Below are 72,089 nucleotides of genomic sequence, written 5' to 3'. Positions count from 1 at the left end.
GGAAGACATCCAGGCCTCTCTTGAACCCCTCGACTGAGTTCGCCATCACCACCTCCTCAGGCAAGCAATTCCAGATTCTCACTGCCCTAACAGTAAAGAATCCTCTTCTATGTTGGTGGAAAAACCTTCTCTCCTCCAGATGCAAAGAATGCCCCCTTGTGCCCGTCACCTTCCTTGGTATAAACAGATCCTCAGCGAGATATTTGTATTGTCCCCTTATATACTTATACATGGTTATTAGATCGCCCCTCAGTCGTCTTTTTTCTAGACTAAATAATCCTAATTTCGCTAATCTATCTGGGTATTGTAGTTCTCCCATCCCCTTTATCAATTTTGTTGCCCTCCTTTGTACTCTCTCTAGTTCCATTATATCCTTCCTGAGCACCGGTGCCCAAAACTGGACACAGTACTCCATGTGCGGTCTAACTAGGGATTTGTACAGAGGCAGTATAATGCTCTCATCATGTGTATCCAGACCTCTTTTAATGCACCCCATGATCCTGTTTGCCTTGGCAGCTGCTGCCTGGCACTGGCTGCTCCAGGTAAGTTTATCATTAACTAGGATCCCCAAGTCCTTCTCCCTGTCAGATTTACCCAGTGGTTTCCCGTTCAGTGTGTAATGGTGATATTGATTCCCTCTTCCCATGTGTATAACCTTACATTTATCATTGTTAAACCTCATCTGCCACCTTTCAGCCCAAGTTTCCAACTTATCCAGATCCATCTGTAGCAGAATACTATCTTCTCTTGTATTAACTGCTTTACATAGTTTTGTATCATCTGCAAATATCGATATTTTACTGTGTAAACCTTCTACCAGATCATTAATGAATATGTTGAAGAGAACAGGTCCCAATACTGACCCCTGCGGTACCCCACTGGTCACAGCGACCCAGTTAGAGACTATACCATTTATAACCACCCTCTGCTTTCTATCACTAAGCCAGTTACTAACCCATTTACACACATTTTCCCCCAGACCAAGCATTCTCATTTTGTGTACCAACCTCTTGTGCGGCACGGTATCAAACGCTTTGGAAAAATCGAGATATACCACGTCCAATGACTCACCGTGGTCCAGCCTATAGCTTACCTCTTCATAAAAACTGATTAGATTGGTTTGACAGGAGCGATTTCTCATAAACCCATGCTGATATGGAGTTAAACAGTTATTCTCATTGAGATAATCCAGAATAACATCCCTCAGAAACCCTTCAAATATTTTACCAACAATAGAGGTTAGACTTACTGGCCTATAATTTCCAGGTTCACTTTTAGAGCCCTTTTTGAATATTGGCACCACATTTGCTATGCGCCAGTCCTGCGGAACAGACCCTGTCGCTATAGAGTCACTAAAAATAAGAAATAATGGTTTATCTATTACATTACTTAGTTCTCTTAGTACTCGTGGGTGTATGCCATCCGGACCCGGAGATTTATCTATTTTAATCTTATTTAGCCGGTTTCGCACCTCTTCTTGGGTTAGATTGGTGACACTTAATATAGGGTTTTCATTGTTTCTTGGGATTTCACCTAGCATTTCATTTTCCACCGTGAATACCGTGGAGAAGAAGGTGTTTAATATGTTAGCTTTTTCCTCGTCATCTACAACCATTCTTTCCTCACTATTTTTTAAGGGGCCTACATTTTCAGTTTTTATTCTTTTACTATTGATATAGTTGAAGAACAGTTTGGGATTAGTTTTACTCTCCTTAGCAATGTGCTTCTCTGTTTCCTTTTTGGCAGCTTTAATTAGTTTTTTAGATAAAGTATTTTTCTCCCTATAGTTTTTTAGAGCTTCAATGGTGCCATCCTGCTTTAGTAGTGCAAATGCTTTCTTTTTACTGTTAATTGCCTGTCTTACTTCTTTGTTTAGCCACATTGGGTTTTTCCTATTTCTAGTCCTTTTATTCCCACAAGGTATAAACCGCTTACACTGCCTATTTAGGATGTTCTTAAACATTTCCCATTTATTATCTGTATTCTCATTTCTGAGGATATTGTCCCAGTCTACCAGATTAAGGGCATCTCTAAGCTGTTCAAACTGTGCCTTCCTAAAGTTCAATGTTTTTGTGACTCCCTGACAAGTCCCCCTAGTGAAAGACAGGTGAAACTGCACAATATTGTGGTCGCTATTTCCTAAATGCCCAACCACCTGCAGATTTGTTATTCTGTCAGGTCTATTAGATAGTATTAGGTCTAAAAGTGCTGCTCCTCTGGTTGGATTCTGCACCAATTGTGAAAGATAATTTTTCTTGGTTATTAGCAGAAACCTGTTGCCTTTATGGGTTTCACAGGTTTCTGTTTCCCAGTTAATATCCGGGTAGTTAAAGTAACCAGGACCTCATTATGGGTTGCAGCTTCATCTATCTGCTTTAGAAGTAGACTTTCCATGCTTTCTGTTATATTTGGGGGTTTGTAACAGACCCCAATGAGAATTTTGTTACCATTTTTCCCTCCATGAATTTCAACCCATATGGACTCGACATCCTCATTCCCTTCGCTAATATCCTCCCTTAAAGTGGACTTTAGACAAGACTTTACATAGAGACAAACCCCTCCTCCTCTCCGATTTTTACGATCCTTTCTAAACAGACTGTAACCCTGTAAGTTAACTGCCCAGTCATAGCTTTCATCTAACCATGTCTCGGTTATTCCCACTATGTCAAAGTTACCTGTAGATATTTCTGCTTCTAGTTCTTCCATCTTGTTTGTCAGGCTTCTGGCGTTTGCGAGCATGCAGTTTAGAGGATTTTGTTTTGTTCCAATCTCCTCACTGTGGATTGTTTTAGAAATGTTCTTACCTCCCTTCTGAGTATGTTTTCCTGGGTCGTCTTTGTTCGAGTCTAATGTTTTTCTTCCCGTCCCCTTAGACGGCTTAGACCTAGCACAAATCCCACAGGACTGCACAAAAGTACGTACATCCCGTGACAGAGATGGCCACCAGAAGGATCTAGCCACTAACTCTCTGGTACCAAAGATTCCAGGATGACCAGCCAACACCGAACAATAAAGTTCAGAGATAAGTTTATTAGTCCACCTATCAGGGACGAACAGTTTCTCTGCTGGACAACGATCAGGTTTATTCGCCTGAAATTTTTGCAGCACCCGCCGCAAATCAGGGGAGATGGCAGACACAATGACTCCTTCCTTGAGGATACCCGCTGGCTCAGATAAACCCGGAGAGTCGGGCACAAAACTCCTAGACAGAGCATCCGCCTTCACATTTTTAGAGCCCGGAAGGTACGAAATCACAAAGTCGAAGCGGGCAAAAAATAACGACCAACGGGCCTGTCTAGGATTCAAGCGCTTGGCAGACTCGAGATAAGTCAAGTTCTTATGATCAGTCAATACCACCACGCGATGCTTAGCTCCTTCAAGCCAATGACGCCACTCCTCGAATGCCCACTTCATAATTACGCTCAGCGGGCGAAAACTTCCTGGAAAAGAAAGCACATGGTTTCATCACTGAGCAATCAGAACCTCTCTGTGACAAAACCGCCCCTGCTCCAATCTCAGAAGCATCAACCTCGACCTGGAACGGAAGAGAAACATCTGGCTGACACAACACAGGGGCAGAACAAAAACGACGCTTCAACTCCTGAAAAGCTTCCACAGCAGCAGAAGACCAATTAACCAAATCAGCACCCTTCTTGGTCAAATCGGTCAATGGTTTGGCAATGCTAGAAAAATTACAGATGAAGCGACGATAAAAATTAGCAAAGCCCAGGAACTTTTGCAGACTTTTCAGAGATGTCGGCTGAATCCAATACTGGATGGCTTGGACCTTAACTGGATCCATCTCGATAGTAGAAGGGGTAAAGATGAACCCTAAAAATGAAACTTTCTGCACACCGAAGAGACACTTTGATCCCTTCACAAACAAAGAGTTAGCACGCAGGACCTGAAAAACCATTCTGACCTGCTTCACATGAGACTCCCAATCATCTGAGAAGATCAAAATGTCATCCAAGTAAACAATCAGGAATTTATCCAGATACTCACGGAAGATGTCATGCATAAAAGACTGAAACACAGATGGAGCATTGGCAAGTCCGAACGGCATCACTAGATACTCAAAATGACCCTCGGGCGTATTGAATGCAGTTTTCCATTCATCTCCTTGCCTGATTCTCACCAGATTATACGCACCACGAAGATCTATCTTAGTGAACCAACTAGCCCCCTTAATCCGAGCAAACAAGTCAGATAACAATGGCAAGGGATACTGAAATTTAACAGTGATCTTATTAAGAAGGCGGTAATCAATACACGGTCTCAGCGAACCATCCTTCTTGGCTACAAAGAAGAACCCTGCTCCCAGTGGTGATGACGATGGGCGAATATGTCCCTTCTCCAGGGATTCCTTCACATAACTGTGCATAGCGGCGTGTTCGGGCACGGATAAATTAAATAATCGACCTTTAGGGAATTTACTACCAGGAATCAAATTGATAGCACAATCACAATCCCTATGCGGAGGTAGAGCATCGGACTTGGGCTCTTCAAATACATCCTGATAATCAGACAAGAACTCTGGGACCTCAGAAGGGGTGGATGACGAAATCGACAAAAATGGAACATCACCATGTACCCCCTGACAACCCCAGCTGGATACCGACATGGAATTCCAATCCAATACTGGATTATGGGTTTGTAGCCATGGCAACCCCAACACGACCACATCATGCAGATTATGCAACACCAGAAAGCGAATAACTTCCTGATGTGCAGGAGCCATGCACATGGTCAGCTGGGCCCAGTATTGAGGTTTATTCTTGGCCAAAGGTGTAGCATCAATTCCTCTCAATGGAATAGGACACCGCAAAGGCTCCAAGAAAAACCCACAACATTTGGCATAATCCAAATCCATCAGATTCAGGGCAGCGCCCGAATCCACAAACGCCATGACAGAAAACGACGACAAAGAGCATATCAAGGTAATGGACAGAAGGAATTTGGACTGTACAGTACCAATGACGGCAGACCTAGCGGACCGCTTAGTGCGCTTAGGACAATCAGAAATAGCATGAGTGGAATCACCACAGTAGAAACACAGACCATTCAGACGTCTGTATTCCTGCCGTTCAACTCTAGTCATAGTCCTATCGCACTGCATAGGCTCAGGTTTAACCTCAGGCAGTACCGCCAAATGGTGCACAGATTTACGCTCGCGCAAGCGTCGACCGATCTGAATGGCCAAAGACAAAGACTCATTCAAACCAGCAGGCATAGGAAATCCCACCATGACATCCTTAAGAGCCTCAGAGAGACCCTTTCTGAACAAAGCTGCCAGCGCAGATTCATTCCACTGAGTGAGTACTGACCATTTCCTAAATTTCTGACAATATACTTCTATATCATCCTGACCCTGGCACAAAGCCAGCAAATTTTTCTCAGCCTGACCCACTGAATTAGGCTCATCGTACAGCAATCCGAGCGCCAGGAAAAACGCATCGACACTACTCAATGCAGGGTCTCCTGGCGCAAGAGAAAATGCCCAGTCTTGAGGGTCGCCGCGCAAAAAAGAAATAATAATCAAAACCTGTTGAATAGGATTACCAGAAGAATGAGGTTTCAAGGCCAGAAATAGCTTACAATTATTTTTGAAACTTAGAAACTTAGTTCTATCTCCAAAAAACAAATCAGGAATAGGAATTCTTGGTTCTAACATAGATTTCTGATCAATAGTATCTTGAATTTTTTGTACATTTATAACGAGATTATCCATTGAAGAGCACAGACCCTGAATATCCATGTCCACACCTGTGTCCAGAATCACCCAAATGTCTAGGGGAAAAAAAAAAGTGAGCACAGAGCAGAAAAAAAAAAAAAAATGATGTCAGAACTTTTTCTTTCCCTCTATTGAGAATCATTAGTTTGGCTCCTTGTACTGTTATGTTTGCTAATGACAGGTGTTATGAAGGCAATCCAGAAACACAGTGTGCTTAGCGATCAGAGCGCACACAGTGATCTGACAAATACCCAAAAATACAAGAACGAGCTCTGAGACGTGGAAACTCTGTAGACTGCACACCTGATCCTATCCTAAACACAACTAAAAGCGGCTGTGGATTGCGCCTAACAACTACCTAGGCAACTCGGCACAGCCTAAGAAACTAGCTAGCCTGAAGATAGAAAAATAGGCCTGACTTGCCCCAGAGAAATTCCCCAAAGGAAAAGGCAGCCCCCCACATATAATGACTGTGAGTAAGATGAAAAGACAAAACGTAGGGATGAAATAGATTCAGCAAAGTGGGGCCCGATATTCTAGGACAGAGCGAGGACAGTAAAGCGAACTTTGCAGTCTACAAAAAACCCTAAAGCAAAACCACGCAAAGGGGCAAAAAAAACCCCACCGTGCCGAACTAACGGCACGGCGGTACACCCTTTGCGTCTCAGAGCTTCCAGCAAAACAAAAGACAAGCTGGACAGAAAAAAAGCAACAAAAAGCAAAAGGCACTTAGCTATACAGAGCAGCAGGTCACAGGAACAATCAGGAGAAGCTCAGATCCAACACTGAAACATTGACAAGGAGCAAGGATAGCAGCATCAGGCGGAGTTAAGTAATGAAGCAGTTAACGAGCTCACCAGAACACCTGAGGGAGGAAGCTCAGAAGCTGCAGTACCACTTGTGACCACAGGAGTGAATTCAGCCACAGAATTCACAACAGATAACGGTTCCGGACAGTAATCAGATTTAACTGGTGAAAATCTAAACAGGGACGCAGACCCCCATCTTTCTTTTTAACAAAGAAGAACCATGCAGCTACGGGCGAAGAGGAGTGTCTTATATGTCCTTCAGCAAGACTCTCAGAAATGTAATGCTTCATAACCTGCCTTTCAAGGCTAGACCGGTTGTATAATCTGGTTTTGGGTAATATCTTTCCAGGAAGCAATTTACGAGGTAATCATGCACACGGTGGTGAGGCAGTTCCTGGCACCCCTTTTCTGAGAACACATCCACAAAAGCAGGCAGAAAACCACTGTTTGGGTGCATGGCAGAGCTCGGAAGGGAAGGAGCACCATTTGACTTTTCAATGCAAAATTGACTGGAATTGAGATGGGACGCCATGTTGCATTTGGAAAGCCCCTGATGTGCCTAAACATTGAAACACCTCACAAGTGACACCATTTTGGAAAGTAGACCCCCTATGGAACTTATCTAGATGTGGGGTGACCACTTTGACCAACTAAGTGCTTCACAGAAGTTTATAATGCAGAGCCGTGGAATTAAAAAATCATATTTTTTCACAAAAATGATCTTTTTGCCCCCAATTTTTTATTTTCCTAAGGGTAAGAGAAGAAATTGGACCACAAAAGTTGTTGTGCAAATTGTCCTGAGTACGCTGATACCCAGGGTCGGACTGGCCCACCGGGAGATTGGAGAATCCTCCGATGGGCCTGCCCCCAGAGGGCCCTCCCCCTCACCAGACTCCTGCTCTGTCCTGTATTTTAGTGTGTGGGTTATTCCATAACTGGTGTTGGCCGCCTGCACTGCTCAGTAACAAGTGATGTGAGGTGAGAGCTTTCTCATCACCTGCTGAGGCTTCTACTGATGTCTTGGCGCAGTTCTCTTAGCTGCGCAGTGCTCATGATATCAATAGAAGCGGCAGCAGCAGGTGATAGAAAGCTCTCACATCACTTGGTGCTGAGCAGTGCAGGCAGCCAGCACAGGGTATTGAATAACCCGCACAGCACCATGCACAGCACAGAGCCACAGGCTGTGAGACACTGCACACAGCATCTAGAACAGAGTTGATTTTTTGAAGGATTGATGTCACCGGAAGGGCAGGGCCTCCATCAGACCAGTGACTTGTTAGCAGGAAGCAGCGCTGTGCTGACTGAGGCTGCTGGAGCCCTGTGAGTAGAGTACCAAAGGGGCTGCACTATGGAACTGTGTGAGGAGAGGAATGAGGGTCTGCACAATGGACCCTTGCACAGATAGGAATGAAGACCCAGGATTCAGTGTGAGTGGTCAGAGGATGTATTTATTTGATGTAACCTGTAAGGGGCTGTGTGGAGAAGGAGGGATGATGAGGGGGCTGTGTGGAGAAGGAGAGATGATGAAGGGGCTGTGTGGAGAAGGAGGGATGATGAGCGTGCTGTGTGGAGAAGGAGGGATGATGAGGGGGCTGTGTGCAGAAGAAGGGATGATGAGGGGGCTGTGTGGAGAAGAAGGGATGATAAGGGGGCTGAGTGGAGAAGGAGGGATGACGAGGGGCTGTGTGATGAAGGAGGGGTGATGAGGAGGCTGTGTGGAGAAGGAGGGATGATGATGGGGCTGTGTGGAAAAGGAGAGATGATGAGGGGCTGTGTGGAGAAGGAGAGATGATGAGGGTCTGTGTGGAGGTGGGAAGAAGAGGGGGCTGTGTGGAGAAGGAGGGATGATGAGGGGCTGTGGAGAAGGAGGGATGATGAGGGGGTTGTGTGGAGAAGGAGGGATGATGAGGGGCTGTGGAGAAGGAGGAATGATGAAGGGGCTGTGTGGAGGAGGGATGAGGGGCTGTGGAGAAGGAGGGATGATGAGGGGGCTGTGTAGAGAAGGAGGGATGATGAGGGGGCTGTTTGGAGACGGAGGGATGATGAGGGCCTGTGTGGAGAAGGAGGGGTGATGAGCTTTGTTGAAAAAGAGGGTAATCGGGCTGTGTGGAGAAGAGGGGGGAGTGAGAAAAAGCCCATTGGTGAGTTCGTAACCTCGATGAGGTTAGCCAACGCCAGTGACTGGGGGTAAACTTTATGCCTCCGATCACAGCTGCAGGCTCGCATCATTTGACAGCGTGTGAACATCAGCTGTCTGACTGGCGGTAATGATTTTACCGCCGATCAGCAGCAGTGTTTGCCGCTCTGTCTTGCATCTGACAGAGCGGTAAACACTGGATGTATGGGCCCCTATTCAAATGAATGGGGTCCAGGTACTGTTCTGGTACCCAAACCTGGACTCATTTTAAACTGTTCGGCCGGACCAGTACATCTAGGGGTCTGTTCAACTCTAATCCTGTGTCTAGTGTGTGACTGGTGTTTGTATGGCGTGTGAGTGTGTCATGTGGCTAGCGTGTGACTGGTGTGTGTGTCACGTGTATGTGTCCTGTGTCTAGCGTGTGACTGGTGTGTATGTGTCGTGTCTATTGTGTGTATGTGGCACATGTCTAAATAATAAAATCTTTCTGTGCTTATAGAATATCATTGTTCTTGGCAGCACTTGTCTTATTTACACAAAATTATCTGCTGCCGATAAGGGTGCTTAACTAGATGGAAACTAAGGGAAGACTCCAGCTAGTACCCCCTAAGCATGGTGGGCCCTTAGAATGATTTTCTCTGGTGGGTCCAAACTACTCAAGTCCGACGATGCTGATACCCCATATGTGGGGGTAAACGACTGTTTGGGCGCATGGCAAATCTCAGAAGGGAAGGAGCGCCATTTGACTTTTCAATGCAAAATTGACTGGAATTGAGATGTTGCGTTTAGAGAGCCACTGATGTGCCTAAACATTGAAACCCCCCACAAGTCACAGCATTTTGGAAAGTAGACCCCCTAAGGAACCTATCTAGATGTGTTGTGAGAGCTTTGAACCCCAAGTGTTTCACTACAGTTTATAACGCAGAGCCGAGAAAATAAAAATTCTTTCTTTTTCAGCAAAAATTATTTTTTAGCCCCCAGTTTTGTAGTTTCCCAAGGGTAACAGGAGAAATTGGACCCCAAAAGTTGCCCAATTTGTCTTGAATACGCTGATACCCTATGTGTGGGGGGGAACCACCGTTTGGGCGAATGGCAGAGCTCGGAAGGGAAAGAGCGCCATTTGGTATGCAGACTTAGATGGATTGGTCTGCAGGCATCACGTTGCATTTGCAGAGCCCCTGAAGTACCTAAACAGTAGAAACCCCCCACAAGTGACCCCATATTGGAAACTAGACCCCCAAGGAACTTATCTAGATGTGTTGTGAGAACTTTGAACCCCCAAGTGTTTCACTACAGTTTATAACGCAGAGCCGTGAAAATAAAAAATCATTGTTTCCCACAAAAATGGTTTATTAGCCTCCCCAAATTTTTATTTTCCCAAGGGTAACAAGAGAAATTGGACCCCAAAAGTTGTTGTCCAATTTATCCTGAGTACGATGATACCCCATATGTTGGGCGCACGGGAGAGCTCGGAAGGGAAGGAGCACCGTTTTATTTTTTCAACACAGAATTGGCTGTAATTGAGATCAGACGCCATGTCGCATTTGGAATGCCTAAACAGTGGAAACCCCCAATTGTAACTGAAACCCTAACCCAAAGACACCCCTAACCCTAATCAAAACCACACCCCTAACCTCAACCACACCCCTAACCCCAACACACCCCTAACCCCAACACACCCCTACCCCTAATCCCAACCATAACCTCAACACACCCCTAACCCCAACACACCCTAACCCTAATCCCAACCGTAAATTTAATCCAAACCCTAACTTTTGCCTTGCGCAGGCGTGTACTACAGAGGACATAGAATCAACTTCATAGTTAAGTAAATAAGGCAGCACACTGCAGCGCTAAAACATGCAAACTTGAAAACACGAAGTTTGAACTGCATTACTGCACTAGAAATATGAAAAATGAGAGCTTTTAGCGCATAAAAATGGCCAATTTTATGTGTACCTGGTAGCCCCTTTACGGCATCTCTCTTATACCAGGTCCTACGCTTGCCTTACCTCGCTGAGAATAAACGTCTCCATCTGAATGGGTACATGTGAAACCTCTTCTTAGACTAAAATTCTCTCTCTCTGTGGAGGGGTATTGGACCTGCTGAAATTAAATCACCTGAAGCTAGGAGGCGGAGTGCATGATCAGAAGGCTAGAGAATACATTTCAAAAACCTGACCTGCACATCCAAACATAGACTCAGTGTGAACAGGTGCTGAACCTAGAGTCGCCAACTCGTATATAGTTAAGTAAATAAGGCAGCACACTGCAGCGCTAAAACATGCAAACTTGAAAACACGAAGTTTGAACTGCATTACTGCACTAGAAATATGAAAAATGAGAGCTTTTAGCGCATAAAAATGGCCAATTTTATGTGTACCTGGTAGCCCCTTTACGGCATCTCTCTTATACCAGGTCCTACGCTTGCCTTACCTCGCTGAGAATAAACGTCTCCATCTGAATGGGTACATGTGAAACCTCTTCTTAGACTAAAATTCTCTCTCTCTGTGGAGGGGTATTGGACCTGCTGTAATTAAAACACCTGAAGCTAGGAGGCGGAGTGCATGATCAGAAGGCTAGAGAATACATTTCAAAAACCTGACCTGCACATCCAAACATAGACTCAGTGTGAACAGGTGCTGAACCTAGAGTCGCCAACTCGTATATAGTTAAGTAAATAAGGCAGCACACTGCAGCGCTAAAACATGCAAACTTGAAAACACGAAGTTTGAACTGCATTACTGCACTAGAAATATGAAAAATGAGAGCTTTTAGCGCATAAAAATGGCCAATTTTATGTGTACCTGGTAGCCCCTTTACGGCATCTCTCTTATACTAGGTCCTACGCTTGCCTTACCTCGCTGAGAATAAACGTCTCCATCTGAATGGGTACATGTGAAACCTCTTCTTAGACTAAAATCTTAGACTCTAGGTTCAGCACCTGTTCACACTGAGTCTATGTTTGGATGTGCAGGTCAGGTTTTTGAAATGTATTCTCTAGCCTTCTGATCATGCACTCCGCCTCCTAGCTTCAGGTGTTTTAATTACAGCAGGTCCAATACCCCTCCACAGAGAGAGAGAATTTTAGTCTAAGAAGAGGTTTCACATGTACCCATTCAGATGGAGACGTTTATTCTCAGCGAGGTAAGGCAAGCGTAGGACCTGGTATAAGAGAGATGCCGTAAAGGGGCTACCAGGTACACATAAAATTGGCCATTTTTATGCGCTAAAAGCTCTCATTTTTCATATTTCTAGTGCAGTAATGCAGTTCAAACTTCGTGTTTTCAAGTTTGCATGTTTTAGCGCTGCAGTGTGCTGCCTTATTTACTTAACTATATACGAGTTGGCGACTCTAGGTTCAGCACCTGTTCACACTGAGTCTATGTTTGGATGTGCAGGTCAGGTTTTTGAAATGTATTCTCTAGCCTTCTGATCATGCACTCCGCCTCCTAGCTTCAGGTATTTTAATTACAGCAGGTCCAATACCCCTCCACAGAGAGAGAGAATTTTAGTCTAAGAAGAGGTTTCACATGTACCCATTCAGATGGAGACGTTTATTCTCAGGGAGGTAAGGCAAGCGTAGGACCTGGTATAAGAGAGATGCCGTAAAGGGGCTACCAGGTACACATAAAATTGGCCATTTTTATGCGCTAAAAGCTCTCATTTTTCATATTTCTAGTGCAGTAATGCAGTTCAAACTTCGTGTTTTCAAGTTTGCATGTTTTAGCGCTGCAGTGTGCTGCCTTATTTACTTAACTATATACGAGTTGGCGACTCTAGGTTCAGCACCTGTTCACACTGAGTCTATGTTTGGATGTGCAGGTCAGGTTTTTGAAATGTATTCTCTAGCCTTCTGATCATGCACTCCGCCTCCTAGCTTCAGGTGTTTTAATTACAGCAGGTCCAATACCCCTCCACAGAGAGAGGGAATTTTAGTCTAAGAAGAGGTTTCACATGTACCCATTCAGATGGAGACGTTTATTCTCAGCGAGGTAAGGCAAGCGTTGGACCTGGTATAAGAGAGATGCCGTAAAGGGGCTACCAGGTACACATAAAATTGGCCATTTTTATGCGCTAAAAGCTCTCATTTTTCATATTTCTAGTGCAGTAATGCAGTTCAAACTTCGTGTTTTCAAGTTTGCATGTTTTAGCGCTGCAGTGTGCTGCCTTATTTACTTAACTATATACGAGTTGGCGACTCTAGGTTCAGCACCTGTTCACACTGAGTCTATGTTTGGATGTGCAGGTCAGGTTTTTGAAATGTATTCTCTAGCCTTCTGATCATGCACTCCGCCTCCTAGCTTCAGGTGTTTTAATTACAGCAGGTCCAATACCCCTCCACAGAGAGAGGGAATTTTAGTCTAAGAAGAGGTTTCACATGTACCCATTCAGATGGAGACGTTTATTCTCAGCGAGGTAAGGCAAGCGTTGGACCTGGTATAAGAGAGATGCCGTAAAGGGGCTACCAGGTACACATAAAATTGGCCATTTTTATGCGCTAAAAGCTCTCATTTTTCATATTTCTAGTGCAGTAATGCAGTTCAAACTTCGTGTTTTCAAGTTTGCATGTTTTAGCGCTGCAGTGTGCTGCCTTATTTACTTAACTATATACGAGTTGGCGACTCTAGGTTCAGCACCTGTTCACACTGAGTCTATGTTTGGATGTGCAGGTCAGGTTTTTGAAATGTATTCTCTAGCCTTCTGATCATGCACTCCGCCTCCTAGCTTCAGGTGTTTTAATTACAGCAGGTCCAATACCCCTCCACAGAGAGAGAGAATTTTAGTCTAAGAAGAGGTTTCACATGTACCCATTCAGATGGAGACGTTTATTCTCAGGGAGGTAAGGCAAGCGTAGGACCTGGTATAAGAGAGATGCCGTAAAGGGGCTACCAGGTACACATAAAATTGGCCATTTTTATGCGCTAAAAGCTCTCATTTTTCATATTTCTAGTGCAGTAATGCAGTTCAAACTTCGTGTTTTCAAGTTTGCATGTTTTAGCGCTGCAGTGTGCTGCCTTATTTACTTAACTATATACGAGTTGGCGACTCTAGGTTCAGCACCTGTTCACACTGAGTCTATGTTTGGATGTGCAGGTCAGGTTTTTGAAATAGAATCAACTTCAATCCAATATTGTGGCCAGCATGCAGCCAGCGGGTAAGGAAAGGGTGAATCAAACACCCGAAAACTCCGCCGATATGACCGAAAACCGGTCCCACCAAATTCAGGTGACAAGTTCCCTTTAAGACAAATTAAATGAAGATAATAATAACAAAGAATTTGTGTTTGCAATTATTTTCAGGAAGAAACTGAGTATTATCTGACAGAATTGCAGGGGTGTAATACTTTTGGCCACAACTGTATCTTTTTTTGTTTTGGAGCTTTTGTACGATAAAAACTATGTTATAGAAAAAATAATTATTTTTGCATCGCTTTATTCTGAGGACTATAACTTTTTTATTTTTTCGCTGATGATGCTGTATGGTCGTTTTTTGTGGGACAAAATGACGTTTTCAGCGGTACTATTGTAATTTATATCCGTCTTTTGATCGCGTGTTATTTCACTTTTTGTTCGGCGGTATAATAATAAAGCGTTGTTTTTTGCCTCGATTTTTTTTTACGGTGTTCATGTTACGGACGAGGCGATACTAAATATGTGTACTTTTATTATTTTTTTTAATTTAGATAAATGTACTGTATTTATAGGAACAATATTTTATTTTTATTCTTTATTTAGTAATTACTATTATTATTATTTTTACACATCTAAATATTTTTTTTTTTACATTATCAATTGTCCCGGGCGGGGGGGGGGGGGGCATCACTATATAGTGACAGATTGCTGATCTGACACTTTGCAGATCACTGTGTCAGATCAGCGATCTGTCGTGCACTGCTCCAGGCACATAGTGCCGGATGTCAGCTGCGATAGTCAGCTGACACCCAGCCGCGATTGGCTGCGCTCCCCCCGTGAGCGTGGCCGATTGCATCTTGCGTATTATCCCGTCACTGGGAATTAAGTCCCAGGTCACCTCGATGGGATAGTACGTCATTTGGGATTAAGGGGTTATAGGGAATCTGTCACCCCAAAAATGGCCTATAAACTAAGGCCACCGGTATCAGGGGCTTATCTACAGCATTCTGTAATGCTGTAGATACGCCCCTGTTGTATCTTGAAAGAGAAAAAAAACAGGTTACATTATACTCACCCAGGGGCAGTCCCGCTGCGGTCTGGTCCGATGGGTCCGGGTCCGGCGCCTCCCATCTTCATACGATGTCTTCCTCTTCTTGTCTTCTTGCTGCGGCTCCTGCCCAGGCGTACTTGTCTGACCTGATGAGGGCAGAGCAAAGTACTGCAGTGCGCAGGCACCTGGAAAGGTCAGAGAGGCCCGGTGCCTGTGCACTGCAGTACTTTGCTCTGCCCTCAACAGGGCAGACAAAGCACACCTGCGCAGGAGCCACGGCAACAATACAATAATTAAAGCGAAATAAGAAAACCCTGCTCGTGAGAGCTTACAATCTACAATGAGGTGGGGGAGATACAAAGTACAGGTGTGTATTTACAATGATGTATTTACAATGATGGTCCAGCCATCTTCAGGGGTTGGGGAATAGATAGGGATAGTGAATGGGCTACACACACACACAAACATAAAATGACTTTGATTAGTGAACGTGATAGGCCGCTCTGAACAAATGTGTTTTGAGCGAGCGCCTAAAACTATGCAAATTGTGGATGGTACATTGGAGGCTTATCTACAGCATTACAGAATGCTGTAGATAAGCCCCTGATGCCGGTGACCTTAGTTTATAGGCCATTTGTGTTCCCAAACATGCAACATGTTCTGACTCCAGGCCTGAAGGGGGAACTCTGAACCCAGTTTCAGGGGAGCTTCCCTAGATAATATATATTCTGGTCTGTGGGAGGAGTTAGATAGTCTGTCAGAGGGACAGAGCAGAGTGGAAGCAGACAGTGAGGGTGTGAGAAAGGAAAGAGGGGGCGTGCAGCCACGTGAGGTGCTGCAGCTCCTGGAAGGAAAGGAAGGAAAGCAGAACAGTTTGTAGAGAGAGTGAAGGAGGAAGAGAAGCACAGGCAAAGTAAAGAGCTGGAGGGAAGCTGCGACTGAGCTTCCTCCACGCTGAAGCGCAGAATACCGGTAGCCGAAAAACCGAGGTTGTGGGGGTAACTTCATGCCCCAAGGCAGAAACCGGCGGACAGCTAGATTTCAAGTCACCTGCCCACCATTAACACCTGAAGGCACAGTAACAGATAGAGCCAGGAGTCATACTGAGAGATCCTCATCCGCTCCTCACGATGACTCCTTATAAGTCCTGTCTTCTGGGAAAGCTGCCTCATGGGAATCACCAATTTGGCAGGCATACCTAAGTCCAGTCCCACAGAAGGACAATAGCTCCCCCAACACAGATCATCCAGGTCTACGGTCTCTCAGGTGCTCCAGGAAGACTCCACTCACAGGAGCTTCCAACACAGACTGTCCAGGACCACAATCACACTGTTCTCTTCAGGACGTCCATCTGTGGCGCCCCAGGGTCCTGGTCATCGCAGTGGTATTGCTTTCCTCTAGGGGAGAGTGATGCTACGTTTAGAGGCAAAGAAGGATAACTGCATCCAGGTATCACAAACATGCAACACATTTCACACTCCAGGCCACCAGGGGGAGCCTCTGCTCCTATTTATTAGGTCACTCCCCACATAGGTAAAACTGGTTGCCTGTAGGGAAAGTAAGTTAGTTGCTAGCTGAGCTCAGCTCAGTTAGTTGGTCCCTGACAGGGGTGGGATCCTGTCAGTGAAAGAAGGAGAAAGGACACGGAGCTGTGCATGCCCTCAGAGCTGCAGCTCCTAGGAAGAGATATCGAAGGCAGAACTGTATTGCAGCGAGAGTGAAGGAAGTCATAACAAAGGAGAGGATACCAGAAGGGGACCAGCCCTACACAGGCTGCTTCCTTCTGAGGCACAGAATCCTGGTAGCCGGAACACCGAGGGAGTAACGACCTTTATGCTTTGCTCCAGAGACCGGCAGGACAACTATTTGCAAGTTACCTGTCAGCCCTACACTCAGGAGGCACGGTGGCAACCTTTGGAGGCCGTGGCGTGCTAGAGTCCCTATAAACAGCCTCAAGCCACCAGTCATACGGGTTTGTCCTATCCTATATGGGGGACAGAGAGAGAGAGACATTACATCTGTGAGGACCTTATGTGAAGCCTTAGGCAGTAAGGAACTACAACACTGCAGCGCAAGGGAAGGCTTCTGATTTCCCCCTGGACAAGGGGACTCTGAACTTGCCTCCAAACCGGACAGATCTGGTGTCCTGGACTGTGATGCTGAAGTCTTCAGTAAAAAGGTAAAGAGATTGCAACCTTGTGTCCTCGTTCTTCTCACCATCCTCCATCTACATACTGGGAAGCCCTGGGGACATACTTCACCTGTGGGAAGGTATACCATCTAGCTGCCATAACATCACCCCAGCGGACCCCTTAAAGCAGCGTCGGTCCACCTGACCAAATACCACAGGTGGCATCAGGAACATTTCCCCTTTAAAGACCTTTCCCTTTTACATGGATGTTCCAGGGCCACGGGCCGGGTCAGCCACCGTGACATCCCCCTGTGAACCGCAAGACCCAGTACTGAGTACCCCACGGCTCCATGGGGGCGCTCCACATCCCACCTGGGACCGTCCAACACAGAGGCATGTGGCCTGTCCAGGTGCTCTTCAAGACGTTAGTCCAACACATCAGGCCACCAGGTCCAAAGCCCCACTACGTGCTCTTCAGGGAGATGACACTCCCAACACGAAGACTCCAGGACCTTACTCAGAGACCATACAGGTCCACACTCAGAGACCATACAGGGACATGTGACCCACACCCTGGTCACATTATCAAGCTGTAGCCACTCCCCTAGATGGGAGTGTGTGGCAAGTTTGACCCACCCATCTCTCATAACTTGCCCTGCCAGCCTCCCTTAATAATTATACAAACACAACACACTTACTTGTGGGACTATAGGTCCCAGAACATCCTTACCTCAGGCTGACAGTGCAGAGTATCTTCCTCTGCGACACACATACCGGTCATTAACAATAATGCTGGATTTTGACTCATCTCCACAGTTATGCCTGCGATTGCCATGCGTTCCTATGGCCTCAATATGCCTCCATGCATTTTCCGGGAAGACCATGCAGCGCCCCCTACCTGTAACAGGGGTCACTGCATCACAGAAGCCATACCATCCCTGCTTCAGTACCATCACCCTAGTAGACCCCTTTAAGCAGCGTCGGTCATCCCTGACCGAATACCACAGGTGGCTTCATGAACAAACTTTATTCAACAACCCCTTTAAAGTCCTTCCCTTGGATGCCTAGGGCCACGGACCAGGTCGCTGCCACCGTGATGACCCCTTTAATGACGATGAGACCTGATGCCGAATACCCCTAGGCCGCTGGCGGGCGCTCCACATTACTTGCATAAAATGTCCCTGAAAGACAGGAGCAGGGACAATTGCATATATGAGGATGGGCTTCGCAAGAGTACTACAGAGAAAACAAAGGTCCCATGCAAACCGAGCACCCAGCATATTGGCTCCCGCCCCACTATCCAAGAGGATAGATATTTTCTCATTTTTCATATCAATCACCACTTCTGCAGGTAAGTAAAACTGAGAAACACATGCGGAAGAGATATATGCACCAAGATTGTTATCCTCCACACAACCTGGGGTTAGGAGTTTTTCGATGGCTTTTTGTGCTTTGGTAAAGAAATACATACCTGAATTAAATGACCCTTTTGACCACAGAAAAAACAACCCGATTTTGCGGCAAACCACAAAAGATTCAAATCAAGGGGAGGTCTCTCGTAACTGCATTGGTTCTTCATCGGTTTTAGGGAGAACATCGGTTTTAGGGAGTGCTTCAGGAAACAGAGTCACAACAGGTCTATCCCTGAGGCATCTATCTCTGTGCATGGCCAAAGCCATGGTGGCCCCATACGACTCAGGAATTTCATAAAGAGCTAGTGCGTCTCTTAATCTTTCAGACAAAACTGACTCCTAAGAGCAGGATCATTCCACCAGGTGTCAGTGGCCCATCTACGGAACTCTGAGCAGAACTCCTCTGCTGGCCATTGTCCCTGCTGGAGCTTACATAGCTAAGACTCAGCAAGGGAAACACAGTTGGGATCGTCATACACGATGCCTAGAGCCTCAAAAACATCAACCGACCGGAGAGACAGTAAGTCTTACAGAAGCAAAAAAGGCCCGGGATTGAGGATCTCCTTGAAGGAGAGAAATAACAATCCCAACTCCTCACTCCCTGATGAACGAAAATGAAGCCTTAAAGTAAAGCTTGCAGACTTCATGGAAAACAACAAATTTATCCTGTCCCCCAGAAAACCTATCTGGGAGGGCCACCTTAGGTTCTGGTTCAGCCTGACTGCAAGTCAGACTAACAGTCTACTGCTGTGAGACCCTAGATTGCAGGTCTGACAGTTAAAGCAAAAGACCCTGCAATTTTTTGGCAAGTATTGAAACAGATCCATACCAAGATACAAAATGTGGGGCAGTGAAAATGTCACGCTGTGATGGTCTTTGGTAAGGAAGGGGGTCCTCAAACTGTTCCTGAAAGTGAAACCCTAATTCTTCCTGTCCTGGGGGTACTCTTGAAGGTAGAGAGGCCCGAGTCTCTGACCTTACTATGCTCTTGTTAAACTCTGATCTGTCCCCTCCCAAACATCTTGACGCATGGGACAGAAATGTAAGGTAAACAGAATAGAAAGAGTCGTTAACCTATTTAGCACTAGAGGAAACTAAATCCATTGACTATGGGACACAAATCACCACATCACTAAAGAAGACCTGCAATTCATTACCCAATGTGACCACCTAACTCCAGGTCTTCCAGGGATACATGACACCCTCGTGACACACACAAAGTAAATTATGCTACAGGGAGTTGACAGCTCCCTGTTGTATGATTGGATTCAACTGTATCTGCATCATTGATGCAGATACAGTTGAATCCAACCACACAACAGTGTTCCATAATTCTTTCTGTGAATCAGTGCAGTGGGCGCAATAAAGTGGAAAGTGTGACCCTGAGTGTGGGCCCATGCTCCCTTAATTCACATACCTCATGGTAGCCGTACAGTCTGACACTTCTAGTGGTACACCACTGGCTACAGATCTGTTGTGTGTGTGCCACAGTGTAGATGCTGCGTTTGAACGTAGCCTGTTATGATCTGGTGGTTTAGGAGCAACATGGGACGAGCTCTGAAGGAAGTGGTATCTGTACTGACCGCAGTCCCTAAGCTCAACACAACACTAGAAGTAGCCGTGGAATGCTCCTAACACTCCCTAGGCACCTCGTCACAGCCTGAGAACTAACTACCTCTAAAGATAGAAACAGGAAAACTATCTTGCCTCAGAGAAAATCCCCAAAGGATAGATAGCCCCCCACAAATAATGACTGTGAGTGGAGAGGGAAAAGACATACACAGAAAGAAACCAGGATGAGCACAGGAGGCCAGTCTAGCTTGATAGATAGGACAGGATGGAATACTGTGCGGTCAGTATAAAACACTACAAAAAATCCACGCAGAGTTTACAAAAATCTCCACACCTGACTAAAGGTGTGGAGGGTAAATCTGCTTCCCAGAGCTTCCAGCATCACAGAATTAATTCATGCTGACAAGCTGGACAAACATAGAAAGCACAGAACGGATAAGTCCACAACCTGTGAACAGAAAAGAGCAAGCAAGGACTTAGCTTTGCTGAACTGGTCAGGATAACAGGGAAATCCAAAGAGATGTGAATCCAACCAGGAACCATTGACAAGTGGCACCAGCTGAAGGAAAGAGCCAGGCTAAATAGCCGATCAGAATAGACAATCAGTGGAAGCAGCTGCAGACAGCTAAATCCAAGCAGCAGCCATACCACTTAAAACCACCGGAGGGAGCCCAAGAGCAGAACTCACAAAAGTGCCACTTACAACCAGCGGAGGGAGCCCAAGAGCGGAATTCACAACAGTAGCCTCAGGCATCATGAATTTTTTAAAATATTAGTCTTTATCACAGCATCTGGCTGAAGAGACAATGCAGCCAGATATTACTTTAAAGTCTATTGCAAACTATTGAAAATAACATCATTCATGTAGCTTCACATAAAATGTAATAAATACATTTAAATTATACAAAGTAAAAATTGCATATTTTCTTACCTATCTATGTTCAGTTAAAGGGTATTGTATATCCGAGACTTTACAAAATACAAAAATGTATCTAAGCACTAACAGGCAGGTAATTACAACTTACCTGCCTGTTGTGCATGGCGTCATTCTTCCCCGACACAGTGACCACTCCTGCCTAAGATTCAGAAGCCTCTGCTGACGTCAAGTTTACAGAGCGGAGGCATCTTTTCTGGTCCACTCTGTTGACGGGGCAGAATTTTTGTGGTCATTCAGATTGACAGCCGAATCCCCACTGCCTAACTGGGGGAGCCGGCTATCAGTCAGAATGACCTCGGAAATCCCACTCCATCGCGTCAGCAGAGGCACCTGAATCCCTGGCAGGAGCGCTCAGTGACCGCTCTGTGTCGGGGAAGAACGGCATCATCCACAACAGGCAGGTAAGCCTGTTAGTATTAGATACATTTTTTGTTTTTTTGTAAAGTCCCGGATACACCCTTTAATTCAACACTTAAAACACCCTCCAAAACATATGATGTTTCTTAAACAGACTCCAGATATTCCTTTTCAGATATTCTGTATTATTGAATATTATTTGTCACTGGGAATAGTTTCGGATGTTTCTGAGGCAAATGGATATGATATAATCGTGGAGATTTGACCACAGAACATTATGTTTGCAGAGCACCCGGATGTACAAAAAGTTTAAAAAGATAAATTAAGACCAAGCACTCATTGTTGAGCACCACTGCCCTTTTTTCTGTATCTACTGTCACTGCTCCATATAAACAATATGCATTCACATGATAACTCTGCAATATCCTGTGAGTATAGAATTATAGCACAGCACATAGATTTACTTGCCTTCCTTTGTAGTCAGAGTTTGGTCCCAAGCAATCTGTGTAATGCACTAGAGATGGCTGATCAGGAGCTATGATGAGAACAGAAGTGAGTGTCATACAATTTGAATTGCATTTAAAGTACTTTTGGGCTGGATAAATAAACAGGAATTCCAGATTAGTTTTGATGTAGCATTAAGAAAGGAAACCATATAAAAGTACTATCACTTGAAGACAGTGAACAAAAAGACCATTCTCTTCAACGCAGAACCTCAAATCTTTTTTGGGAGACACACTTAATTGATCTCATTTGTTTCTGGTTAGCTAAGCATTTGAAAAAAATATGGCATAGGAGGGAATCAATAAGATCAAGAATAACACACTATACAACTATATTCTAATATAAGGAACAAAAAAGGTGAAAGCAAAATCTAAAATACAGTCATGGCCGAAAGTGTTGGTACCCTTGTAAGCGTTCCAGAAAATGAAGTATTTGCAAAGAGTGAGTCAACTTCTCCCCTTTTTATCTGGTTTCGGGTGTGATTTTCATATTGCTCACATCTGTTACTTGCCACAGGTGAGTTTGAATGAGCATCACATGGGTGAAACAAAGTCGTTTACCCACAATTTTGATTGGCCCATTTTGGGGATTTTGTGTGAAATTATGTCCAATTTGCACTTTTTCTGTTTTTTTTGTGTTGGTTCAAAACACATAAAGGAACTTGTGTATAACAAAACGTGCAATTGCAATCAATTCCTAGGAGAAATACTTCATTTTCTGGAAAAATTTCAAGGGTGCCAACACTTTTGGCCATGACTGTAGTTTTTTCATAAATCAACAGTACATATGAAGATAAGAAATTTTGCAACATATCTTACTGGAGAAAAATACCCTTTCCCTGCTTTTTGCATCCAGATCTCATCATGCACTCTGAAAAACTTCTCAAGAAATGAGGTCTTCTCAAGAAATGAGTAGTTTTTCTAGATTTGCGAGTGTACTGCAAATCACTTTCTGGAAGAAGCCCCCAAATGTAGTCCCCCATCATGTTTTCGTTATACTGTCCTTGGTAATGACGTTCAAAGTCCAATATATCTTGATGAAAGCGCTCGCCTTGCTCCTCTGAGTAAGCTCCCATGTTCTCCTTGAACTTGTCAAGATGAGCGTCAAGGATATGGACTTTGAGAGACATTATTCATTCCATTATGGTGTCATTCTTTATGAGAGTCTGAACCAACTGCACATAGTTTTCAGCCTTGTGATTAACCAGGAAGCCATGAACCACTGAAACGAAACTGTTCAAAGCCGCTTTCTCCGTCCTGTTCAGCAGCTTGGCGAGCTCGTCACATTCTATGATCTTCTTGATCTGCGGTCTAACGAAGATACCAGCCTTGACCTTTGGCTCGGACAACTTTGGAAAGAGATCTTGAAGGTACTTGAAAGCTGCTGACTCCTTGTCAAGAGCTGTGACAAATTGCTTGATGAGGAATATCATGATGTGCAGTGGTGGCATCAGCACCTTCAGAGGTTCTATCAGCGACTCCTACTTGACATTTCTCTTCCCCACAGAGAACTCGGTCCGCTGTGGCCAGTCCTTTCTGTGATAGTGCACCTTAGTGTCACGGCTGTACCAGAGGCAAAGTAAACAAGGAAATTTTGTGAAACCGCCTTGAAGGCCCATCAGGAATTACAGCATTTTGACACTGGTGTAGTCCTCCTTGAGATACACAGAGTGAGCCATAGGGAGAGACGGGTAGTTGTTATGTTGTGAAGCAGTATGGCTTGAGGCTCCGGGATGAACTGTTTAAGAATAGGTGCCATTCACTAGGGTTAAGGTACCGTCACACTAAGCGACGCTGCAGCGATACCGACAACGATGTCGATCGCTGCAGCGTCGCTGTTTGGTCGCTGGAGAGCTGTCACACAGACAGCTCTCCAGCGACCAACGATCCTGAAGTCCCCGGGTAACCAGGGAAAACATCGGGTTACTAAGCGCAGGGCCACGCTTAGTAACCCGATGTTTACCCTGGTTACCAGCGTAAAAGTAAAAAAAAAACCAGTACATACTTACCTACCGCTGTCTGTCCCCGGCGCTGTGCTTTTCTGCACTCCTCTGCACTGACTGTGAGCACAGCGGCCGGAAAGCAGAGCGGTGACGTCACCGCTCTGCTTTCCGGCCGCTTTGCTCACAGCCAGTGCAGGAGGAGTGCAGAGAAGCACAGCGCCGGGGACAGACAGCGGTAGGTAAGTATGTACTGTTTGTTTTTTTTTACTTTTACGCTGGTAACCAGGGTAAACATCGGGTTACTAAGCGTGGCCCTGTGCTTAGTTACCCCATGTTTACCCTGGTTACCAGTGAAGACATCGCTGGATCGGTGTCACACACGCCGATCCAGCGATGTCAGCGGGAGATCCAGCGACGAAATAAAGTTCTGGACTTTCTTCAGCAACCAACGATCTCTCAGCAGGGGCCTGATCGTTGGTCGCTGTCACACATAACGATTTCCTTAACGATATCGTTGCTACGTCACAAAAAGCAACGATATCGTTAACGATATCGTTATGTGTGATGGTACCTTTCCAGGTGATACCTATATATCTGAAGAAGTTGGAAAATGTTTGGTGATGCTTTCTCTAATCTGTGACTTGCACGCTTTCATCCAACAAGTTCCACTGCTTGAGCCTGGATGTCAGAAGCTCAGCATTGGACTTGGTAAGATGAAGGTCTCTGATCAGATCGTTGACGTCTTTCTGGTTAGGAAAGTATGGCCTTCTCTCCTCAACAGCATCTGTGAAAACGTAATCTTGATCTCCAATATCTTCCTCGCGGTCTGACTTGCAGCTTTTTCCTGAAGATGATTGGTCCCACTTTGGGGAGTTGGAACAGCATCTAGGGGCAGTGTGGTACTGGGGCAATGGAAAAGAGGAATGTCTGGATAAATGATTTGAGGCGCATTCTTGCCTGTGCAACATTTGGCAGAATCTACTATGCAGAAGTAGCAGTTGCTTGAGTGGTCGGTTGGTTGCCTCCAAATTCGCGGGATAGCAAACTCCATGGCTCTCTTTTCTCCCCTGTATCAACCTGTAACATAGCAGATTTAATTAATTATGTACATTTAAAAGCAGGTAATTTTACACATTACTTAATACATATTTTACTATAGTGCATTGACATGTGAAAACTTAAACTGTACTAGATCTAAATCATTGAAATTCTACAAAATAAAGCACTGCCATCTAAACAAACAGCAATTGTTCACCTTACCTTCAAGAGTTTTCTTGAAATGAGGTGCCCAGGACTTATCTTAATTCCCGACAGGCATGCCGAAATATGCCTTGTATGGCAGCACACTGCAGCGCTAAAACATGCAAACATGAAAACTGAACTGCATTGCTGCACTAGAAATATGAAAAAATGAGAGCGTTTAGCGCATAAATTGGCCAATTCATGTGTACCTGGTAGCCACATTAAGGCATCTCTCATATACCAGGTCCTAAACTTTCCTTTCCTCGCTGAGAATAAACGTCTTCATCTGAATGGGCACCTGTGAAACCTCTTCTTAGACTAAATTTCTCTCTCTCTGTGGAGGGGTATTGGACCTGCTGCGATTAAAACACCTGTGGCTAAGAGGCGGAGGAGTGCTCAGTCAGAAGGCTAATGAATACAAATTTAAAAAAACTGACCGTCACATCCAAACATAGACTAAGTGTGAACAGGTGCTGAACCTAAAGTTGGTGACTCTAGGTTCAGCACCTGTTCACACTTAGTCTATGTTTGGATGTGACAGTCAGTTTTTTGAAATTTGAAATATGCCTTGTAGGCCTCGCACATCATATGACATGCTTTCACGGAATACTTTCTCGCTCTTTTCTTTATAAATTGTCCACACACATAGCAAAATGCATCTGCTGGGCGCAAACAACCTCTTGATGCCATCTAAAACAAATAATTGCTCTTTAACTTGAATTCGTTATTCTCTTACTCAGCAATAACATAAGCCGAAATGTTGCTTCGAGTCACCTGTGCTTTTATACTTGTATGACTACTATTGAACAGTTTGAGAACGTTCTAGAAAGTTCTAAAAGTTTCCAAACTTCTAGATAATTCTGGAAAATTGTAGAAACTTCTGCACAATTCTAGCAGTTCAACAATATTCTAGAAGACTACTCAGTATTGAATACGAATCGAGAATTTTCCCGAACACAGACAAATTTCAAAATTTCATTGTCCTGATCACAGAAGCAAAGTTTTTGTGGAACAACAACTATTTTCTTTATTTGTTTTAGGCATAATGGGTTAGGAAAATGTACTTTGAGCCCAGCAACCAAAAAATAAATAAATAAATAAAATTTGTTTCATAATTATAGAAGAGTGTTATATGTGGAACCAAAAATAGTTTATGGCTTTTGCTTATTTCTTTCCTTTAGTTGTTTTCTTTCTTTTAGTTGTCTTCTTTAAATGCACATTTTCCATCTCCATATGTACTGAGTGTACTTACTGTATTTTTCCTGGTGTGATATCAATTCTATTATGAGTGCTATTATCCAATGAGATGTCTTCCCTTGCCAATCAATAACACCCACTTATGCTATTTTACAGAACCATTGTGTGAGAAGCCACAGCTGCATCTGACGTCGCCGACACTGACAGCGGGCGTGATGACGTCACTGCCCGGCGCCCGCTATCAGGAGATCAGCGAGAGCAGCGCAGGAACCAGGAAGAAGAGAGGTGAGTATTTATTTATTTATTTTTTATGAGTGCTGCTGCCTTATTACAGGGTCTGCCTATGGGGGGGGCTGCCTTATTACAGGGTCTGACTATGGGGGCTGCCTTATTACAGGGTCTGCCTATGGGGATCTGCCGCCTCATTACAGGGTCTGCCTATGGGGGGCTGCCTTATTACAAGGTCTGCCTATGGGGGGGCTCCCTTATTACAGGGTCTGCCTATGGGGATCTGCCTCATTACATGGTCTGCCTGTAGGGGTGCTGCCTTATTGCAGGGTCTGACTATAGGGGTGCTGACTCATTACAGGGTCTGACTATGGGAGTGCTGCCTCGTTACAGGGTCTGACTATGGGGGCTGTCTTATTACAGGGTCTGACTATAGGGGTGCTGCTCATTACACGGTCTGCCTATAGGGGTGCTGCCTTATTATAGGGTCTGACTATGGGGGCTGCCTTATTACAGAGTCTGCCTATAGGGGTGCTGCCTTATTACAGGGTCTGACTGTGGGGGTGCTGCCTTATTACATGGTCTGACTATGGGGGTGCTGCCTTATTACCGGTCTGCCTATGGGGGTACTGCCTTATCATAGGGTCTGACTATGGGGCTGCTTTACTACAGTGTCTGCCTGTGGGGGCTGCCTTATTACAGGGTCTGACTATGGGGCTGCCTTATGCTATAGAGTCTGCCTATGGGGAGTGCATTATACTATATTGTGGACTATTTGGTGCATTATGAGACTGTATATTGAGGCTATCTAGGGGGCCATCACACAGTATGGAGATTACAGTGTGGGGGTCATTATACATTGCTGGAGCCATCAAACAGTTTGGGGACTATTAAGGAGTCAGTATACTGTGTGGGTGGTACTATACAGTGAGGGGGCATTATGCTGTGTATAAGAGAGCATCATGCTGTGTATAGGGTAGCTGTACAGGGGGAGACTCGGGACATTATTAAATGTAAAGTGGGAACTCAGGTTACTGTGACTATCAAAGGGGCTCACAGGGCATTATTATTTTCTAGGGGGCAAAATATGGGCACTGTTTTCTGGGGCACTTGCACCCTGCATTACTGTTTTATTGAGGGGTTCTTTAGAATTTAGAGGGCACAGAGAACCACACAGCAGGTACAATAATAGGGACACATATGGCAGCAGCGGCTCAGTATTGGGGTATCAGGTGCAGTAATAGGGACATACGGCAGCAGCGGCTCAGTATTGGGGTATCAGGTGCAGTAATAGGGACACATACGGCAGCAGCGGCTCAGTGTTGGGGTATCGGGCAGTAATAAGGACACATACGGCAGCAGCGGCTCAGTATTGGGATATCAGCAGGATGAGGAGTTTGTGCAGGTTGGGAATAGATGGTGATAGGGCTGGAATATGAGAAGTTAAATGTGTCTTTGTTGTATTTTGTGCAGACGAGTTGTACTGGAAGAAGTTGTCATGTTGGTCTGGGCCAGATGGAAAAGACGGGAAAAGTGAACGATTACATCAGAAAGAACATCAGCGGTAAGACATTATCTGTAACTGTACTGCGATCTCTTGTATGTTCTGTAGGGCTGGTATCTACCACTGACCATATGGCGGTAATATCCATGTTGGTCTTTATATAGAGATTATCTTCAGTAACAGCGCGGTCATCTGCTGGGCTTCTCCTCCACTATTAGGGTGCGTCACTGAGTTGTAATCAAGGTTACCTGGTTAGGGGCCCACTCAGAAGTTTCGCCCCCCCTGATCCAAAACCCTAGCTACGCCTCTGCCCCCGATGTATCGTGAAAGATAAGAAAAACAGGTTATATTATACTCACCCAGGGGCTGCTCCGATGCCGCCCGGGTCCGGCGCCTCCCATCTTCATACGTTGACGTCCTCTTCTTGTCTTCTTGCCACGGCTCCTGCACAGGCGTACTTTGTCTGCCCTGTTGAGGGCAGAGCAAAGTACTGCAGTGTGCAGGTGCCAGGCCACTTTAACTTTTACTGCGCACTGCAGTACTTTGCTCTGCCCTTAACAGGGCAGACAAAGTACGCCTGTGCAGGAGCCGTGGCAAGAAGACAAGAAGAGGACGTCAACGTATGAAGATGGGAGGCCCCGGACCGGACTGCGACTCTCATCAGACTCGAACAGAACCGGAACCGCTCCTGGGTGAGTATAATATAACCTGTTTTTCTTATCTTTCAAGATACATCGGGAGCTTATGTACAGCATTACAGAATGCTGTAGATAAGCCCCTGATGCCAGTGGCCTTAGTTTATAGGCCGTTTTTGGGGTGACAGATTCCCTTTAATAAGAAAAAGACACAACATTTAATTGATACTACAGTAGGACATTTGTTCATGAGGTGGGATGAGTGATGCCTCTTAAAGATAAGCCAAGGAAATCTCTTCTAGCACTTTTGAATAATTAAGTGACTTACTCAGCATGTGGTCTTCATTGAAGGATCATTCCAGAAGAAAAAACAAATGAGCAGACATCTAATTGTATACGGACAATATAGCTAAGATTTGAAGAAAACAGGAAGGCAGAGTGTTGTGAATTCTGTGGCTGAATTCACTCCTGTGGTCACAAGTGGTACTGCAGCTTCTGAGCTTCCTCCCTCAGGTGTTCTGGTGAGCTCGTTGGCTGCTTTGTTATTTAACTCCACCTGATTCTGTCTTCCTTGCTCCTTGTCAATGTTCCAGTGTTGGATCTGAGCTTCTGGATCTTTCCTGTGGCCTGCTGCTCTGCTTAGATAAGTGCTTCTTTGCTTTTGTTGCTACTTTTTCTGTCCAGCTTGTTAATTCGTTTTGCTGGAAGCTCTGAGACGCAAAGGGTGTACCGCCGTGCCGTTAGTTCGGCACGGTGGGTCTTTTTGCCCCCTTTGCGTGGTTTTTTGCTTTAGGGTTTTTTGTAGACTGCAAAGTTCTCTTTGCTATCCTCGCTCTATCTAGAATATCGGGCCTCACTTTGCTGAATCTATTTCATCCCTACGTTTGTCTTTTCATCTTGCTAACAGTCATTATATGTGGGGGGCTGCCTTTTCCTTTGGGGTATTTCTCTGAGGCAAGGCAGGCTTGTTTTGCTATCTTCAGGCTAGTCAGCTCCTCAGGCTGTGCCGAGTTGCATAGGTAGTGTCAGGCGCAATCCACAGCTGCCTTTAGTTGTGTTTAGGATAGGTTCAGGTATTGCGGTCTACAGAGATTCCACGTCTCAGAGCTCGTTCTATTGTTTTTTGGGTTATTGTCAGATCACTGTATGTGCTCTGATTGCTGGCACACTGTGTCACTGGATTGCCTACATAACAGTACAAGGAGCCAACCTAATGATTCTCAATAGAGGGAAAAAAGAAGTTCTGACATCATTTTTTTTTCTCAGCTCTGTGTTCAGTCTTTTTTTTCCCCTAGACATTTGGGTGTTTCAGGACACAGGTGTGGACATGGATATTCAGGGTCTGTGCTCTTCAATGGATAATCTCGTTACAAATGTACAAAGGATTCAAGATACTATTGATCAGAAATCTATGTTAGAACCAAGAATTCCTATTCCTGATTTGTTTTTTGGTGATAGAACTAAGTTTCTTAATTTCAAAAATAATTGTAAGCTATTTCTGGCCTTGAAACCTCACTCTTCTGGTAATCCTATTCAACAGGTTTTGATTATTATTTCTTTTTTCCGCGGCGACCCTCAGGACTGGGCATTTTCTCTTGCGCCAGGAGACCCTGCATTGAGTAATGTCAATGCGTTTTTCCTGGCGCTCGGATTACTTTACGATGAGCCTAATTCAGTGGATCAGGCTGAGAAAAATTTGCTGGCTTTGTGCCAGGGCCAGGATGATATAGAAGTATATTGTCAGAAATTTAGGAAGTGGTCAGTACTCACTCTGTGGAATGAATCTGCGCTGGCAGCTTTGTTCAGAAAGGGTCTCTCTGAGGCTCTTAAGGATGTCATGGTGGGTTTTCCTATGCCTACTGGTTTGAATGAGTCTATGTCTTTGGCCATTCAGATCGGTCGACGCTTGCGCGAGCGTAAATCTGTGCACCATTTGGCGGTATTGTCTAAGATTAAACCTGAGCCTATGCAGTGCGATAGGACTATGACCAGAGTTGAACGGCAAGAACACAGACGTCTGAATGGTCTGTGTTTCTACTGTGGTGATTCCACTCATGCTATTTCTGATTGTCCTAAGCGCACTAAGCGGTTCGATAGGTCTGCCGTCATTGGTACTGTACAATCCAAATTCCTTCTGTCCATTACCTTGATATGCTCTTTGTCATCGTATTCTGTCATGGCGTTTGTGGATTCAGGCGCTGCCCTGAATCTGATGGATTTGGATTATGCTAAACGTTGTGGGTTTTTCTTGGAGCCTTTGCGGTGTCCTATTCCGTTGAGAGGAATTGATGCTACACCTTTGGCCAAGAATAAACCTCAGTACTGGACCCAGCTGACCATGTGCATGGCTCCTGCACATCAGGAAGTTATTCGCTTTCTGGTGCTACATAATCTGCATGATGTGGTCGTGTTGGGGTTGCCATGGCTGCAAACCCATAATCCAGTATTGGATTGGAACTCTATGTCGGTATCCAGCTGGGGTTGTCAGGGGGTACATGGTGATGTTCCATTTTTGTCTATTTCGTCATCCACTCCTTCTGAGGTCCCAGAGTTCTTGTCTGATTATCAGGATGTATTTGAAGAGCCCAAGTCCGATGCCCTACCTCCGCATAGGGATTGTGATTGTGCTATCAATTTGATTCCTGGTAGTAAAATCCCAAAAGGTCGATTATTTAATTTATCCGTGCCTGAACACGCCGCTATGCGCAGTTATGTGAAGGAATCCCTGGAGAAGGGACATATTCGCCCATCGTCATCACCACTGGGAGCAGGGTTCTTTTTTGTAGCCAAGAAGGATGGTTCGCTGAGACCGTGTATTGATTACCGCCTTCTTAATAAAATCACTGTTAAATTTGAGTATCCCTTGCCATTGTTATCTGACTTGTTTGCTCGGATTAAGGGGGCTAGTTGGTTCACTAAAATAGATCTTCGTGGTGCGTATAATCTGGTGAGAATCAGGCAAGGAGATGAATGGAAAACTGCATTTAATACGCCCGAGGGTCATTTTGAGTATCTAGTGATGCCGTTCGGACTTGCCAATGCTCCATCTGTGTTTCAGTCTTTTATGCATGACATCTTCCGTGAGTATCTGGATAAATTCCTGATTGTTTACTTGGATGACATTTTGATCTTCTCAGATGATTGGGACTCTCATGTGAAGCAGGTCAGAATGGTTTTCCAGGTCCTGCGTGCTAATTCTTTGTTTGTGAAGGGATCAAAGTGTCTCTTCGGTGTGCAGAAAGTTTCATTTTTGGGGTTCATCTTTTCCCCTTCTACTATCGAGATGGATCCGGTTAAGGTCCAAGCCATCCAGGATTGGACTCAGCCGACATCTCTGAAAAGTCTGCAAAAGTTCCTGGGCTTTGCTAATTTTTATCGTCGCTTCATCTGTAATTTTTCTAGCATTGCCAAACCATTGACCGATTTGACCAAGAAGGGTGCTGATTTGGTTAATTGGTCTTCTGCTGCTGTGGAAGCTTTTCAGGAGTTGAAGCGTCGTTTTTGTTCTGCCCCTGTGTTGTGTCAACCAGATGTTTCTCTTCCGTTCCAGGTCGAGGTTGATGCTTCTGAGATTGGAGCAGGGGCGGTTTTGTCACAGAGAGGTTCTGGTTGCTCAGTGTTGAAACCATGTGCTTTCTTTTCCAGGAAGTTTTCGGCTGCTGAGCGTAATTATGATGTGGGCAACCGAGAGTTGCTGGCCATGAAGTGGGCATTCGAGGAATGGCGTCATTGGCTTGAAGGAGCTAAGCATCGCGTGGTGGTATTGACTGATCATAAGAACCTTACTTATCTCGAGTCTGCCAAGCGCTTGAATCCTAGACAGGCCCGTTGGTCGTTATTTTTTGCCCGCTTCGATTTTGTGATTTCGTACCTTCCGGGCTCTAAAAATGTGAAGGCGGATGCTCTGTCTAGGAGTTTTGTGCCCGACTCTCCGGGTTTATCTGAGCCGGCGAGTATCCTCAAGGAAGGAGTCATTGTGTCTGCCATCTCCCCTGATTTGCGGCGAGTGTTGCAAAAACTTCAGGCGAATAAACCTGATCGTTGTCCAGCGGAGAAACTGTTCGTCCCTGATAGGTGGACTAGTAAAGTTATCTCTGAACTTCATTGTTCGGTGTTGGCTGGTCATCCTGGAATCTTTGGTACCAGAGAGTTAGTGGCTAGATCCTTCTGGTGGCCATCTCTGTCACGGGATGTACGTACTTTTGTGCAGTCCTGTGGGATTTGTGCTAGGGCTAAGCCCTGCTGTTCACGTGCCAGTGGGTTGCTTTTGCCCTTGCCGGTCCCAAAGAGGCCTTGGACACATATTTCGATGGATTTCATTTCTGACCTTCCCGTTTCTCAAAAGATGTCAGTCATTTGGGTGGTCTGTGATCGCTTTTCTAAAATGGTCCATCTGGTGCCCTTGGTTAAATTGCCTTCCTCCTCTGATTTGGTGCCTTTGTTCTTCCAGCATGTGGTTCGTTTGCATGGCATTCCTGAGAATATTGTTTCTGACAGAGGTTCCCAGTTTGTTTCAAGGTTTTGGCGAGCCTTTTGTGGTAGGATGGGCATTGACCTATCTTTTTCCTCGGCTTTCCATCCTCAGACTAATGGCCAGACCGAACGAACCAATCAGACCTTGGAAACATATCTGAGATGTTTTGTTTCTGCAGACCAGGATGATTGGGTGTTCTTTTTGCCGTTGGCTGAGTTCGCCCTTAATAAGCGGGCCAGCTCGGCTACCTTGGTCTCTCCATTTTTCTGCAATTCTGGGTTCCATCCTCGTTTCTCTTTAGGACAGGTTGAGTCTTCGGACTGTCCTGGTGTGGATTTTGTGGTGGACAGGTTGCAGCAGATCTGGACTCAGGTAGTGGACAATTTGACCTTGTCCCAGGAGAAGGCTCAACTTTTCGCTAATCGCAGACGCCGTGTGGGTCCCCGACTTCGTGTTGGGGATCTGGTTTGGTTATCTTCTCGTCATATTCCTATGAAGGTTTCCTCTCCTAAATTTAAACCTCGTTTTATTGGTCCGTATAGGATTTCTGAGATTCTCAATCCTGTGTCTTTTCGTCTGACCCTCCCAGACTCCTTTTCCATACATAATGTATTCCATAGGTCGTTGTTGCGGAGATACGTGGCACCTATGGTTCCATCTGTTGAGCCTCCTGCCCCGGTTTTGGTGGAGGGGGAATTGGAGTATATTGTGGAGAAAATTTTGGATTCTCGTGTTTCTAGACGGAAACTCCAGTATCTGGTTAAATGGAAGGGTTATGCTCAGGAAGATAATTCCTGGGTTTTTGCCTCTGATGTCCATGCTCCAGATCTTGTTCGTGCCTTTCATGTGGCTCATCCTGGTCGGCCTGGGGGCTCTGGTGAGGGTTCGGTGACCCCTCCTCAAGGGGGGGGTACTGTTGTGAATTCTGTGGCTGAATTCACTCCTGTGGTCACAAGTGGTACTGCAGCTTCTGAGCTTCCTCCCTCAGGTGTTCTGGTGAGCTCGTTGGCTGCTTTGTTATTTAACTCCACCTGATTCTGTCTTCCTTGCTCCTTGTCAATGTTCCAGTGTTGGATCTGAGCTTCTGGATCTTTCCTGTGGCCTGCTGCTCTGCTTAGATAAGTGCTTCTTTGCTTTTGTTGCTACTTTTTCTGTCCAGCTTGTTAATTCGTTTTGCTGGAAGCTCTGAGACGCAAAGGGTGTACCGCCGTGCCGTTAGTTCGGCACGGTGGGTCTTTTTGCCCCCTTTGCGTGGTTTTTTGCTTTAGGGTTTTTTGTAGACTGCAAAGTTCTCTTTGCTATCCTCGCTCTATCTAGAATATCGGGCCTCACTTTGCTGAATCTATTTCATCCCTACGTTTGTCTTTTCATCTTGCTAACAGTCATTATATGTGGGGGCTGCCTTTTCCTTTGGGGTATTTCTCTGAGGCAAGTCAGGCTTGTTTTTCTATCTTCAGGCTAGTCAGCTCCTCAGGCTGTGCCGAGTTGCATAGGTAGTGTCAGGCGCAATCCACAGCTGCCTTTAGTTGTGTTTAGGATAGGTTCAGGTATTGCGGTCTACAGAGATTCCACGTCTCAGAGCTCGTTCTATTGTTTTTTGGGTTATTGTCAGATCACTGTATGTGCTCTGATTGCTGGCACACTGTGTCACTGGATTGCCTACATAACAGCAGAGTTTTCCTTACAGTGGGATGTATGTATCACGCCTTAATGGAGAAACAAACAACGAAGCACACCAACATAATCACTTAAAAGGGTTGTCTGGTTTTAAAAGGGTTGTACACTCCTCGGTAACCCCCTCTTAATCAGCATGTTTGTCCCTGGTAAAATAACAACACTTATACAGTGGGGCAAAAAAGTATTTAGTCAGTCAGCAATAGTGCAAGTTCCACCACTTAAAAAGATGAGAGGCGTCTGTAATTTACATCATAGGTAGACCTCAACTATGGGAGACAAACTGAGAAAAAAAAATCCAGAAAATCACATTGTCTGTTTTTTTAACATTTTATTTGCATATTATGGTGGAAAATAAGTATTTGGTCAGAAACAAACAATCAAGATTTCTGGCTCTCACAGACCTGTAACTTCTTCTTTAAGAGTCTCCTCTTTCCTCCACTCATTACCTGTAGTAATGGCACCTGTTTAAACTTGTTATCAGTATAAAAAGACACCTGTGCACACCCTCAAACAGTCTGACTCCAAACTCCACTATGGTGAAGACCAAAGAGCTGTATAAGGACACCAGAAACAAAATTGTAGCCCTGCACCAGGCTGGGAAGACTGAATCTGCAATAGCCAACCAGCTTGGAGTGAAGAAATCAACAGTGGGAGCAATAATTAGAAAATGGAAGACATACAAGACCACTGATAATCTCCCTCGATCTGGGGCTCCATGCAAAATCCCACCCCGTGGGGTCAGAATGATCACAAGAACGGTGAGCAAAAATCCCAGAACCACGCGGGGGGACCTAGTGAATGAACTGCAGAGAGCTGGGACCAATGTAACAAGGCTTACCATAAGTAACACACTACGCCACCATGGACTCAGATCCTGCAGTGCCAGACGTGTCCCACTGCTTAAGCCAGTACATGTCCGGGCCCGTCTGAAGTTTGCTAGAGAGCATTTGGATGATCCAGAGGAGTTTTGGGAGAATGTCCTATGGTCTGATGAAACCAAACTGGAACTGTTTGGTAGAAACACAACTTGTCGTGTTTGGAGGAAAAAGAATACTGAGTTGCATCCATCAAACACCATACCTACTGTAAAGCATGGTGGTGGAAACATCATGCTTTGGGGCTGTTTCTCTGCAAAGGGGCCAGGACGACTGATCCGGGTACATGAAAGAATGAATGGGGCCATGTATCGTGAGATTTTGAGTGCAAACCTCCTTCCATCAGCAAGGGAATTGAAGATGAAACGTGGCTGGGTCTTTCAACATGACAATGATCCAAAGCACACCGCCAGGGCAACGAAGGAGTGGCTTCGTAAGAAGCATTTCAAGGTCCTGGAGTGGCCTAGCCAGTCTCCAGATCTCAACCCTATAGAAAACCTTTGGAGGGAGTTGAAAGTCCGTGTTGCCAAGCGAAAAGCCAAAAACATCACTGCTCTAGAGGAGATCTGCATGGAGGAATGGGCCAACATACCAACAACAGTGTGTGGCAACCTTGTGAAGACTTACAGAAAACGTTTGACCTCTGTCATTGCCAACAAAGGATATATTACAAAGTATTGAGATGAAATTTTGTTTCTGACCAAATACTTATTTTCCACCATAATATGCAAATAAAATGTTAAAAAAACAGACAATGTGATTTTCTGGATTTTTTTTTCTCAGTTTGTCTCCCATAGTTGAGGTCTACCTATGATGTAAATTACAGACGCCTCTCATCTTTTTAAGTGGTGGAACTTGCACTATTGCTGACTGACTAAATACTTTTTTGCCCCACTGTACTTTCCTCTGGTGCTGGTGCATTTCCAGTGGTCTCAGCACTTGATTTCCTGGGGCTCATATCACATTGTTATGTCACTCCCAAGCAGTGCTGGCTTCACTTCCCCCACCTCTGGATGAATCAGACATCAAGAGAAAGTCAGAGCTGCAACTGGTTACTCATTTTCTCTTGATGTTTGATACCTCTAAAGGAAGGGGAATTAAGTCTGAGCTCTTTGTAATAGCAGACTTGTGAATCCTCAAATTGTGTGCATTATGTGCTGTGGGTATTCTCTGGTCTGTACTAGGAGCGGGTGGCCTTGTGACCATAAGTGTTTGATATGCACATTCCGACTAGACTGTTGTTGGCCTCACACAATACACTTGCATTGAGTGAGGCTGCACCAGTCTAGTCAGCATGTGACTTCATGTATGCAATTCACATACTTGCGGCCAGACGCCCGCAGCTCCCGGCACCAGAGAATCACCAGAGTGACTACAGACTTGTAGCTGACAAGACCCGACAATCCCTTTAATATGTTCTTTTTAGTAAGCACCACAAAATAAAAATTATGGGGTATTTTTTCTTAAAACTTTGCATTGAATTTTTCACATTATACTGCCCCTGGAAATGTATGCTGTGGAAGGTTGGCTCACTTATCTGTTCTTTGAGGTAGACACAGGCACACGTGGGGTTAAAGTCTCTGGGTGGTTTATTGTATCATAAACCCAAAATGGTAACAGAAAAACAGCCTTTTTGGCTCAAAAGGAAATAAAAAAGTTCTGCCCATCACTTCTGGGCCCACACATATGGCAGCTCTCTCAGGAGCGTCAGCATAAATGCTTCCTTGCCTCTACACAACACAGACAGAGAAAAAAATGGCTGGGCACTTATTTCCCCAGCCACACCCTTGAGGTGGAGATATGGTGATTAGGCGTCTGCCCATCTCTTACCCACTCACCTAAAAACCTGCCCATAACATGGCCGCTTAACTCCTTCTGCACATACCATGCTGAAAGGAAACTTATGGGTTTCTAGGTCATGGAGGAAAGCAATCTCTGTGACACAAAGCTCCCCTCACATACAGTGCCAGTGACCCTGTCGAAATGCAATGACGAAAAAGTGTGTTTCCATTGTGTTCCCATGCTTACCGTATATTTCCAGGTAAAACAACAGAAGAATTGGACAATTCAAAATTCTACAAAACACTTGTCATTTTATGAATGATTCAAATGTTTACTAAACCAGAGATATCAGAAGAGACAATGTTCCAACTTCAAGTATTTTGTTTTGACGCCCTCTCAGAAACTAAAACTGAATGAATACAGTGTTGGTGGCCACCGGACTTTACCCGGATGTCTGTGTTACTGTTCGGGTTTGGCAGCCCAAACAAAGCTTGTTGAAAGGCTGCAGCACAGTCAATCAACAAACTTTTCTGCTGTAGGCACCCTCAGCTGTCAGCTTTATCTGGGCTGGTTATCAAAATTAGAGGGGTTAAATAAATAATTAAAAAAAGAGTGTGGGGTCCCCCCCATTTTTAGCCAAGCTAAAGCAAACTGCTGGAGGGTTGGTATTCTCAGACTGAGAAGGGGCCATGGATATTGGCACTATCTAGCCTAAAAATAGCAGCCCAATTGAAGGTGCATCCATTAAATGCACCAATTCTGGCACTTTGTCTGTCTCTTCCCAATTGCGGGGCAATTGTAAAAATCAAAATCAAAATTATATTCACCTGTCTGCCAATAATCCATATGTCCCAGGAAGAGCTCCAACTCAGATACATCTGGATGCATTGCTGAGGGATGACATAAGTAATGCAATCACTTAGCCCAGTATCCAGCACACTGAACTGAGCGTGAGAACGTGGCTGCATGTGACTGGCAGTCAGGTACGGACTGGGGCTGAAATTGAGCCCTGGCATTTGAAATCACACAGACCCATGCGGTCCCCATCCCCAAGCACCAGATGAGATATATTAGTAAGATTACCCTGGGTGGAGGAAGCAAGATCTACTACAAGACCAATATTTCTAATGTTCCCTATGGCCTGCTGGCACTTTGTGCTTTGTCACACCCTTTAACAGTATGGGTTTCTTGAGAACACCGATTCTGTTAACAACATAGCAGACAATGTGGCCCACGACCAGACAGGCCCTTCTGGCATTTGCCAGAATTGCCCAATGGCCAGTCCGGCCCTGTGGCAGTAACCTTAATGATATCACTGCTAGTCATTACACTGGCACCTTCTCACACTCAGTTCAGTGTGAGCTGGTTGCTGGGCTGAGCGGTAACATTTTTCACTGCTCAGCAATACAACCAGATGTAGCAGAGTTGGAGATCACTGTGGGACATCAGCATTATGGATTATCACCCGACGGATGAGTATAACTTTTATGTTTTTTGAGTTTTTATTTTTACATTAATAAATAGGTAAAAGAGGAATGGGGAGTATTTTATTCAATTAAATAACTTTTTCTGTGTATGTCTTTACTACTGTTGATTACAAAGTTAGTAATGGTGGTTTCTTATTAATCTGAAGCTGGCATTTATTCACCCAATGTGCTGAAGACAAGACATGGGTGGTTTGTACCGCAAGGTAAAGCAAACAGCTAGGGCTGATATTCTCAGGCTGGAAGGCCCATGTTTATTTTGCGTTGCTCAGATTAAAAATGGAAGCCCGCAGCCCCCCAGAAAAGGGCAATTTGAGCACTTTCCTTCTATCTTCCGACTTGCCCTGGTGCGGTGGCCAACAGGGTAATATTTTGGGGTTGATGTCAGCTATGAACTGACAGCTTAGTTCAAGCCCAGAGGTTAATAGTGAGGCGGGATCTATCAGACACCCCCTTTACTAACCCAGTAAGTGAATATTTAAAAAAACACATAGACAGAAAAATATACTTTATTTGAATAAAGACCCCCCCACACTCCCTTGTCCACCAATGTATATTAAAAAAAGATATTATGAAAATGGCATGGATGACACCCCATTTTTGATAACCAGACAAAGGGAAAACAGACAGCTGGGTGCTGCACCCCTTAACTATCTGCTTTCCCTTAGCTGGTTATAAAAAATAGAGGGGCCCCATGCCTTTTTTTTACATTTTTTAAATAAATAATAAAAAAATAGCATGTAGTACGCCCATGTTTGACAATCAGCCAAGGGACAGTAGACAGCTGCAGCCCTCAGCTGGTTATTAAAATTAGAGGGGAATGAACTACGATTTTTTAAATAAGCGTATTAATTACTAAATAAATAAATGAAAAATAGACCTGGGGTCCCCCTATATTTAATAACCAGCCAAGGGAATGTAGACAGTTCTGAGCTGGTGTTATTATTTTAGGAAGGGGCCAATATCCATAAAGGTTCCCATCCTATTAATAAGAGCTGATAGCTGTCTGCATAGCCTTTATTGGTTACTAATATGGGGAAACACCCCAAAAATGAGGTGGAGGCACCCTATATTTAATAACAAGCAAAGGCTAAATATGCACCTGTGGGCTAATATTAAATAGGCTGGGAAGGGGCCATGGATATTGGCCCAATTCCAGACTAATAGCATCAGCCACCCCAGAATTGACACATCTATTTTGGTTCTCACTTGCCCTGGTGCATTGGCAAGTGGGGTAATAGTTTTGAGATTGCCGTCAGCTTTTTTTTGTCCCTTGACACCAGACCCAGGTGTTATAAACCCCTTCATGACTCGGGGTATTTTGGTTTTTTTGTTTTCGTTTTTCGCTCCCATCCTTCCTTCCAAGAGCCATAACTTTTTTATTTTTCTGTCAATATGGCCATGTTAGGGCTTATTTTTTTGTGGGACGAGCTGTACTTTTGAACAACATCATTGGTTTTAGCATTATATGTACTAGATAGTGGGAAAAATATTCCAAGTGCGGTGAAATTGGAAAAAAAGTGCAATCCCACACTTGTTTTTTGTTGGGCTTTTTTGTTAGGTTCACTAAATGCTAAAATTGATCTGCCATTTTGATTCTCCAGGTCAATACGAGTTCATAGACACGAAACGTGTCTAGGTTCTTTTTTATCTAAGTGGTGAAAAAAAATTCCAAAACTTTGCTAAAAAAAACAAAACAATTGCGCCATTTTCCGATACCCGTAGCGTCTCCATTTTTTGTGAACTGGGGTTGGGTGAGGGTTTATTTTTTGCGTGCTGAGTTGACGTTTTTAATTATACCAATTTGGTGCAGATACATTCTTTTGATTGCCCGTTATTGCATTTTAATGCAACTGTTTAGCAATCAGGTTAATCTTTTTTTTATTGATAGATCGGGCGATTCTGAAAGCGTTGATAACAAATATGTGTAGGTTTGATTTTTTTATTAATACCACCAGAATGTGAGCAATGGATAAACAAGGGACCCAATCAAGCAAATAGGTGATGTTTAAAATTTAAAGTTTATTTTAATACAGGTATGGTAAGCAATAATCCACACGAATAAAAAATATATAATATTAAAAAAATATATATATATCACATAATTAATACACAAACTACGCACGTATGCTGGACCAAAAAAACGTGCCAACTACATCAATATAGGCCGAATTTAAATACAAGGGAACCCCTGGAAAGATAAAAAATAATAAATATAATAAAATCCATATGCTGTAAAAAACGAAGGATGGAAGAGGGTAAGGTAACAATTGTGTGTACAAAAAAAGGGGGGGGGGGTGTTAATTTCACATATAGTAAGGTGAGGACTAAAAATATATATATAAGTAAAAAAGTATATAAAAAATTCATATGCCTCACAAAGTGCACAGTGACAAATACTCCTCAATATAGAGTGAAGGTCCGCTGACCCTGCACAGAGGGAGAGGGCCATTACACCTCAGAACCAAATAAAGTGAACCAGTGCATATAAAGGGAAAAGGATCGTTCATACAGCAATAAAAAAATATATATATACCTTCCAGGGGTTAATAGGTCCAGTGATACGTGCACCCCGACGCGCGTTTCGGAACAAGTCCTTCGTCAGGGGGTACGTACACTGTCCTAGATAGCCGTTTTTATACCAGTACTAATTAGCGCCAATGTACAGCGTCCGGGTGTATGCGGCGCATCCGCCGCCAGGAGGTCCCGGAAGTCCGTGACGTCCACGTCATGTGATCGGACGCACGGCACTGTGGGCCGGCGTTGCCTAGATCACACAGATGCGGTGAGTCCGGGCCGCGAGACACAGGCGGCGCATGCGCACCACCAAGGACCCAACATTGGACGCTAGCAGGTAGATAGAGATACGAAGGGAACATGAACAGTTTCATACAGAAACATGATACTGCAGTGAGAAATCCATATAATTACATCAAAGCAAATACGTAAACAATCTGGACTCTACATGATAAGAGAGAATATGTAAATATACCAAACAAAAAAACATATAAAGAAAAATAACATATATGAAATAATATCTAAATTAATAATAATACATATACTAAATATATACATAATCAATAAATCCATATAAATGATCAAAATAAATATATATTAATGTGTATAGCTGGTATCAAAATACATATATCCCAATAACATGTGATGTAAATATCCGAGGAATATAAGAAAAATTATAATAATAGCAGACTTAATAAAAAATAATAATGAAAAAATGAAATAAAAAAAGAAAAATAGAATTAAACCAGACAATATATATATATTATTCAATAGACTAATAGTAAATATAAAGAAATATAAGAAAAATAACAATAAATAATAAATAATAAATGAAAAATAATTGAAAATTAAATAAATAAGGAAATAAAAATAAATATAAAAAATAATAATAAATATAAATATATAAATAAAGAATATAAAAAATGAAAAATAAATAAAAAATAATAAATAAATAAATAGTAATAAAAATAAAATAAATGAAAAATAATTAATAATAAATAAAATTAAAAGATGAACATATATATATTGATTTTTTTATTGTTTTATTTTGAATGGGGCAAAAGGGTGATTTAAACTTTTATATATATATTTTTTTCAGATATTTTTAAAACATTTTTTTTAACTTTTGCCATGCTTCAATAGCCTCCATGGGAGGCTGCTGGTTGCCGGGCTGAGCGATAACATTTTAACTGCTCAGCAATGCAACCAGATGTATCAGAGTTGGGGATAGTCATTTGCACATCAGCATTATGGATTATATTGTCAGACAGGTGAGTATAACTAATTGTTATTCTTATTTTTACATTAATAAATGGGTAAAAGAGGGTGGGGAGTGTTTTGTTCAATTAAAGGACTTTTTGCGTGTGTGTCATATTACTTTTGATTACAGGGTTAGTAATCAAAATGAGGGTGTCTTATAGAAGACTATACGTCAGAGGTCAGATCCCCTGCTTTGATGCGGGCTCTGACGGTGAGCCCGCATCAAAGCCGAGACACGTCAGCTGTTTTGAACAGCTGACATGTGTACGCAATATCCCCAACTCTGATACGTCTGGTTGCATTGCTGAGCAGTTAAAATGTTATCGCTCAGCCCGGCAACCAGCTAAGGCTACGTTCACATTTGCATTGTGCGATGTTGCGTCGGAGACGCAACGCACAACGCAAACAAAAACGCAACAAAACGCACGCTAAAACGCAGCGTTTTGCGACGCATGCGTCCTTTTTTGCCGAATTTTGGACGCAAAAAAAATGCAACTTGCTGCGTTTTCTGCGCCCTACGCTTGTGGCAAAAAAAAGCATGCGTCGCAAAACGCAGCACAACGCATGTCCATGTGCCCCTCATGTTAAATATAGGGGCGCATGGCGCATGCGTCGCCGCGGCTGCACCCGACGCAGCCCGGCAGAACGCTAATGTGAACGTAGCCTAACACTGAGCTGCATATGACCAGCGGTGACATCAGCAAGGTTACTGTGGGTCACAGGCAGCTGCATTCTCACACTCGCATTAGATATGTCACCGCTTTTATTTTTACATTAATAAATGGGTAAAAGGGGGTTGGGAAGTGTTCATTTCAATTAAAGGACTTTACCAGTCTGAGAATACCAGCCGACAGCTGTCTGCTTTAGCTTGTCTGGTTATAAAAAATAGGAGTGAACCAAAGCTGTTTTTGTTAAAATGATTTATTCAAATAATTAAAAAAATGACATGGGGACCCCTCTATTTTTGATAACCAGGCAAGATAAAGCTAACAGCTGATAGCTGCAGCTTGCAACTATCAGCTTTACCTGAGCTGCCTATCAAGAATTAAGGCGACATCCATACCATTTAAAAAAAAATAAATTATTTGATGGACAGATGCCTGCTGGTGAATAGTATCATCAGCGTCTCCTGATCTCGCTGCTATCAATGAGACCAGGCGTACGCTGATGAGAGTTGTACTCCTCAGCCAGTCTCTGACAGGCGGTAAACTTTTCACTGTCGGTCTCAGCTGCTGGCTTACAAGTTGTCATCTGTGTTTGGGACCCCCATTCATTAAAATAGGGTATTGGTTCGAGTTCGAGTTCAGGTACCGTTCTGGTACTTAAACCAAACTTTTTTTAACGTTTGGCCAAAGCAGACAGACCCAAACATCCATGAGTCCATCCATCACTAGTGGCCATAAATACTCAGTGGCTCAATACTATTGCTCAAATACTTTGTACAATTGTTGGGGAGTGATATCGTACATGTCAACCAATAAGAATCAGTGAACTAGAAAATAACCACTGTACAGTACGTAACAGAAATGAATACACCTGAGCAGATTTGTCAGAAAATGTTTATTTTCATTTCAGCATCAGCATTTTCTACGGGATACTCTACTACACAATACTCCCAGAAATGTGGGCCATTGATTGCAAACAAAATTTTTTATTTTTCACACCAAAAAATGTAATTTTCCTAACAAATTCATTGAAGACAAAGTTTCAAAACTGAGTACACCTCAATGAAAGTCCTAGGTGCAAAACTAAAGTTTATACTACAAAATTCTAATTAACAAGAATTCAAGCATTGGTAAGTCTAATTACACAGGTATGTGAAATTTGGGTTTATGAAAATTTTTCCAAATCCATCTACTGACTCATATTTTCTTATGGCCTGATTTAAAAAAAAACACTTCTATTGTTAGTCATCGCATATAGATTTTGCACAAAACGCGCATGAAATTACGTACAAGTGAGATGAACAACAAAAACCTTGATTGTAGCCAAAAACTTACACAATATTATATGTAATAATTTAATATTCATTCTGCAACTTAACTGGTAATTAAGTCTTGCATATTTTCCTTTCCTTTTCAAAGCTTCTCCTTTTCTCTAATAGAAGACTTCTCTGTGAAGAATCCATCAGTATTTCCCCAACATGTGCACATTTCATCTACCTTGGTATCGTAGTTCCATCTCCTTGATATCATGTTGAAATCTTTCTGCTTCCTCTTTGCTTATAACATCAAGGTTTTCCAAAAAGTAGTCCAAATGGGAATGTAAAAAATATAACTTCAGATTCATCAGAGAACCCAAGTCTTGGAAATGTTTCAGCATGTTTTCCACAATAGACTTACATTTTGGATCTCTGTTGTTACCTAGAAATTTCTTCACAACTTCTTTAACCCCCTTCACCCCGAAGCCTGTTTTTACCTTCCTGACCAGGCCAATTTTTACAATTCTGACCACTGTCATTTTATGAGGTCATAACTCTGGAATGCTTCAATGAAGCCCACTGATTCTGAGAATGTTTTCTCATGACATATTGTACTTTATGATAATGGCAAAATTTATTTGATGTGACTTTTGTGTTTATTTGTGAAAAAGTCATATCGTACAAAATAGTTAATAAATAAAATTTCTCACATTTCTACTTTACATCAGCACAAGTTTTGAAACATAATTTTTTTCTTAGGTAGTTGTAAGGGTTAAACGTTGACCATCGATTTCTCATTATTACAACAAAATTTGCTAAAACTTTTTTTTAGGGACCATCTCACATTTTAAGTGTCTTTGAGGGGCCTATATGACAGAAATTACCCAAAAGTTACACCATTCTAAAAACTGCACCACTGAAGGTGCTCAAAACCACAATCAAGAAGTTTATTAACTCTGCAGGTGTTTCACAGGAATTTTTGGAATGTGGAAGGAAAAAATATTTACTTTTCTTTCACAAAAATTTTCCTTTAGACCTATTTTTTCTTACTTTTGCAAGGGTAACAGGAGAAAATGAACCATTAAATTTGTTGTGCAATTTCTTCTGAGCATGCCGATACTCCATATGTGTGGAAATCTACCGTTTGGGCACACGGCAAGGCTCAGAAGGGAAGGAGACTCATTTCACTTTTTGAATGTAAAATTTGCTGGAATAATTAGCGGATGCCATATCATGCTTGGAGAGCCTCTGATGTGCCTAAACAGTGGAAACCCCAAACAAGTGACACCATTTTGGAAACTAGACCCCTTAGGGAACTTATCTAGATGTGTGTTGAGCATCTTGAACCCACAGGGGCTTCACAGAAGTTTATAACTTTAAGCCATGAAAATAAAAAAAAAATCTAATTTTTCGCAGATAAATCTTTTTAGATCCAAATTTTGCATTTTAATAAGGGTAACAGGAGAAATTGCTCCATACAATTTGTTGTGCAATTTCTCCTGAGTGTGCAGGTTTCCAATATGTGGAGGAAAACAACTGTTTGGGGTGATGGCAGGGCTTCGAAGGAAAGGAGCGCATTTGACTTTTTGAATGTAAAAAATGCTGAAATAATTAGCAGTTGCCATGACGCGTTTGGAGAGCCCCTGTGTTAGGGGTCGAGTTCCTGCCTCTGCACAGGGGAAATCTCAGGCCATCTCCGCTGCGGTCTCCCATTCTTCTCGTGCCGCAGTGGAGCCTGCTCAGCGGAGACGTTAGTCCCAGCATCTCGCTCAGTCTGACTCTGTACAAAGAGTTACTGCTGCTTTTCCTGCTTCTGCCATTGAAGCCAGTGCTGGGCAGCGGCAAGCAGACGCTTCTAGGACTAAGTCCTGCTTTTCTCGTTCTGAGCATGCCCAGAGTAAGATCTCTCAGTGGAGATCGAGGGTCACATGTTCAGATACTGCAGCTAGATCCATTGGTCCTCCAGGAAGGTCCTGTAGGTACTCAGGCTCTGTAGCAGCCTCTCATTGGTCCTTCTAGGAAGGTCCTGTACTTGCTGCAACTATTTAAGGCTCGCATGGCCGCACGGCCAGTTATGTGCTTTGCGCCAGTGTGGTCATGTAAGATTGTGTTCAGGGACCCGGCTGAAATAAGCCCCTAGAATGCTGGCACCTCCGGCGAGGAGATTGTGTGTTTGCATGTATTCAGGGACCTGGCTGAAATAGCCCCAAGAATGCTGGCACCTCCGACGAGGAGTTTTGTGTGCATGCATGACCACTGACTGCTCTCTGTTGGGCAGTTAGCCTGTGCCTCTGTGAAGTCTAACAGGGCGTCGTGCTTTGCTTTCACGGCTACTCTGTGAAATACCAGAGCTAGTTCATATCGCCATATAGTGCCGTCATTGCTAGCAACAGGTTCTCCTGCACGGTGGACCCCGGGCTGCGAACGCATCAATTACAATAAAACATCTATATTTACTCGGTGCGTTCCGCTAGCCCTAACACCTTGATGTGCCTAAACAGTGGAAACCCCCCAAAAGTGACACCATTTTGGAACCCAGACCCATTAGGGAAGTTATCTAGATGTGTATTGAGCACCTTGAACTCACAGGTGCTTCACAGAAGTTTATAATGTAGAGGTTGAAAATAAAAAAAATCACATTTTTCCTACAAAAATCTTTTTTAGCTACAAATTTTGCATTTTCACAAGGGCAAAAGGAGAAAATGGACCGCAAAGTTTGTTGTGCAATTTCTCCTGAGTTCATCAATAACCCACATGTGGTCAAAAACTACTTTTAAGGCACAGTGCCATATTATAGTGGAGATTTTGCTGCACTTGTTTGAGAGTGCTAAGTCACACTGGCAGAGCCCCTGAGGTGCAAGAACAACAGAATCCCACATAAGTGACCCCATTTTACCAATTAAATCTCTCAATGAATTCATCTAGGGGTGCAGTGATTATATTGACACTATAGGTGTGACACAGACTTTTATACCATTGGGCAGTGAAGAAAAAAATAATTTACTTTTTTACCACCAAGATTGTGTGTTAACCCCAAATTTTATATTTTCATACTGAGAAATGGGTAAAAATGGCACCAAAATTTGTCCCACAATTTCTACTGAATGTAGAAACAGTTAACAGACCTGAGTAAGGACTTGCTTTTTTTGTGGATTGAGTTGAAGCTTTTATTGGGAACATTTTACATAAGATTTGGGATCACATTTATCCTGTACTCTACGCTGAGCACTTACTTTGGGGTTTCCATCTAAATCTCTGAGTAACAAGACAGATGAAACCCTCGAGGGATCCATTCACTATAATGAGGCAGCAGAGTTACTCTGAACTCCGCCTGGCCTCTGTTCAGTGGTGTCCTTCTTTTCAGAGGTGCACAAAACTCTGGAAGACAGCACTTTTATGCAATTCTAAAAAGACAGACACTGCTGGATCACAGGTCAGACGGCATCCACAGTGCCTCCATCTGCCTCATTATAGGGAATCTTCCATTGGGGGTTCTGTCTGAATCATGTATTTCAGAGCTTTACACGGAAACCCCGGTGTAAGCGCTCAGTGCAGAGCACAGGCTAAGTGTGCCCAGAGCCTTACTGCGGTCTTTGGAAGGCAGAATGAAAAAATCAACAGCATGTGAAGAATTGGCTTAATTTTTTATGCCATTCCTCGTGCGGTATAAGTGATCAGGCAACTTTATTCTTCAGGTCGGTGAGATTACAGCAATACCAGATTTATATTGAGTTTTTATGTTCGGCTGCTGTCACACACTTAACCCCTTCCCGACCTTTGACGCCACGTAGGCGTCATGAAAGTCGGTGCCAATCCGACCCATGACGCCTATGTGGCGTCATGGAAAGATCGCGTCCCTGCAGATCGGGTGAAAGGGTTAACTCCCATTTCACCCGATCTGCAGGGACAGGGGGAGTGGTAGTTTAGCCCAGGGGGGGTGGCTTCACCCCCCCGTGGCTACGATCGCTCTGATTGGCTGTTGAAAGTGAAACTGCCAATCAGAGCGATTTGTAATATTTCACCTATTATAACTGGTGAAATATTACAATCCAGCCATGGCCGATGCTGCAATATCATCGGCCATGGCTAGAAACACTAATGTGCCCCCATCCCACCCCACCCCACCGATTGCCCCCCCAGCCCTCTGATCTGTCCGGTACACTGCTCCGGCTCCCCTCCGTCCTGTGCTCCGCTCCCGCCGTGCTCTTGTCCGCTCCCCCCGTGCTCCAATCACCCTCCCCGTGCTCCAATCACCCCCCCTGCACTCCGATCCACCCCCCTCCGTGCTCCGTTACACCCCCGTGCTCCGTTCCACCCCCCCGTGCTCCGTTCCACCCCTCCGTGCTCCGTTCCACCCCTCCCGCTCTCCGATTCACCCCCCCATGCTCCGATCCCGCCCCGTGCTCCCCCTCACCCCATCATACTTACCGATCCTGCCGGGGTCCGTCCGTCTTCTCCCTGGGCGCCGCCACCTTCCAAAATGGCGGGCGCATGCGCAGTGCGCCCGCCGAATCTGCCGGCCGGCAGATTCGTTCCAAAGTGCATTTTGATCACTGAGATATAATCTATCTCAGTGATCAAAATAAAAAAAATAATAAATGACCCCCCCCCCCTTTGTCACCCCCATAGGTAGGGACAATAAAAAAATAAATAATTTTTTTCCCCACTAATGTTAGAATAGGGTTAGGGTTAGAGGTAGGGTTAGGGGTAGGGCTAGGGTTAGGGGTAGGGTTAGGGGTAGGGTTAAGGGTAGGGTTAGGGTTAGGGTTAGGGGTAGGGTTAGGGCTAGGGTTAGGGGTAGGGTTAGGGCTAGGGTTAGGGCTAGGGTTAGGGTTTCGGTATGTGCACACGTATTCTGGTCCTCTGCGGATTTTTCCGCTGCTGATTTGATAAATCCGCAGTGCTAAACCGCTGCGGATTTATGGCGGATTTACCGCGTTTTTTCTGCGCATTTCACTGCGGTTTTACAACTGCGATTTTCTATTGGAGCAGTTGTAAAACCGCTGTGGAATCCACAGAAAGAAGTGACATGCTTCGGAATGTAAACCGCTGCGTTTCCGTGCAGTTTTTCCGCAGCATGTGTACAGCGATTTTTGTTTCCCATATGTTTACATTGAACTGTAAACTAATGGGAAACTGCTGCGGATCCGCAGCGTTTTCCGCAGCGTGTGCACATACCTTTAGAATTAGGCTATGTGCACACGGTGCGGATTTGGCTGCGGATCCGCAGCAGTGTTCCATCAGGTTTACAGTACCATGTAAACATATGGAAACCAAATCCGCTGTGCCCATGGTGCGGAAAATACAGCGCGGAAACGCTGCGTTGTATTTTCCGCAGCATGTCAATTCTTTGTGTGGATTCCGCAGCGTTTTACACCTGTTCCTCAATAGGAATCCGCAGGTGAAATCCGCACAAAAAACACTGGAAATCCGCGGAAAATCCGCAGGTAAAACGCAGTGCCTTTTACCTGCGGATTTTTCAAAAATGATGCTGAAAAATCTCACACGAATCCGCAACGTGGGCACATAGCCTTAGGGTTAGGGTTGGAATTAGGGTTGTGATTAGGGTTATGGCTACAGTTGGGATTAGGGTTAGGGGTGTGTTGGGGTTAGTGTTGGAGGTAGAATTGAGGGGTTACCACTGTTTAGGCACATCAGGGGTCTCCAAACGCAACATGGCGCCACCATTGATTCCAGCCAATCTCGTATTCAAAAAGTCAAATGGTGCTCCCTCAATTCCGAGCCCTGACGTGTACCCAAACAGTGGTTTACCCCCACATATGGGGTACCAGCATACTCAGGATAAACTGCGCAACAATTACTGGGGTCCACTTTCTCCTGTTACCCTTGTGAAAATAAAAAAATGCTTGCTAAAACATCATTTTTGAGGAAAGAAAAATGATTTTTTATTTTCACGGCTCTGCGTTGTAAACGTCTGTGAAGCACTTGGGGGTTCAAAGTGCTCACCACATATCTAGATAAGTTCCTTGGGGGGGTCTAGTTTCTAAAATGGGGTCACTTGTGGGGGTTTCTACTGTTTAGGCACACCAGGGGCTCTGCAAACGCAACGTGACGCCCCCAGACCATTCCATCAAAGTCTGCATTTCAAAAGTCACTACTTCCCTTCTGAGCCCCGACGTGTGCCCAAACAGTGGTTTACCTCCACACATGGGGTATCAGCGTACTCAGGAGAAACTGAACAACAACTTTTGGGGTCCAATTTCTCCTGTAACCCTTGGGAAAATAAAAAATTCTGGGCTAAATAATTATTTTTGAGGAAAGAAAACGTATTTATTATTTTCACGGCTCTGCATTATAAACTTCTATGAAGCACTTGGGGGTTCAAAGTGCTCACCACACATCTAGATAAGTTCCTTTTGGGGTCTAGTTTCCAAAATGGGGTCACTTGTGGGGGGTTTCTACTGTTTAGCCACATCAGGGGCTCTGCAAACGCAACGTGACGCCCGCAGAGCATTCCATCAAAGTCTGCATTTCAAAATGTCACTACTTCAATTCCGAGCCCCGGCATGTGCCCAAACAGTAGTTTACCCCCACATATGGCTTATCACCGTACTCAGGAGAAACTGGACAACAAACATTGGGGTCAAATTTCTCCTTTTACCCTTGGGAAAATTAAAAAATTCTGGGCTAAATAATTATTTTTGAGGAAAGAAAACGTATTTATTATTTTCACGGCTCTGCATTATAAACTTCTGTGAAGCACTTGGGGGTTCAAAGTGCTCACCACACATCTAGATAAGTTCCTTTCAGGGTCTAGTTTCCAAAATGGGGTCACTTGTGGGGGGTTTCTACTGTTAAGCCACATCAGGGGCTCTGCAAACGCAACGTGACGCCCACAGAGCATTCCATCAAAGTCTGCATTTCAAAACGTCACTACTTCACTTCCGAGCCCCGGCATGTGCCCAAACAGTGGTTTACCCCCACATATGGGGTATCAGCGTACTCAGGAGAAACTGGACAACAAATTTTGGGGTCAAATTTCTCCTGATACCCTTGGGAAAATAAAAAATTGCAGGCTAAAAGATCATTTTTGAGAAAATAATTTTTTTTTTATTTTCATGGCTCTGCGTTATAAACTTCTGTGAAGCACTTGGGGGTTCAAAGTCCTCACCACACATCTAGATTAGTTCCTTTGGTGGACTAGTTTCTAAAATGGGGTCATTTCTGGGGGATCTCCAATGTTTAGGCACACAGGGGCTCTCCAAACGTGACATGGTGTCCGCTAATGATTGGAGCTAATTTTCCATTTAAAAAGCCAAATGGCGTGCCTTACCTTCCGAGTCCTGCCGTGCGCCCAAACAGTGGTTTACCCCCACATATGGGGTATCAGCGTACTCAGGACAAACTGCACAACAACAATTGGGGTCCAATTTCTCCTATTACCCTTGGCAAAATAGGAAATTCATTTTTGAGGAAAGAAAAATTATTTTTTATTTTCATGGCTCTGCGTTATAAACTTCTGTGAAGCACCTGGGGGTTTAAAGTGCTCAATATGCATCTAGATAAGTTCCTTGGGGGGTCTAGTTTCCAAAATGGGGTCACTTGTGGGGGAGCTCCAATGTTTAGGCACTCAGGGGCTCTCCAAACGCGACATGGTGTCCGCTAATGATGGAGATAATTTTTCATTCAAAAAGTCAAATGGCGCTCCTTCCCTTCCGAGCCTTACCATGTGCCCAAACAGTGGTTTACCCCCACATGTGAGGTATTGGTGTACTCAGGAGAAATTGCCCAACAAATTTTAGGATCTATTTTATCCTGTTGCCCATGTGAAAATGAAAAAAATGAAGCTAAAAGAATTTTTTTGTGAAAAAAAAGTACTTTTTCATTTTTACGGATCAATTTGTGAAGCACCTTGGGGTTCAAAGTGCTCACTATGCATCTAGATAAGTTCCTTGGGGCGTCTAGTTTCCAAAATGGGGTCACTTGTGGGGGAGCTCCAATTTTTAGGCACACGGGGGCTCTCCAAACGTGACATGGTGTCCGCTAAAGAGTGGAGCCAATTTTTGATTCAAAAAGTCAAATGGCGCTCCTTCCCTTCCAAGCCCTGCCGTGCGCCCAAACAGTGGTTTACCCCCACATATGAGGTATCAGCGTACTCAGGACAAATTGGACAACATCTTTCGTGGTTCAGTTTCTCCTTTTACCATTGGGAAAATAAAAAAATTGTTGCTAAAAATAATTTTTGTGACTAAAAAGTTAAATGTTCATTTTTTCCTTCCATGTTGCTTCTGCTGCTGTGAAGCACCTGAAGGGTTAATAAACTTCTTGAATGTGGTTTTGAGTACCTTGAGGGGTGCAGTTTTTAGAATGGTGTCACTTTTGGGTATTTTCAGCCATATACACCCCTCAAACTGACTTCAAATGTGAGGTGGTCCCTAAAAAAAATGGTTTTGTAAATTTCGTTGTAAAAATGAGAAAACACTGGTCAAATTTTAACCCTTTTAACTTCCTAGCAAAAAAAAATGTTGTTTCCAAAATTGTGCTGATGTAAAGTAAACATGTGGGAAATGTTATTTATTAACTATTTTGTGTCACATAACTCTCTGGTTTAACAGAATAAAAATTCAAAATGTGAAAATTGCGAAATTTTCAAAATTTTCGCCAAATTTCCGTTTTTATCACAAATAAACGCAGAATTTATTGACCTACATTTACCACTAACATGAAGCCCAATATGTCACGAAAAAACAATCTCAGAACCGCTAGGATCAGTTGAAGCGTTCCTGAGTTATTACCTCATAAAGGGACACTGGTCAGAATTGCAAAAAACGGCAAGGTCTTTAAGGTCAAAATAGGCTGGGTCATGAAGGGGTTAAAGACGCTTTTTATTCCGAAAACTAGTTTTTGCACCACCATATTTTTTAGAGCTATAATTTTTCCATTTTTTGGCCCACAAAGTCATGTGATGGCTTGTTTTTTGTGGGACAAGCTGACATTTTTATTGGTACCATTTTCAGGCACATGACATTTTTTGATTGCTTTCTATTCTGATTTTTGGGAGACAGACTGTTTGGGTTTTATTTTAATACCGCTCCGTCTGTGGTAAAAATAGTAAGGCAGTTTTATTGTTTGGGTCAGTACGATTACAGCGATACCTAATTTATATTTTTTTATGTTTTGGCGCTTTTGCACAATAAAAACTATTTTATAGAAAAAATAATTATTTTTGCATTGCTTTATTTTGAATGCTATAACTTTTTAATTTTTCTGTTGATGGAGCTGTATCGCAGCTTGTTTTTTGCAGGAAAAGATAACGTTTCAGCTGTATGATTTTTATTTACAGCCGTCTTTTTGATCGCGTTTTATTGCACTTTATGTTCAGTGGTATGATGATAAAGTATTGTTTTTTGTCTCGTTTTTAATTTTTTTTTACGGTGTTCTCAAACAGAGCTGACACCCGCACACGATCGCCGTGGTGCTCAGCATGAGGCCGCGCAATCACCGTGCCGTACATATACTGCTGCTTGAGGGAACGCAGCTCCTGCAGAGCAGTATATGTATGGCGCGTGTCGAGAAGGGGTTAAAAGAATACCAAACCCATTTCACAACATCTTTCATTTTTGTTTCGACCACTTTATCCTTCATGAGTTTCCGAATATTCAGACCCACAAAAATGCCTTTACCTTCGGTTTTGCTTAGGACAGTCTCTGAAACTTGGTACACAGGTACTTAAAAGTCTCTCCTTTCGGTAGAGCTTTCACAAACTTTTCATTAGTCCAAGCTTAATGTGAAGTGGTGGCTGGAGGACTAAGTGGGATTAACTATAATTTCCACAACTATGTTCTTGAGTCCAGGTTTCAAAGATGTTCTTGTGTGCAAACTTTTTTGGCTCCAGTTGTGAGTACTATCCAGGCTGTCCCATTCACACAAAAAGCATGTTGTAGTTCTTCTAAACAAACAGAACACACTACATGTGGAAAAGCCAACTTGACTTGATCAGTTAGTTTTACACCAAAGTACGCATAATGCCCTTTTCTAACGAAGTCCGTAATGTTCCTTCATTGTTTGCTCACTACAAAACAACTGCAAATGTAGCAAAAGATGTCAGGGGAAATACGACACTCCCTTGTAGTCATTTAGACCATGTTGGAAACAGAATCATAATCCACCACAAGTACCACTAAATGCTGAACGGAATCGAAAGCACACCGCAAGACTCTTATAAACTCTGTCTAATAGAAAATCTGTTCTTGATCCCCATAGCAACTAATCACAGAGCAGCTTTCAGTTTTTATACTGCTGAGGTAAAATGAAAGCTGTCCTCTGATTGGTTGCTTTGGACACCACCACACTGTTATGGCATGTGACTTAAAGGGAACCTGTCACCCCAAAATTCGCGGGTGAGGTAAGCCCACCGGCATCAGGGGCTTATCTACAGCATTCTGTAATGCTGTAGATAAGCCCCTGATGTTACCAGAAAGAGGAGAAAAAGACGTTATATTATACTCACCCAGGGGCGGTCCCGCTGCTGGTCAGATCGGATGGGCGTCTCTGGTCCGCTGCGGCGCCTCCCATCTTCATTACAAGACGTCCTCTTCTGATCTTCAGCCACGGCTCCGGCGCAGGCGTACTTTGCTCTGCCCTGTTGAGGGCAGACAAAGTACTGCAGTGCGCAGGCGCCGGGCCTCTGACCTTTCCGGCGCCTGCGCACTGCAGTAATTTGTCTGCCCTCAACAGGGCAGAGCAAAGTACGCCTGCGCCGGAGCCGTGGCTGAAGATCAGAAGAGGACGTCTTGTAATGAAGATGGGAGGCGCCGCAGCGGACCAGAGACGCCCATCCGATCTGACCAGCAGCGGGACCGCCCCTGGGTGAGTATAATATAACGTCTTTTTCTCCTCTTTCAGGTAACATCCGGGGCTTATCTACAGCATTACAGAATGCTGTAGATAAGCCCCTGATGCCGGTGGGCTTACCTCACCCGCGAATTTCGGGGTGACAGGTTCCCTTTAAAAAAGTCTACCTTTACTGCCCATAAAAACCAACAACAAAGCAGCTTAATTTCTTAAACTGTTTATGTAAAATGAAAGGTATGCTGTGATTGGATATTATGGACACTACCACACTCTTTGGAAGCAGGATTGATATAATCTCTTCCCACAGCAGCCAATCGAAGGACAGCGTCCATGCATTTCTTTTTCCAAACTTTTTTTATTTATTTATTTTTAAATATTTAAGGAAGGTAAGAGGAAGGCGTGGGGGTCAGGGTGGGTGGATGAGAAGGGGGGAAGAGGAAGAGGGATGGGAGAAGACTTCTAGGGAGTAATTAGCCAAATTATAAAGAAAAAGTAACATCAAAGCAAAACAAGTAACAGGTTATTATGTGTTAATCAGTACATTCCTTTTTATTACCTCAAGGAAACAACTCAGACCAACGAACACTCTTACTGGAAATTTGTAATAGCGATTATTGACCATAGCAAATTTGTGTTCGAAGGATTTGTGAAGGGAAAATTTGTCAATTATGTCTTGAATAGAGGGTATATCAGGCTTTTTCCAATCAAAGGCGATACTATTTTTTGTTACAAATAGGATGTGGATAATGATGAGTCTAAGCGATAAGTCAATTTGATCCGTTTCTAGTGAGAGGAGTGCTAGCTGGGATGTTAAAGTTAGGTTCTTGTTCAAAATAGAGATTTGAATTTGAATTCTGAGATTTGAATTTTTTCCTACAGAGGCTTGATTCTTGGACATTGACAAAAAATGTGGAACATGCTTCCACGTTAACTATAGTTTCTCCAACATTCTGAAGAGTGCTCTGGATTTATCAAGGACAGTCTTGTGAAGAGTTTGCAATAGGACTCCTGAAGCCATGTGGAGATGGTTGACGAGTATAGGTACTGTCACACTAGACGATATCGCTAGCGATCCGTGATGTTGCAGCGTCCTCGCTAGCGATATCGTCCAGTGTGACAGGCAGCAGCGATCAGGCCCCTGCTGGGAGATCGCTGGTCGGGGAAGAAAGTCCAGAACTTTATTTTGTCGCTGGACTCCCCGTAGACATCGCTGAATCGGCGTGTGTGACACCGATTCAGCGATGTCTTTGCTGGTAACCAGGGTAAACATCGGGTAACTAAGCGCAGGGCCGCGCTTAGTAACCCGATGTTTACCCTGGTTACCATCCTAAAAGTAAAAAAACAAACACTACATACTTACCTACCGCTCTCTGTCCTCCAGCGCTGTGCTCTGCTCTCCTCCTGCTCTGGCTGTGAGCGTCGGTCAGCCGGAATGCAGAGCGGTGACGTCACCGCTCTGCTTTCTGGCTGCCCGGCGCTCACAGCCAGACCAGAGAAGCAGAGCGCCGAGGACAGACAGCGGAAGGTAAGTATGTAGCGTTTGTTTTTTTACTTTTTAGGATGGTAACCAGGGTAAACATCGGGTTACTAAGCGCGGCCCTGCGCTTAGTTACCCGATGTTTACCCTGGTTACCGGGGACCTCGGGATCGTTGGTCGCTGGAGAGCTGTCTGTGTGACAGCTCTCCAGCGACCAAACAGCGACGCTGCAGCGATCCGGATCGTTGTCGGTATCGCTGCAGCGTCGCTATGTGTGACGGTACCTTATGAGAGTGATATAGCTTGCTCCCATTCATCTTGTTCCGCTGTTATGTGACAGCTGTTATTAGACACAGGATATTTTGGAGTTTGAGTTATATCTACATTTAGTTTAATAACAATACCGAACTTACTAAACCATCTCACATCCTAAAATGGGAAGCCGAACTCGGCTTCCCATTTTAGGATGTGAGATGGTTTAGTAAGTTCGTTATTGTTATTAAACTAAATGTAGATATAACTCAAACTCCAAAATATCCTGTGTCTAATGTTGCAAATGAGATTGGTAACTGGTTCGGAACAAAGAGGCTTTTTGAGTAGAAAGTTTTTGATTTGGTCCTTTAGAATTATGTAGTTAAAGAAGGAAGATGAGGGCATGTTAAAGTGGTTTTTGATAAAGTTAAAAGAATAGCAATTGGTACCATCGTGTATGTCCTTTAGTTTGGTTATCCCAAATTCTGCCCATAGGGGGTCAAGGTCTTGGTTGCTTAACATGGAAATGAGAGAAAGATTTAATTTCCTTAACGAGTTAAACCTGTTAGATCCTCTTTTAGGTTTGGATAGTTTTTTCCAAGCCGCTAAGGAGGCCAGAATAATGGGATGAGTGTTATTGCTTTCTTTTTTGGACGTGAGATGATATTTTATGAGGTAGTTGAGTGGTTGGTTTTTATTGAAAGTAAGTTCAAGTTCGTACCATGCAGGGGTTTCATTTTGAGGCCACCATGAGGTGCTTTGTTTGATTAGAAATGCGTAATAGTACGCAGAGACATTCAGTAGGCCCGAACCTCCAAATAGTTTGTTTTAAATAGTACATTAGTAGCGATTCTTGCTTTTTTATTCCCCCAGATAAATGAATTGATCTGTACTTGCAGGCTAGACAGGTATGAGACAGAAACTGCTAAAGGGAGGGATCTAAACATGTATAGAATTTTGGGGAGGGTGTAAGATTTGATGGTCATGATTTTTCCCCACCATGAGAGTTCCCTATCTCCGAAAACAATTAAATCCTTAGCTATTTTTTGAATGGGTGTCTAGATTAATGGAGATTAAAGAGTTAATGTTTCTGGAGAATTTTAAACCTAAGTAGGTGAACTCATTTTCATCTCAGCTCCAGTGGGAGACCTTTTTTATCTCCTCGATCTGTGAAGCTTCCATGTAGAATTGAAGTATTTTAGATTTGGTATCATTGATCTTAAAATATGAGATTTTGGAGAAGGTATGAAGTTGTTTTTTGAGTTATGGGATAGATATGGCGGGTTACAAAGTGTTAAAATTATATCATCGGCAAATAATCCTATTTTGAATTCTCTGATTGAGGATTTTATTCTTGTGATTTCCGGGTCTTCTCTGATAACTTGCACCAGAGGTTCTATGGCCATTACGACCAATAAAGAGAAAGGGGACATCCCTGTCTAGTGCCGTGAGGAATTTTAATAGGAGTGGAAAAGTGATTATTGGCGCAGATTTTAGCCTTAGGATTCGAGTAAAGGGCGATGATTGTGGAGAGGCAGTGTGAGTTGAAACCAAACTTTTGGAGTGTTGCTTGGAGATAATCCCAGTTAAGGCCATTGAACGCCTTTTCGGCGTCTAAGGATATTATTGTGGAATTATTTCTGAGTTGGTCATTCTGATTAGGTTGATTATCCTTCTGATTCTGGCGTCCATGATTTTCTAACTAATCTAATGACACCAAAATCATCCACCAAAGGTCACGCAAATGGGTGCAAAGTATGGTGCAAGTAAAAACCTACGGAGTCAGTGTTTGTGAAAAAAATGTACATGATGTAATTTATTCAATATTTTTACTGAGTACAGCAAATGAAAGTAGTTAAAAAAAGACCTCTTACTTTTCAAACAATTTTACCTTTGCAGACCTATGTTATTCATTAAAAAGGGGTCCAGCATACAGTTAGTTCACTATAAAAGGGCATTACTTAAGAGAAAAAAACCCTTCCCATTTCATGCTGCCACAAATGTACCAGAGGTAAAAGAAATGTCATACGAACTGAGAAAGAAAAATTTCTTTATACAAGAAAGGTGAAGGCTACCAGAAGATCAGCAAACTTTACTTATCATTCAAATTACCGTAATAAAAATTATTCAAAAATTTTGTGAAGATAGAACTGAAACCATCTCAAAGAGACGTCCAGGCTGATCACAGTAGTTAACACCTAAACAGAAGTGTTTCTGATGAGAAGAGTTGAAGAAAATTGACATGCAAGTTCACAGCAGTTAGTTAAAGAAGTAGAAAGCCAAACCAGGGTCAGTGCTTCCTGTGAGACAATACGGTGTACACTATAGGGGAACAGTATGCATAGGTGTTGTCTACAAAGGTCAGACTCTCCTAAAACTCAAGCATAAAAAAGCTCACCTACAATTTGCCAGGGCCAGAATAATATGTAGACTACTGTGACTGTATACTCTGAAGTGACGAGACCAAAATAAATTAATTTGGAACTGATGGCTTAAAAACTGTATGGTGTCGCAAAGTTGAGGAGTACAAAGAAAAATGCATGGTGCCTACACTATAACATGGTGGTGGCAGTATCCTTATGTGTGGCTGCATAAGTGCTGTTGGTGTCTGGGAGCAACATTTCATTGATTGTATCATAAATTCACAGATGACCTGCTCTATATTAAAAGAGAAGATGCTACCATCACCTAGTACCCTTGATAGATGTGCACTTTTCTAACATGACAAAAGGGCGAGTGTTAGGGGCAGGCATATCAGGCAGCTGCCTAGGGCCCCCGCTCCTCCAGAGACCCCAAGTCAGTGGCATGCCTCTAATAGCGGTATACCACACAGCCACTATGGGGCCCATGAGTAAGAGGGGCCCAGTGCCTGCCACCCGCATCATGCATTCAACTTATTGACATCATAGATGCTGATACAGTTGAAAGCAGTAATTGAGGAGAGAGCATCAGATGACGCTCCCTCCACCATCATCCAGCGCAGGATTTGTTCAAGCGACTGGTTGGTGCGTTCAGTTTGCCCATTACTTTCTGGATGATACGCTGAGGAAAATGACAAAGATATCCCCAATTTTTTGCAAAATTGCCGCCAAAACTTAGAAACAAATTGAGTCCCTCTATCAGACACAATATTCATAGGCACCCCGTGCAAACGTACCACCTGGGAATTGAAAAGTCTAGAGAGAGTCTCTGCTGATGGTAAACTTGCCACGGGTACAAAATGTGCTAATTTAGAAAATCTGTCCACAATTACCCAAATAACAGTATTTCCACGGGACAATGGAAGATTGGTGATGAAGTCCATGGACAAAAGAGTCCATGGTCTTTCTGGAATTGGTAAAGGCACCAATTCCCCGGCCAACTGGCAATGAGAGCAGGCACATATTAGAGCGGGCACATATTCCACATGCAGCGACATGTTTCTTAACATCCGAAGCCATTAAAGGCCACCAAAAAATTCTTGCCACTGCTTCTCGCGTGGCCACTATACCCAGATGAGCACTCAACTTTGAATCACAGAACTCTCACAGGAGTTTGGTGCGCAAATGCTGCGGAACAAATAATTTGTCTTCAGGACCTTGGTGCTGAAGATTGAGCCCCCACAATCTCCTGCTCCAATTCCGATGACAACTCGGCAACCACGATACATAGTTGAAGAATGGGGGACGGCGGATCGAGGGTGGACAATGATTCAAAACTATGTGACAAAGCATCAGCCTTCACATTTTTTGACCCTGAATGAAAAGTAATGAAAAACTTTATGTTCTGTGATAACTGTAATAGGGTGAGCCGCCCCCCCTCCAAAAAATGTCTCCATTGTTTGAACGCCAATTTAATATCCAAGAGCTCCCTATTGCCTACGTCATAATTTTTTTCAGCGGGAGAAAATTTCTTTGAAAAATGGGCACAAGGCCTGAGATTAGTTAGGGAAGCCGGTCTGTCATGATCCCAATGGCAGGGGATCACAAAAATGACAAGCACAGATACAAACAAGCTCTAGGGCGATGGAACCTGAGCTGACCGCGACCCTAAACCTAACACACAAATAAAAGTAGCCGGGGAACGTGCCTACGATGATCCTAGACGTCTCGCTCCAGCCGAAGATCTAACTTCCCCTATCAGAAGAAACACAGACCTCTCTTGCCTCCAGAGAAATACCCCACAGCAAATAGCAGCCCCCCACATATAATGACGGTGAAATGAGAGGAAAGCACATACGTAGTATGAAAACAGTTTCAGCAAAATGAGGCCCGCTAAAGCTAGATAGCAGAGGATACAAAAGTGAACTGCGCGGTCAGTGAAAAACCCTTCAAAAAACCATCCTGAAATTACTTGAACTCATGTGCCAACTCATGGTACATGAAAAGCAATTTCAGCCCACTAGAGCAACCAGCAGCAGAGAATCACATATCTGCAGGCTGGACTAAAAACCAAATTAAGCAAAACACAAAACAGGAAAATCCAAACTTAGCTTGTCCAGAAGGTTCTAGGAGCAGGGAGCAGAGGTAACAAGACACACTGGATACATTGATAACCGGCGAGGAAATGCCAGCAAAGCCAGGTTAAATAGGAAACTCCCATATGCTGATGGAACAGGTGGAACCCAGAAACCCAGGAAAGACAAGTCACCCAGTACCATCAGCAACCACCAGAGGGAGCCCAAAAACAGAACTCACAACAGTACCCCCCCCTTGAGGAGGGGTCACCGAACCCTCACGAGAACCACCAGGGCGACCAGGATGAGCCCTATGAAAAGCGCGAACCAAATCATCAGCATGAACATCCGAGGCAACCACCCAAGAATTATCCTCCTGACCATAACCCTTCCACTTGACCAAATACTGGAGTTTCCGTCTGGAAACACGAGAATCCAAGATCTTCTCCACAACATACTCCAATTCTCCCTCCACCAGCACTGGAGCAGGAGGCTCAAGCGAAGGAACAACAGGTACCTCATACTTCCGCAACAACGACCGATGGAACACATTATGAATAGCAAACGATGCCGGGAGATCCAAACGAAACGACACAGCGTTAAGAATTTCCAAGATCCTATAGGGACCGATGAACCGAGGCTTGAACTTAGGAGAAGAGACCTTCATAGGAACAAAACGAGAAGACAACCACACCAAGTCACCAACAAGAAGTCGAGGACCCACGCGGCGACGGCGATTAGCAAACTGCTGAGCCTTCTCCTGGGACAACTTCAAATTGTCCACCACATGACTCCAAATCCGATGCAACCTATCCACCACCATGTCCACTCCAGGACAATCAGAAGGTTCCACCTGACCAGAGGAAAAACGAGGATGAAACCCCGAATTACAAAAGAAAGGAGAAACCAAGGTAGCAGAACTAGCCCGATTATTAAGGGCAAACTCGGCCAGCGGCAAAAAGGTAACCCAGTCATCCTGATCAGCAGAAACAAAACACCTTAAATAAGTTTCCAAGGTCTGATTAGTTCGTTCAGTCTGGCCATTCGTCTGAGGATGGAATGCAGACGAAAAGGACAAATCAATGCCCATCTTAGCACAGAACGTCCGCCAAAATCTAGACACAAACTGGGATCCCCTGTCAGAAACGATGTTCTCAGGAATCCCATGCAAACGAACCACATTCTGAAAAAACAGAGGGACCAACTCAGAGGAGGAAGGCAACTTAGGCAAGGGTACCAGATGAACCATTTTAGAAAAGCGATCACACACAACCCAGATGACGGACATTTTTTGAGAGACAGGGAGATCCGAAATAAAGTCCATGGAAATGTGCGTCCAAGGCCTCTTCGGGATAGGCAAAGGTGACAACAATCCACTGGCCCGAGAACAGCAAGGCTTAGCCCGAGCACAAACCTCACAAGACTGCACAAAAGAACGCACATCCCTCGACAAGGAAGGCCACCAAAAAGACCTGGCCACCAAGTCTCTAGTACCAAATATTCCAGGATGACCTGCCAACGCAGAAGAATGGACCTCGGAGATGACTCTACTGGTCCAATTATCCGGAACAAACAGTCTCTCAGGCGGACAACGATCAGGTTTACCCGCCTGAAACTCCTGCAAAGCACGTCGCAAGTCTGGGGAGACAGCAGACAAAATCACCCCATCCCTAAGGATACCAGAGGGCTCAGAATTTCCAAGGGAGTCAGGCACAAAACTCCTAGAAAGAGCATCCGCCTTCACATTCTTTGAACCTGGCAGGTATGAAACCACAAAATTGAAACGAGAGAAAAACAGTGACCAACGAGCCTGTCTAGGATTCAGACGCCTGGCAGACTCAAGGTAAATCAAATTTTTGTGATCAGTCAAGACCACCACACGATGTCTAGCACCCTCTAGCCAATGACGCCACTCCTCAAATGCCCACTTCATGGCCAAAAGTTCCCGATTACCAACATCATAATTCCGCTCAGCCGGCGAAAACTTTCTAGAAAAAAACGCGCATGGCTTCATCACTGAGCCATCGGAGCTTCTCTGTGACAAAACCGCCCCCGCTCCAATCTCGGAAGCATCAACCTCAACCTGAAAAGGGAGCGAAACATCTGGCTGACGCAACACAGGAGCAGAAGAAAACCGGCGCTTAAGTTCCTGAAAGGCCTCCACAGCCGCAGGAGACCAATTAGCAACATCAGTACCCTTCTTAGTCAAATCCGTCAAAGGCTTAACAACACTAGAAAAATTAGTTATAAAACGACGATAGAAATTAGCAAAGCCCAAGAACTTCTGTAGACTATTAAGAGATGTAGGCTGCGTCCAGTCACAAATAGCCTGAACCTTGACGGGATCCATCTCAATAGTAGAAGGGGAAAAAATATACCCCAAGAAAGAAATCTTCTGGACTCCAAAGAGACACTTTGAGCCTTTTACAAACAAGGAATTGGCCCGCAGGACCTGAAACACCTTCCTGACCTGCTGAACATGAGACTCCCAGTCATCAGAAAAAACCAAAATATCATCCAAATACACAATCATAAATTTATCCAGATATTCACGGAAAATATCGTGCATAAAGGACTGGAAGACTGAAGGAGCATTAGAAAGTCCAAAAGGCATTACCAAATACTCAAAATGGCCCTCAGGCGTATTAAATGCGGTTTTCCACTCATCACCTTGCTTTATTCGTATAAGATTATACGCACCCCGAAGATCAATCTTAGTGAACCATTTAGCCCCCTTAATGCGAGCAAACAAATCAGTCAACAATGGCAAAGGATACTGATATTTTACGGTAATCTTATTCAAAAGATGATAATCTATACAAGGCCTCAAGGAACCATCTTTTTTGGCCACGAAAAAAAAACCTGCTCCCAAAGGGGACAAAGATGGACGGATATGTCCCTTTTCCAAGGACTCCTTAACATAATCCCGCATAGCAGTATGCTCTGGCACTGACAGATTGAACAAACGACCTTTAGGAAATTTACTGCCTGGAATTAAATTTATAGCACAATCGCAATCCCTGTGAGGAGGAAGCGAACTGAGCTTAGGCTCCTCAAAAACATCCCGATAGTCAGACAAAAACACAGGAATCTCAGAAGGAGTAGATGAAGCGATAGAAATCGGAGGTGCATCATCATGAACCCCCTGACAACCCCAGCTTAACACAGACATTGATTTCCAGTCAAGGACTGGATTATGAGTTTGTAACCATGGCAGACCAAGTACTAGAACATCATGCAAATTATACAGTACCAGGAAGCGAATCACCTCCTGATGAACGGGAGTCATACGCATGGTCACTTGTGTCCAGTACTGAGGTTTATTCATAGCCAAAGGTGTAGAGTCAATTCCCTTCAAAGGAATAGGGACTTCCAGAGGCTCCAGACTAAACCCACAGCGATTGGCAAATGACCAATCCATAAGACTCAGGGCAGCGCCTGAATCCACATAGGCATCGACGGAAATGGATGATAATGAACAAATCAGAGTCACAGACAGAATGAACTTAGACTGTAAAGTACTAATGGCAACAGACTTATCAACCTTTTTTGTGCGTTTAGAGCATGCTGATATAACATGAGCTGAATCACCACAATAAAAGCACAACCCTTTTTTCCGCCTATACTTTTGCCGTTCACTTCTGGACTGAATTCTATCACATTGCATTATCTCAGGTGACGGTTCAGACGACACCGCCAAATGATGCACAGGTTTGCGCTCCCGTAAACGCCGATCAATCTGAACAGCCATAGTCATAGACTCATTCAGACCAGCAGGCGCAGGGAACCCCACCATAACATCTTTAATGGCCTCAGAAAGGCCATCTCTAAACTTTGCAGCCAGAGCGCACTCATTCCACTGAGTAAGTACCGACCACTTCCGAAATTTTTGACAATAAATTTCTGCTTCATCTTGCCCCTGAGAGAGGGCCAACAAAGCTTTTTCAGCCTGAATCTCTTGGTTAGGTTCCTCATAGAGCAAACCCAATGCCAGAAAAAACGCATCCGCATTAAGCAACGCAGGGTCCCCTGGTGCCAATGCAAATGCCCAATCCTGAGGGTCACCCCGCAGGAAAGATATAATTATCTTGACTTGCTGAGCAGGGTCTCCAGAGGAGCGAGATTTCAAAGAAAGAAACAACTTGCAATTGTTCCTAAAATTCAGAAAACGAGATCTATCTCCAGAAAAAAAACTCTGGGACAGGAATTCTAGGTTCAGACATAGGAGCATGTACAACAAAATCCTGTATATCTTGAACCTTAGCGGCAAGATTATTCAGGCTGGAAGCAAAACTCTGGACGTCCATGATAAACAGCTGAGATCAGAGCCATTCAAAGATTAAGAGGAGGAGGAAGTAGCCAGGCTGCAATAAGGCTAGGCAGCAAACTCTGAGGGAAAGGGAAAAAAAAAAAAAAAAAACTTCCTCAGACTACTTATCCTCCTACTTCAGCCAATACAATTAACACTTTGTGGGCCGGTTATACTGTCATGATCCCAATGGCAGGGGATCACAAAAATGACAAGCACAGATACAAACAAGCTCTAGGGCGATGGAACCTGAGCTGACCGCGACCCTAAACCTAACACACAAATAAAAGTAGCCGGGGAACGTGCCTACGATGATCCTAGACGTCTCGCTCCAGCCAAAGATCTAACTTCCCCTATCAGAAGAAACACAGACCTCTCTTGCCTCCAGAGAAATACCCCACAGCAAATAGCAGCCCCCCACATATAATGACGGTGAAATGAGAGGAAAGCACATACGTAGTATGAAAACAGTTTCAGCAAAATGAGGCCCGCTAAAGCTAGATAGCAGAGGATACAAAAGTGAACTGCGCGGTCAGCGAAAAACCCTTCAAAAAACCATCCTGAAATTACTTGAACTCATGTGCCAACTCATGGTACATGAAAAGCAATTTCAGCCCACTAGAGCAACCAGCAGCAGAGAATCACATATCTGCAGGCTGGACTAAAAACCAAATTAAGCAAAACACAAAACAGGAAAATCCAAACTTAGCTTGTCCAGAAGGTTCTAGGAGCAGGGAGCAGAGGTAACAAGACACACTGGATACATTGATAACCGGCGAGGAAATGCCAGCAAAGCCAGGTTAAATAGGAAACTCCCATATGCTGATGGAACAGGTGGAACCCAGAAACCCAGGAAAGACAAGTCACCCAGTACCATCAGCAACCACCAGAGGGAGCCCAAAAACAGAACTCACAACACCGGTCCCTGTGACAACACTGCCCCCACCCCCACCTTAGAAGCATCAACCTCGACCACAAATGGCATAAAAGAGTCGGGTTGAACCAGGTTAGGAGCAGATGTGAAAGTTTTTTAGTGTTAGAAATGACTGTTTAGCTAATGGGGACCAGTTCCTGACATCTGCCCCTTTACAAATGAGATCCGTGAGGGGCTTAGTTATCTGTGAGAACCCTTTAATAAACTTGCGATAATAATTTGCGAATCCCAAGAAGTGCTGGAGTCCCTTAAGGTCCCAAGGCTGGACCCACTCCACAATAGCTTGCACCTTCTTGTGATCCATACGAAACCCCTGAGGTGAGATTATAAGACCTAAAAATGACAACTCTTGAACAAAAAAAATGAACATTTCCCGAGTTTGACGAACAAATTATTTTCTCGGAGGCTCGGAGTACAGTTTTAACATGTAACAAATGTGACTGTTTATCGGCAGAATATATCAGGATGTCATCCAGGTATACAACTACAAAGTGACCGATGAGGTCCGAGAACATGACATTGATAAAATTTTGGAAAACCGCTGGTGCATTGGTGAGACCAAACGGCAATACCAAGTTCTCAAATAACCCCTCTGAAGTAAAAGCCATTTTCTACTCATCCCCTTCCCGTATCCTTATCAGATTATAGGCCCCTCTGAGATCCAGTTTAGAGAACCATCTGGATCCACAGAGCTGATTACAGAGATCAGGAATCAAGGCAGGGGATATGTGTTCCTGAACGAGATTTTATTTAATTCTCGAAAGTCGAGGCAGTGATGTAGGCCGCCATCTTTTTTCTTAACAAAGAAAAACCCTGCTGCTACCGGGGAAACTGAAGGTCTTATGTGCCCCTTACGGAGACTCTCAGCAATATATTGTTTCATAGCCAGGCACTCCGTACCCGACAAATTAAACAAATGAGTTTTGCAATTTTCACACAAAAAACAGATTTATGGTAACAGTCGACACATTTGGACTGCCACTTGACAATCTCCCCCAATTCCTAATCAATCATAGGATTGTGGCGTTGAAGCCACGGCATGCAGAAAACCAGTACTGCGGGCAATTTGTCCATAAAAAAACATTCAATTTCTTCCATGAGGGAAAAACCAATTTTCAACACAAATTTCTCAGAAACAGAAAGAATCCCCATTCAGGTGAGAGGAGACGAGTCGATGGCCACGACTTTAGGTGGGGTATGAAGCCTGACTGTCCCTATCTAGTGTTGGGAAATGATGTCAGAGCTGACCAGGCTGAGTGATGAACCACTGTCCACCAGTGCTGTAGAGAAAAAATGATAATTGTCTACCAACAGTTCAACCTTTAGAAAGACCTTAGCACATGAGGAAGAAAGTACCTGAAGGTCTGGGCAGCCACCTCGATCACTACCCAGACCTAGTCGTTTCCCGTTACCTTGGAGGATGACAGACACAAGGGACACTCCTTTTTCTAGTGACCAGACTCCCCACAATAAAAACAGCTGTTTCTCCCAGCAACATTCTCTCTCTCTTTCTCTGACAGAGGTGATGCCAACTTCCATAGACTCAGGAGTAGCAGGCGCGATACCAGTCTCTTTGCTGCCAGAGAATAGAGATGTCACGGACTGCATGACGCCCCTAGCCCAAAGCCTGAGGTCCATACACACTGCTTGCATAATGGCATCCTCCAAAGTATCTGGTGGAGGGTGAAGGGCCGGTGTATCCTGGAGGCATTTGGATAGGCCGCTGCGGAATAGGCCCCAAAGGGCAGCATCATCCCACGAGATCTCCGCTGCCCTACATCGGAACTCCACACAAAACCACTCAGCCGAGCGTTTACCCTGGTGCACATTCATCACCATATCTTCAGCCATACGAACCCTGTCAGGTTCATCATATACACAGAAAAAATTACCGCACACTCAATACTGGTATGATGCAGAAAAAGGTATATGCCAATTTTATTCAGGGAGACAATGTGTGCGGTAATTTTTTCTGTGATTGACTGGACCACATGGTCAGTTTACCAGCACCTCATTTGTCCCTGACCTGAGTGCACACCATTTTTTCTTATTTAGGTTCATCATATATGCGACCCAGGGCTTCAAAAAAGGCATCGACAGTCATTCTCTCTGGGGCAGAAAGAGATAGAGAAAAGGCCCATGCTTGCGGAGTACCCCGAAGTAGGGAAATGATGACCCCCACCATCTGGAACTCGTCCCTGGGTGAGCGGGGCCTTAGAGAAAAAAAAGCTTGCATCCTTCTCTGAAGGACCTGAACTCCCTTTTAACCCCTGAGGAAGGGTCTGGCAATTTGTCCGGAGATTCGGGGATGCCAATGACACATCTCTACTCCCAGAACTAGGAGCCCCAGCAGCGACAGCCCCCTGCACAGTATCCACCAACTGTTGCTGGGTATGGGCCATTGTGCGCTGTTCCACATTGAGAGTCTGGAACATTTGGGTCAGGTGCTTGACTTAATCAGATAAAGCTTGCATGGGATCCATAAAGCCAGATTTGGTTTGGGACAGACACTAAACTCCCCAACACAAAATTATGTATGGTCGCTTAAAATGTCAGGAACACCACACTGCACTTGTTCACTGAGCCAGTGCGCGTGCTCTGAGTAACACAAACTGTGCCCAAAGATACCTGTGGAGTGGGGCAGCAGCAGTGAAGATGTGTGATTCAGACAAACAGGACCTGATGCACGTGACTGCAGGGGTTGTGGCCTAAGCTCCAGAGAGCTAGGAGCTGAAGGAAAACTCCTAGAAATGTAACTATGGGACAAAGTTACCAAGGGATTAGACAGAACAGATAGTTAGGACGTGGCCAAGGGGTCATACACAGAGAGGGCAGTGCAGTACAATAGAAGCAGGCAGAGGGTAGTCAGGAAGTAGCCAAGGGGTCATACTCAGAGAGGGCAGCACAATACAAAAAGAGCAGGCAAAACTCGTAGCAGGGACACAGCCAAATCAGAACCAGACAGACGCAACATCGCACAGGCACAAAGCACAACAGGGTCAAACACACTCGGCCAAGGGTCAGAGTATAAACGACAGGGAATGGCCCCACAATGAGGCTATAAGAAACCTCCCAGAATCCTAGAGTGAGGCCATCCAGGTTCAAACTTACTGCTGTGAACACAAGGCATTCCAGCGGATCCGATATGCTTCTGAGCGCATCGTGGGGGAAACATAGTGACCCTCACATATGACACCGGTCACTGCCTCACAGTGTATAAACAGAAGTTACATTACATTAATTGATGGAAGGAGAGGTACAAAAAATGGAGTTAACCTTCAGATCGGAAACTTCCAACTGAATATTTACCCCAGGAGAAGGAAGGTCCACCTACTCATCTTGTTTGATAGTCAATTTCTAAATATTAAATTATCAAAAAAGTCCAAACAACTCAAATAATGGCACTTCAAATAACTATGTCTACACTAATCTAGCTACAAGTAATTAACCATAATAATGATGAGATCCATTGGGATAATAAAAACATAAATCTTTATTATCAATAATAAAATCAGTAAATTTAAACACTTAACATACCGTATATACTCGAGTATAAGCCGAGATTTTCAGCCCATTTTTTTGGGCTGAAAGTCCCCCTCTCGGCTTATACTCGAGTCATATACCCGGGTGTCAGCAGGGGAGGGAGAGCGGGGGCTGTGTAATCATACTTACCTGCTCCCAGCGCGGTCCCTGCAGTCCCTGGCTTCTCCGGCGCTGCAGATTCTTCCTGCACTGAGCGGTCACATGGCACCGCTCATTACAGAAATGAATAGGCGGCTCCACCCCCATAGGGGAGGAGCCGCATATTCATTGCTGTAAATGATCGGTGCCATGTGACCGCTCAATTACAGGAAGAAGCTGCAGCGCCGGAGAAGCCAGGGACTGCAGGGACCGCGCCGCAGCAGGTAAGGGGAGCGCAGCGCTATAATTACCTGCTCCTCGCTCCGGCTCCGTCTCTAGTGTCCTCTAGCAATGACGCTCAGGTTAGAGGGCGCTGTGACGTAGTCAGTGCGCGCCCTCTGCTGAGCGTCAGTGCTGGAGACGGAGCCGCACGAGGAGCAGGTAATTATTGAAAGCGCCGGCGTCCTGAGAAGAGAGGTGAGTATGTGATTTTTTTTTTTTTTTTTATGGCAGCACCAGCAGCATTCTAAGGAGCACCTATGGGGCCATAAAGGTGCAGAGCATATATGGGGCACAGCATTATAAGGAGCACCTATGGGGCCATAAAGGTGCAGAGCATATATGGGGCACAGCATTATAAGGAGCACCTATGGGGCCATAAAGGTGCAGAGCATATATGGGGCACAGCATTATAAGGAGCACCTATGGGGCCATAAAGGTGCAGAGCATATATGGGGCACAGCATTATAAGGAGCATTTATGGGGCCATAATCAAAGGTGCAGAGCATATATGGCACAGCATTATAAGGAGCATCTATGGGGCCATAATCAAAGGTGCAGAGCATATATGGCACAGCATTATAAGGAGCATCTATGGGGCCATAATCAAAGGTGCAGAGCATATATGGCACAGCATTATAAGGAGCATCTATGGGGCCATAATCAACGGTGCAGAGCATTCTATATAGCACAGTTGTATATGGAGCATCTATGGGGCAATAATGAACGGTATGGAGCATCTATTTTTATTTTTGAAATTCACCGGTAAATGCTGCATTTTCTATCCTAGGCTTATACTCGAGTCAATAAGTTTTCCCAGTTTTTTGTGGCAAAATTATGGGGGTCGGCTTATACTCGGGTCGGCTTATACTCGAGTAAATACGGTAATTAGTTTTAAAATATGTAGAGTGACAAACAGAGAGAAGGACCACGTGGACACTGTCCACTGGAGGGAACACATATCAGTGTATCACGCACATATAACTCATAAATTAATAGGGGCTGACACACAGGAGAATAGCAAATAAAAATAGTGTCCAGGATGAGGACGGAGACAATTGATGTAGGTAAATCCACTCCTTTACATTCATAATAAAAGGCTTTTTAATTGGTGTGCAAGGTGTACAAAGTGTAAAATTCAGAAAGCAGCTGATTGCTGTGGATCTCCAACAAAGGAGACCCTCAGACCTGCCTGTCACACAGAGAGTCTTTGTAAGTTAGAGAAACCAACTGATTCCAGCTGGCTGTGGCAGCAATCAGCCAATTTAATCAACTTACAAAGGTGCATGGTGAGCCAAGAGGTTCTAAAAAACTCTGATTGGCTGGGCCAACACCCTCCACCCTGTGATCACTTATTCCAGTCCCCATGGAACATACCCCAATAGCTATGCACCTGGCAGTAGAATGTCCTATTACAACTCACAGAAAAGTTTTAAAGATTCAATGGCAC

This window comes from Ranitomeya imitator, chromosome 1 (assembly GCF_032444005.1).
Source record: "Ranitomeya imitator isolate aRanImi1 chromosome 1, aRanImi1.pri, whole genome shotgun sequence".
In the NCBI taxonomy this organism is placed as follows: Eukaryota; Metazoa; Chordata; class Amphibia; order Anura; family Dendrobatidae; genus Ranitomeya; species Ranitomeya imitator.
The sequence above is the reverse complement of the archived record's forward strand: the minus strand, read 5'-3'. Positions refer to the sequence as shown.